Below are 72,089 nucleotides of genomic sequence, written 5' to 3' on the forward strand. Positions count from 1 at the left end.
CAATAGGACCTCAATAGTGTGACCTCAGGAATAGGACCTAAGCATTGTGACCTCAGCAATAGGACCTCAGGAATAGGACCTCAGCATTCTGACCTCAGCAATAGGACCTCAGCTTTGTGACCTCAGCATTGTGACCTCAGCAATAGGACCTCAGCACTGTGACCTCAGCAATAGGACCTCAGCACTGTAAACTCAGCAATAGGATCTCATCAATAGGAACTCAGAAATAGGACCTCAGCATTGTGACATCAGCAATAGGACCTCAGCAATAGGACCTCAGCAGTAGGACCTCAGTATTGTGACCTGAGCAATAGGACCTCTACAATAGGACCTCAGCATTGTGACCTCAGCAATAGGACCTCAGCAATAGGACCTCAGCATTGTGACCTCAGAAACAGGACCTCAGCAACAGGACCTCAGCAATAGGACCTAAGCATTGTGACCTCAGCAATAGGACCTCAGCAATAGGACCTCAGCAATAGGACCTCAGCATTGGGAAGTCAGCAATAGGACCTGAGCAATAGGACCTCAGCATTGTGACGTCAGCAAAAGGACAGAAGCAATAGGACATCAGCAGTAGGACCTCAGCAATGGGACCTCAGCATTGTGACCTCAGCATTGTGACCTCAGCATTGTGACCTCAGCAACAGGACCTCAGCATTGTGACCTCAGCATTGTGACCTCAGCAATAGGACCTCAGCAATAGGACCTCAGCATTGTGACCGCCGGAATAGGACCTGAGATATAGGACCTCAGCATTCTGACCTCAGCATTGTGACCTCAGCATTGTGACCTCAGCAATAGGACCTCAAAACTGTGACCTCAGCAATAGGACCTCAGCAATAGGACCTCAGCAACAGGACCTCCGCATTGTGACCTCAGCAGTAGGACCTCAGCAATAGGACCTCAGCACTGTGACCTCAGCACTGTGACCTCAGCACTGTGACCTCAGCAATAGGACCTCAGCAATAGGACCTCAGCATTGTGACCTCAGCATTGTGACCTCAGCAACAGGACCTCAGCATTGCGACCTCAGCATTGTGACCTCAGCAATAGGACCTCAGCATTGTGATCTCAGCAATACGACCTCAGCAAAAGGACCTCAACATTGTGACCTCAGCAATAGGACCTCAGCATTGTGACCTCAGCAATAGGACCTCAGCAATAGGACCTCAGCATTGTGACCTCACCAATAGGACCTGAGCAATAGGACCTCAGCATTGTGACCTCAGCATTGTGACGTCAGCAAAAGGACAGAAGCAATAGGACATCAGCTGTAGGACCTCAGCAATGTGACCTCAGCATTGTGACCTCAGCATTGTGACCTCAGCAACAGGACCTCAGCATTGTGACCTCAGCATTTTGACCTCAGCAATAGGACCTCAGCATTGTGACCTCAGCAATAGGACCTCAGAAATAGGACCTCAGATATAGGACCTCAGAAATAGGACCTCAGAAATAGGACCTCAGCATTGTGACCTCAGCATTGTGACCTCAGCATTGTGACCTCAGCAATAGGACCTCAAAACTGTGACCTCAGCAATAGGACATCAGCAATAGGACCTCAGCATTGTGACCTCAGCAATAGGACCTCAGCATTGTGACCTCAGCAATAGGAGCTCAGCAATAGGACGTCAACATTGTGACCTCAGCAATAGGACCTCAGCATTGTGACCTCAGCAATAGGACTTCAGCAATAGGACCTCAGCATTGTGACCTCAGCATTGTGACCTCAGCAATAGGACCTCAGCAATAGGACCTCAGCAATAGGACCTAGCATTGTGGCCTGAGCATTGTGACCTGAGCATTGTGACCTCAGCAATAGGACCTCAGCAATAGGACCTCAGCATTGTGACCTCAGCATTGTGACCTCAGCAATAGGACCTCAGAAATAGGACCTAAGGATTGTGACCGCAGCATAGTGACCTCAGCATTGTAACCTGAGAAACAGGACCTCAGCAATAGGACCTCAGCAATATGACCTCAGCAATAGGACCTCAGCAATAGGACCTCAACATTGTGACCTCAGCAATAGGACCTCAGCATTGTGACCTCAGCAATAGGACCTCAGTATTGGGACCTCAGCAATAGGACCTCAGCAATAGGACCTCAGCATTGTGACCTAAGCATTGTGACGTCAGCAAAAGGACAGAAGCAATAGGACATCAGCAGTAGGACCTCAGCAATAGGACCTCAGCATTGTGACCTCAGCATTGTGACCTCAGCATTGTGACCTCAGCAACAGGACCTCAGCATTGTGACCTCAGCATTGTGACCTCAGCATTTTGACCTCAGCAATAGGACCTCAGCAATAGGACCTCAGCATTGTGACCTCAGCAATAGGACCTCAGAAATTGGACCTCAGAAATAGGACCTCAGCATTTTGACCTCAGCATTGTGACCTCAGCAATAGGACCTCAGCAATAGGACCTCAACATTGTGACCTCAGCAATAGGACCTCAGCAATAGGACCTCAGCATTGTGACCTCACCAATAGGACCTGAGCAATAGGACCTCAGCATTGTGACCTCAGCATTGTGACGTCAGCAAAAGGACAGAAACAATAGGACATCAGCAGTAGGACCTCAGCTATGGGACCTCAGCATTGTGACCTCAGCATTGTGACCACAGCAACAGGACCTCACCATTGTGACCTCAGCATTGTGACCTCAGCATTTTGACCTCAGCAATAGGACCTCAGAAATAGGACCTCAGAAATAGGACCTCAGCAATAGGACCACAGCAATAGGACCTCAGCATTGTGACCTGAGCATTGTGACCTGAGCATTGTGACCTCAGCAATAGGACCTCAGCAATAGGACCTCAGCATTGTGACCTCAGAATTGTGAACTCAGCAATAAGACCTCAGCATTGTAACCTCAGCAATAGGACCTCAGCATTGTGACCTCAGCAATAGGAGCTCAGCAATAGGACGTCAACATTGTGACCTCAGCAATAGGACCTCAGCATTGTGACCTCAGCAATAGGACCTCAGCAATAGGACCTCAGCATTGTAACCTCAGCATTGTGACCTCAGCAATAGGACCTCAGCAATAGGACCTAGCATTGTGACCTGAGCATTGTGACCTGAGCATTGTGACCTCAGCAATAGGACCTCAGCAATAGGACCTCAGCATTGTGACCTCAGCATTGTGACCTCAGCAATAGGACCTCAGAAATAGGACCTAAGGATTGGGACCGCAGCATAGTGACCTCAGCATTGTGACCTGAGAAACAGGACCTCAGCAATATGACCTCAGCAATAGGACCTCAGCAAAAGGACCTCAACATTGTGACCTCAGAAATAGGACCTCAGCATTGTGACCTCAGCAATAGGACCTCAGCATTGGGACCTCAGCAATAGGACCTCAGCAATAGGACCTCAGCATTGTGACCTAAGCATTGTGACGTCAGCAAAAGGACAGAAGCAATAGGACATCAGCAGTAGGACCTCAGCAATGGGACCTCAGCATTGTGACCTCAGCATTGTGACCTCAGCATTGTGACCTCAGCATTTTGACCTCAGCAATAGGACCTCAGCAATAGGACCTCAGCATTGTGACCTCAGCAATAGGACCTCAGAAATTGGACCTCAGAAATAGGTCCTCAGCATTGTGACCTCAGCAATAGGACCTCAGGAATAGGACCTCAGCAATAGGACCTCAAAACTGTGACCTCAGCAATAGGACATCAGCAATAGGACATCAGCAATAGGACCTGAGCATTGTGACCTCAGCAATAGGACCTCAGCAACAGGACCTCCGCATTGTGACCTCAGCAGTAGGACCTCAGCAATAGGACGTCAGCACTGTGACCTCAGCAATAAGACCTCAGCAATAGGACCTCAGCAATAGGACCTCAGCAATAGGACCTCAGCATTGTGACCTCAGCATTGTGACCTCAGCAATAGGACCTAAGCAGTAGGACGTCAGCAATAGGACCTCAGCATTGTGACCTCAGCATTGTGATCTCAGCAATACGACCTCAGCAAAAGGACCTCAACATTGTGACCTCAGCAATAGGACCTCAGCATTGTGAACTCAGCAATAGGACCTCAGCAATAGGACCTCAGCATTGTAACCTCACCAATAGGACCTGAGCAATAGGACCTCAGCATTGTGACCTCAGCATTGTGACGTCAGCAAAAGGACAGAAGCAATAGGACATCAGCAGTAGGACCTCAGCAATGGGACCTCAGCATTGTGACCTCAGCATTTTGACCTCAGCATTGTGACCTCAGCAACAGGACCTCAGCATTGTGACCTCAGCATTGTGACCTCAGCATTTTGACCTCAGCAATAGGACCTCAGCAATAGGACCTCAGCATTGTGACCTCAGCAATAGGCCCTCAGGAATAGGACCTCAGGAATAGGACCTCAGCATTGTGACCTCAGCATTGTGACCTCAGCATTGTGACCTCAGCATTGTGACCTCAGCAATAGGACCACAAAACTGTGACCTCAGCAATAGGACATCAGCAATAGGACCTCAGCATTGTCACCTCAGCAGTAGGACCTCAGCAATAGGACCTCAGCATTGTGACCTCAGCATTGTGACCTCAGCAATAGGACCTCAAAACTGTGACCTCAGCAACAGGACATCAGCAATAGGACCTCAGCATTGTCACCTCAGCAGTAGGACCTCAGAAATAGGACCTCAGCATTGTGACCTCAGCATTGTGACCTCAGCTTTGTGACCTCAGCATTGTGAACTCAGCAATAGGACCTCAAAACTGTGACCTCAGCAATAGGACCTCAGCAACAGGACCTCCGCATTGTGACCTCAGCAGTAGGACCTCAGCAATAGGACCTCAGCATTGTGACCTCAGCATTGTGACCTCAGCAATAGGACCTAAGCAGTAGGACCTCAGCAATAGGACCTCAGCATTGTGACCTCACCAATAGGACCTCAACATTGTGACGTCAGCAAAAGGACAGAAGCAATAGGACATCAGCAATAGGACCTCAGCAATGGGACCTCAGCATTGTGACCTCAGCATTGTGACCTCAGCAACAGGACCTCAGCATTGTGACCTCAGCATTGTGACCTCAGCATTTTGACCTCAGCAATAGGACCTCAGCAATAGGACCTCAGCAATAGGACCTCAGCAATAGGACGTCAGCATTGTGACCTCAGCAATAGGACCTCAGCAATAGGACCTCAGCAATACGACCTCAGCATTGTGACCTCAGCATTGTGACCTCAGCATTGTGACCTCAGCAATAGGACCTCAAAACTGTGACCTCAGCAATAGGACATCAGCAATAGGACATCAGCATTGTGACCTCAGCAATAGGACCTCAGCAATAGGACCTCAGCAACAGGACCTCCGCATAGTGACCTCAGCAGTAGGAACTCAGCAATAGGACCTCAGCACTGTGACCTCAGCAATAGGACCTCAGCAATAGGACCTCAGCAATAGGACCTCAGCATTGTGACCTCAGCATTGTGACCTCAGCAATAGGACCTATGCAGTAGGACCTCAGCATTGTGATCTCAGCAATACGACCTCAGCAATAGGACCTCAGCATTGTGACCTCAACAATAGGACCTCAGCAATTGGACCTCAGCACTGTGACCTCAGAAATAGGACCTCAGCAATAGGACCTCAGCATTGTGATCTCAGCAATACGACCTCAGCAGTAGGACCTCAGCAATAGCACATCAGCAATAGGACCTCAGCAATTGGACCTCAGCATTGTTACCTCACAAATAGGATCTCAGCAATAGGACCTCAGCATTGTGATTTCAGCAATAGGAACTCAGCAATAGGACCTCAGCAATAGGACCTCAGCAATAGGACCTCAGTATTGTGATTTCAGAAACAGGACCTCAGCAATAGGACCTCAGCATTGTGACCTCAGCATTGTGACCTCAGCAATAGGACCTAAGCATTGTGACCTCAGCAATAGGAGCTCAACAATAGTACCTCAGCATTGTGACCTCAGGAATAGGACCTCAGCATTTTGACCTCAGCAAAAGGACCTCAGCATTGTGATCTCAGTAATAGAACCTCAACAATAGGACCTCAGCAATACGACCTCAGCAATAGGACCTCAATATTGTGACCTCAGCAATAGGACCTAAGAATTGTGACGTCAGCAATAGGACCTCAGCAATAGGACCTCAGTATTGTGACCTCAGCAATAAGACCTCAGCATTGTGACCTCAGCATTGTGACGTCAGCAAAAGCACAGAAGCAATAGGACATCAGCAGTAGGACCTCAGCAATGTGACCTCAGCATTGTGACCTCAGCATTGTGACCTCAGCAACAGGACCTCAGCATTGTGACCTCAGCATTTTGACCTCAGCAATAGGACCTCAGCATTGTGACCTCAGCAATAGGACCTCAGAAATAGGACCTCAGATATAGGACCTCAGAAATAGGACCTCAGAAATAGGACCTCAGCATTGTGACCTCAGCATTGTGACCTCAGCATTGTGACCTCAGCAATAGGACCTCAAAACTGTGACCTCAGCAATAGGACATCAGCAATAGGACCTCAGCATTGTGACCTCAGCAATAGGACCTCAGCATTGTGACCTCAGCAATAGGAGCTCAGCAATAGGACGTCAACATTGTGACCTCAGCAATAGGACCTCAGCATTGTGACCTCAGCAATAGGACCTCAGCAATAGGACCTCAGCATTGTGACCTCAGCATTGTGACCTCAGCAATAGGACCTCAGCAATAGGACCTAGCATTGTGGCCTGAGCATTGTGACCTGAGCATTGTGACCTCAGCAATAGGACCTCAGCAATAGGACCTCAGCATTGTGACCTCAGCATTGTGACCTCAGCAATAGGACCTCAGAAATAGGACCTAAGGATTGTGACCGCAGCATAGTGACCTCAGCATTGTGACCTGAGAAACAGGACCTCAGCAATAGGACCTCAGCAATATGACCTCAGCAATAGGACCTCAGCAATAGGACCTCAACATTGTGACCTCAGCAATAGGACCTCAGCATTGTGACCTCAGCAATAGGACCTCAGCATTGGGACCTCAGCAATAGGACCTCAGCAATAGGAACTCAGCATTGTGACCTAAGCATTGTGACGTCAGCAAAAGGAGAGAAGCAATAGGACATCAGCAGTAGGACCTCAGCAATGGGACCTCAGCATTGTGACCTCAGCAATAGTACCTCATTACTAGCACCTCAGCAATTATACCTCCGAATTCTGACCTCAGCAATAGGACCTCAGCATTGTGACCTCAGCAATAGGACCTCAGCAATAGGACCTCAGCAATAGGATCTCAGCAATAGGAACTCAGAAATAGGACCTCAGCATTGTGACATCAGCAATAGGACCTCAGCAATAGGACCTCAGCATTAGGACCTCAGTATTGTGACCTGAGCAATAGGACCTCAACAATGGGACCTCAGCATTCTGACCTCAGCAATAGGACCTCAGCAATAGGACGTCAGCAATAGGACCTCAGCAATAGGACCTCAGAAATAGGACCTCAGTAATAGGACCTCAACATTGTGACCTCAGCAATACGACCTCTGCAATAGGACCTCAGCATTGAGAACTCAGCATTTTAACCTCAGCAATAGGACCTCAGCAATAGGACCTCAGCATTGTGACCTCAGCATTGTGACCTAAGCATTGTGACCTTAGCAATAGTACCTCAGCACTAGCACCTAAGCAATTATACCTCCGAATTCTGACCTCAGCAATAGGACCTCAGCATTTTGACCTCAGCATTGTGACTTCAGCAATAGGACCTCAGCAATAGGACCTCAGCAATAGGACCTAAGCATTGTGACCTCAGCATTGTTAACTCAGTAGTAGGACCTCAGCAATAGGACCTCAGCATTGTGACCTCAGCAATAGGACCTCAGCAATGGACCTCAGCATTGTGACCTCAGAATTGTGAACTCAGCAATAGGACCTCAGCATTGTAACCTCAGCAATAGGACCTCAGCATTGTGACCTCAGCAATAGGACCTCAGCAATAGGACCTCAGCATTAGGACCTCAGCAATAGGACCTCAACATTGTGACCTCAGCAATACGACCTCAGCAATAGGACCTCAGCATTGAGAACTCAGCACTGTGACCTCAGCAATAGGACCTCAGCAATAGGACCTCAGCATTGTGACCTCAGCATTGTGACCTCAGCATTGTGACCTCAGCGGTAGGACCTCAGCAATAGGACCTCTGCAATAGGACCTCAGCAATAGGACCTCAGCATTGTGACCTCAGCATTGTGACCTCAGCAATAGGACCTCAGCAACAGGACCTCAGCAACAGGACCTCCGCATTGTGACCTCAGCAATAGGACCTCAGCATTGTGACCTCAGCATTGTGACCTCAGCATTGTGACCTCAGCAATCGGACCACAGCAATAGGACCACATCAATAGGACCTCAGAAACAGGACCTCAGCATTGTGACGTCAGCATTGTGACCTCAGCAATAGGACCTCAGAAATAAGACCACAGCAATAGGACCTCAGAAACAGGACCTCAGCATTGTGACCTCAGTATTGTGACCTCAGAAACAGGACCTCAGCAATAGGACCTCACAATTGTGACCTCAGAAACAGGACCTCAGCAACAGGACCTCAGCAACAGGACCTCCGCATTGTGACCTCAGCAATAGGACCTCAGCATTGTGACCTCAGCATTGTGACCTGAGCATTGTGACCTCAGCAATAGGACCTCAGCAATAGGACCTCAGCATTTTGACCTAAGCAATAGGACCTCAGTAATAGGACCTCAGCATTGTGACCTCAGCATTGTGACCTCAGCAATAGGACCTCAGCCATAGGACCTCCGAAATAAGACCACAGCAATAGGACCTCAGAAACAGGACCTCAGCAAAAGGACCTCAGCATTGTGACCTCAGCATTGTGACCTCAGCATTCTGACCTCAACATTGTGACCTCAGCAATAGGACCTCAGCATTTTGACCTCAGCAATAGGACCTCAGCATTGTGACCTCAGTAATAGAACCTCAGCAATACGACCTCAGCAATACGACCTCAGCATTAGGACCTCAGCATTGTGACCTCAGCAATAGGACCTCAGCAATAGGACCTCAGCATTCTGACCTCAGCAATAGGACCTCAGCTTTGTGACCTCAGCATTCTGACCTCAGCAATAGGACCTCAACACTGTGACCTCAGCAATAGGACCTCAGCACTGTGACCTCAGCAATAGGATCTCATCAATAGGAACTCAGAAATAGGACCTCAGCATTGTGACATCAGCAATAGGACCTCAGCAATAGGACCTCAGCAGTAGGACCTCATTATTTTGACCTGAGCAATAGGACCTCAACAATAGGACCTCAGCATTGTGACCTCAGCATTGTGACCTCAGCAATAGGACCTCATCAATAGGACCTCAGTATTGTGACCTCAGCAATAGGACCTCAGCAATAGGACCTCAGCAATAGGACCTCAGCATTGTGACCTCAGCAATAGGACCTCAGCATTGTGACATCAGCAATACGACCTCAGCAATAGGACCTCAGCAGTAGGACCTCAGTATTGTGACGTGAGCAATAGGACCTCAACAATAGGATCTCAGCATTGTGACCTCAGCATTGTGACCTCAGCATTGTGACCTCAGCATTGTGACCTCAGCAACAGGACCTCAGCATTGTGACCTCAGCATTGTGACCTCAGCAATAGGACCTCAGCAATAGGACCTCAGCAATAGGACCTCAGCATTGTGACCTCAGCAATAGGACCTCAGCATTGTGACATCAGCAATAGGACCTCAGCAATAGGACCTCATCAGTAGTACCTCAGCATTGTGACCTCAGCAATAGGACCTCAGCAATAGGACCTCAGCAATAGGACCTCAGCATTGTGACCTCAGCAATACGAGCTCAGCAATAGCACATCAACATTGTGACCTCAGCAATAGGACCTCAGCATTGTGACCTCAGCAATACGACCTCAGCAATAGGACCTCAGCATTGTGACCTCAGCAATAGGAGCTCAGCAATAGGACCTCAACATTGTGACCTCAGCAAAAGGACCTCAACATTGAGACCTCAGCAATAGGACCTCAGCATTGTGACCTCAGCAAGAGGACCTCAGCAATAGGTCCTCAGCATTGTGACCTCAGCAATAGGACCTGAGCAATAGGACCTCAGCATTGTGACCTCAGCATTGTGACGTCAGCAAAAGGACAGAAGCAATAGGACATCAGCAGTAGGACCTCAGCAATGGGACCTCAGCATTGTGACCTCAGCAATAGGACCACAGCAATAGGACCACAGCAATAGTACTTCAGAAACAGGACCTCAGCATGGTGACCTCAACATTGTGACCTCAGCAATAGGACCTCAGCAATAAGACCTCAGCATTGGGACCTCAGCAAGAGGACCTCAGAAATAGGACCTCAGCATTGGGACCTCAGCATTGTGACCTCAACATTGTGACCTAAGAATTTTGACCTCAGAAAAAGGACCTCAGCATTGTGACCTCAACATTGTGACCTCAGCAATAGGAGCTCAGCAATAGTACCTCAGCATTGTGACCTCAGGAATAGGACCTCAGCATTTTGACCTCAGCAATAGGACCTCAGTAATAGGAACTCAGCATTTTGACCTCAGCATTGTGACCTCAGCAATAGGACCTCAGCAATAGGACCTCAGCATTGTGACCTCAGAAATAAGACCACAGCAATAGGACCTCAGAAACAGGACCTCAGCATTGTGACCTCAGTATTGTGACCTCAGAAACAGGACCTCAGCAATAGGACCTCAGAATTGGGACCTCAGCAAAAGGACCTCAGCAATAGGACCTCAGCATTGTGACCTCAGCATTGTGACCTCAGCATTTTGACCTCAGCAATAGGACCTCAGCATTGTGACCTCAGCATTAGGACCTCAGCATTGTGACCTCAGCAATACGACCTCAGCAATAGGACCTCAGCATTGTGACCTCAGCATTGTGACCTCAGCAATAGGACCTCAGCAATAGGACCTCAGCAATAGGACCTCAGCATTGTGACCTGAGCTTTGTGACCTGAGCATTGTGACCTCAGCAATAGGACCTCAGCAATAGGACCTCAGCAATAGGACCTCAGCATTGTGACCTCAGCAATAGGACATCAGAAATAGGACCTCAGCAATATGACCTTAGCAATAGGACCTCAGCAAAAGGACCTCAACATTGAGACCTCAGCAATAGGACCTCAGCATTGTGACCTCAGCAATAGGACCTCAGCAATAGGACCTCAGCATTGTGACCTCAGCATTGTGACGTCAGCAAAAGGACAGAAGCAATAGGACATGAGCAGTAGGACCTCAGCAATGGGACCTCAGCATTGTGACCTCAGCATTGTGACCTCAGCAATAGGACCTCAAAACTGTGACCTCAGCAATAGGACATCAGCAATAGGACCTCAGCATTGTGACCTCAGCAATAGGACCTCAGCTATAGGACATCAGCAATAAGACCTCAGCAATTGGACCTCAGCATTGTGACCTCAGCAATAGGACCTAAGCAGTAGGACCTCAGCAATAGGACCTCAGCATTGTGACCTCAGCAATAGGACCTCAGCAATAGGACCTCAGCATTGTGATCTCAGCAATACGACCTCAGCAATAGGACCTCAGCAATAGGACATCAGCAATAGGACCTCAGCAATTGGACCTCAGCATTGTGACCTCAGAAATAGGACCTCAGCAATAGGACCTCAGCAATAGGACCTCAGCAATACGACCTCAGCAGTAGGACATCAGCAATAGGACATCAGCAATAGGACCTCAGTAATTGGACCTCAGCATTGTGACCTCAGAAATAGGACCTCAGAAATAGGACCTCAGATATAGGACATCAGCAATAGGAGCTCAGCATTGTGACCTCAGAATTGTGAACTCAGCAATAGGACCTCAGCATTGTAACCTCAGCAATAGGACCTCATCAATAGTACCTCATCAATAGGACCTCAGCAATAAGACCTCAGCAATAGGACCTCAACTTTGTGACCTCAGCATTGAGACCTCAGCATTGTGACCTCAGCAATAGTACCTCAGAACTAGCACCTCAGCAATTATACCTCCGAATTCTGACCTCAGCAATAGGACCTCAGCATTGTGACCTCAGCATTGTGACCTCAGCATTGTGACCTCAGCACTGTGACCTCAGCAATAGGACCTCAGCAATAGGACCTCTGCATTGTGACATCAGCAATAGGACCTCAGCAATAGGACCTCAGCAGTAGGACCTCAGTATTGTGACCTGAGCAATAGGACCTCAACAATAGGACCTCAGCATTGTGACCTCAGCAATAGGACCTCAGCAATAGGACCTCAGCAATAGGACCTCAGCATTGTGACCTCAGCAATAGGACCTCAGCAAAAGGACCTCAGCATTGTGACCTCAGCAATAGGACCTCAGCATTGTGACCTCAGCAATAGGACCTCAGTACTAGCACCTCAGCAATTATACCTCCGAATTCTGACCTCAGCAATAGGACCTCAGCATTGTGACCTTAGCAATAGAACCTCAGCACTGTGACCTCAGCAATAGGATATCAGCAATAGGAACTCAGAAATAGGACCTCAGCATTGTGACATCAGCAATAGGACCTCAGCAATAGGACCTCAGCAATAGGACCTCAGCATTAGGAACTCAGTATTGTGACCTGAGCAATAGGACCTCAACAATGGGACCTCAGCATTCTGACCTCAGCAATAGGACCTCAGCAATAGGACCTCAGCAATAGGACCTCAGCATTAGGACCTCAGTAATAGGACCTCAACATTGTGACCTCAGCAATACGACCTTTGCAATAGGACCTCAGCATTGAGAACTCAGCATTTTAACCTCAGCAATAGGACCTCAGCAATAAGACCTCAGCATTGTGACCTCAGCATTGTGACCTAAGCATTGTGACCTCAGCAATAGTACCTCAGCACTAGCACCTAAGCAATTATACCTCCGAATTCTGACCTCAGCAATAGGACCTCAGCATTGTGACCTCAGCATTGTGACTTCAACAATAGGACCTCAGCAATAGGACCTCAGCAATAGGACCTGAGCATTGTGACCTCAGCATTGTTAACTCAGTAGTAGGTCATCAGCAATAGGACCTCAGCATTGGGACCTCAGCAAAAAGACCTCAGCAATAGGACCTCAGCAATAGGACCTCAGCATTGTGACCTCAGCAATAGGACCTCAGAAATGGACCTCAGCATTGTGACCTCAGAATTGTGAACTCAGCATTGTGACCTCAGCAATAGGACCTCAGGAATAGGACTTCAGCATTAGGACCTCAGCAATAGGACCTCAACATTGTGACCTCAGCAATACGACCTCAGCAATAGGACCTCAGCATTGAGAACTCAGCACTGTGACCTCAGCAATAGGACCTCAGCAATAGGACCTCAGCATTGTGACCTCAGCATTGTGACCTCAGCGGTAGGACCTCAGCAATAGGACCTCAGCAATAGGACCTCAGCATTGTGACCTCAGCAATAGGACCTCAGCAACAGGACCTCAGCAACAGGACCTCCGCATTGTGACCTCAGCAATAGGACCTCAGCATTGTGACCTCAGCATTGTGACCTCAGCAATAGGACCTCAGCAATAGGACCACAGCAATAGGACCTCAGAAACAGGACCTCAGCATTGTGACGTCAGCATTGTGACCTCAGCAATAGGACCTCAGAAATAAGACCACAGCAATAGGACCTCAGAAACAGGACCTCAGCATTGTGACCTCAGTATTGTGACCTCAGAAACAGGACCTCAGCAATAGGACCTCACAATTGTGACCTCAGAAACAGGACCTCAGCAACAGGACCTCAGCAACAGGACCTCCGCATTGTGACCTCAGCAATAGGACCTCAGCATTGTGACCTCAGCATTGTGACCTGAGCATTGTGACCTCAGCAATAGGACCTCAGCAATAGGACCTCAGCATTTTGACCTAAGGAATAGGACCTCAGTAATAGGACCTCAGCATTGTGACCTCAGCATTGTGACCTCAGCAATAGGACCTCAGCAATAGGACCTCAGAAATAAGACCACAGCAATAGAACCTCAGAAACAGGACCTCAGCAATAGGACCTCAGCATTGTGACCTCAGCATTGTGACCTCAGCATTCTGACCTCAACATTGTGACCTCAGCAATAGGACCTCAGCATTTTGACCTCAGCAATAGGACCTCAGCATTGTGACCTCAGTAATAGAACCTCAGCAATACGACCTCAGCAATACGACCTCAGCAATAGGACCTCAGCATTGTGACCTCAGCAATAGGACCTCAGCAATAGGTCCTCAGCATTCTGACCTCAGCAATAGGACCTCAGCTTTGTGACCTCAGCATTGTGACCTCAGCAATAGGACCTCAGCAATAGGACCTCAGCAATAGGACCTCAGCAATAGGACCTCAGCACTGTGACCTCAGCAATAGGATCTCATCAAGAGGAACTCAGAAATAGGACCTCATCATTGTGACATCAGCAATAGGACCTCAGCAATAGGACCTCAGCAGTAGGACCTCAGTATTGTGACCTGAGCAATAGGACCTCAACAATAGGACCTCAGCATTGTGACCTCAGCATTGTGACCTCAGCAATAGGACCTCATCAATAGGACCTCAGTATTGTGACCTCAGCAATAGGACCTCAGCAATAGGACCTCAGCAATAGGACCTCAGCATTGTGACCTCAGCAATAGGACCTCAGCATTGTGACATCAGCAATAGGACCTCAGAAATAAGACCTCAGCAGTAGGACCTCAGTATTGTGACGTGAGCAATAGGACCTCAACAATAGGATCTCAGCATTGTGACCTCAGCATTGTGACCTCAGCATTGTGACCTCAGCAACAGGACCTCAGCATTGTGACCTCAGCATTGTGACCTCAGCAATAGGACCTCAGCAATAGGACCTCAGCAATAGGACCTCAGCATTGTGACCTCACCAATAGGACCTCAGCATTGTGACATCAGCAATAGGACCTCAGCAATAGGACCTCAGCAGTAGGACCTCAGTATTGTGACCTGAGCAGTAGGACCTCAGCATTGTGACCTCAGCATTGTGACCTCAGCATTGTGACCTCAGCATTGTGACCTCAGCAACAGGACCTCACCATTGTGACCTCAGCATTGTGACCTCAGCATTTTGACCTCAGCAATAGGACCTCAGCATTGTGACCTCAGCAATGGGACCTCAGCATTGTGACCTCAGCATTGTGACCTCAGCAACAGGACCTCACCATTGTGACCTCAGCATTGTGACCTCAGCATTTTGACCTCAGCATTGTGACCTCAGCAACAGGACCTCACCATTGTGACCTCAGCATTGTGACCTCAGCATTGTGACCTCAGCATTGTGACCTCAGCAACAGGACCTCACCATTGTGACCTCAGCAATGTGACCTCAGCATTTTGACCTCAGCAATAGGACCTCAGCATTGTGACCTCAGCAATAGGACCTCAGAAATAGGACCTCAGAAATAGGACCTCAGAAATAGGAACTCAGCATTGTGACCTCAGCATTGTGACCTCAGCATTGTGACCTCAGCAATAGGACCTCAAAACTGTGACCTCAGCAATAGGACATCAGCAATAGGACCTCAGCATTGTGACCTCAGTAATAGGAGCTCAGCAATAGGACCTCAGCATTGTGACCTCAGCATTGTGACCTCAGCAATAGGACCTCAGCAATAGGACCTCAGCAATAGGACCTCAGCATTGTGACCACAGCATTTTGACCTCAGCAATAGGACCTAAGCAGTAGGACCTCAGCAATAGGACCTCAGCATTGTGACCTCAGCAATAGGACCTCAAAACTGTGACCTCAGCAATAGGACCTCAGCAATAGGACCTCAGCATTGTGACCTCAGCAATAGGACCTCAGCAATAGGACCTCAGCAACAGGACCTCCGCATTGTGACCTCAGCATTTTGACCTCAGCAATAGGACCTAAGCAGTAGGACCTCAGCAATAGGACCTCAGCATTGTGACATCAGCAGTAGGACCTGAGCAATAGGACCTCATTATTAGGACCTCAGCAATACGACCTCAGCAAAAGGACCTCAACATTGTGACCTCAGCAATAGGACACAGCATTGTGACCTCAGCAATAGGACCTGAGCAATAGGACCTCAGCATTGTGACCTCAGCAATAGGACCTCAGCATTGTGACGTCAGCAAAAGGACAGAAGCAATAGGACATCAGCAGTAGGACCTCAGCAATGGGACCTCAGCATTGTGACCTCATCATTGTGACCTCAGAATTGTGACGACAGCATTGTGACCTCAGCATTGTGACCTCAGCATTTTGACCTCAACAATAGGACCTCAGCAATAGGACCTCAGCAATAGGACCTCAGCAATAGGACCTCAGCATTGTGACCTCAGCAATAGGACCTCAGCAATAGGACCTCATCAATAGGACCTCAGCATTGTGACCTCAGCATTGTGACCTCAGCATTGTGACCTCAGCAATAGGACTTATGCAGTAGGACCTCAGCATTGTGATCTCAGCAATACGACCTCAGTAATAGGACCTCAGCATTGTGACCTCAGCAATAGGACCTCAGCAATTGGACCTCAGCATTGTGACCTCAGAAATAGGACCTCAGCAATAGGACCTCAGCATTTTGACCTCAGCAATAGGACCTCAGTAATAGGACCTCAGCATTGTGACCTCAGCATTGTGACCTCAGAAACAGGACCTCAGCAATAGGACATCACCATTGGGACCTCAGCAAGAGGACCTCAGAAATAGGACCTCAGCACTGTGACCACAGCATTGTGACCTCAGCAATAGGACCTCAGCAATAGGACCTCAGCATTTTGACCTCAGCAATAGGACCTCAGTAATAGGACCTAAGCATTGTGACCTCAGCATTGTGACCTCAGAAATAGGACCTCAGAAATAAGACCACAGCAATAGGACCTCAGAAACAGGACCTCAGCATTGTGACCTCAGTATTGTAACCTCAGAAACAGGACCTCAGCAATAGGACCTCACTACTGTGACCTCAGAAACAGGACCTCAGCAACAGGACCTCAGCAACAGGACCTCCGCATTGTGACCTCAGCAATGGGACCTCAGCATTGTGACCTCAGCATTGTGACCTGAGCATTGTGACCTCAGCAATAGGACCTCAGCAATAGGACCTCAGCATTTTGACCTCAGCATTTTGACCTCAGCAATAGGACCTCAGCATTGTGACCTCAGTAACAGAACCTCAGCAATACGACCTCAGCAATACGACCTCAGCAATAGGACCTCAATAGTGTGACCTCAGGAATAGGACCTAAGCATTGTGACCTCAGCAATAGGACCTCAGGAATAGGACCTCAGCATTCTGACCTCAGCAATAGGACCTCAGCTTTGTGACCTCAGCATTGTGACCTCAGCAATAGGACCTCAGCACTGTGACCTCAGCAATAGGACCTCAGCACTGTAAACTCAGCAATAGGATCTCATCAATAGGAACTCAGAAATAGGACCTCAGCATTGTGACATCAGCAATAGGACCTCAGCAATAGGACCTCAGCAGTAGGACCTCAGTATTGTGACCTGAGCAATAGGACCTCTACAATAGGACCTCAGCATTGTGACCTCAGCAATAGGACCTCAGCAATAGGACCTCAGCATTGTGACCTCAGAAACAGGACCTCAGCAACAGGACCTCAGCAATAGGACCTAAGCATTGTGACCTCAGCAATAGGACCTCAGCAATAGGACCTCAGCAATAGGACCTCAGCATTGGGAAGTCAGCAATAGGACCTGAGCAATAGGACCTCAGCATTGTGACGTCAGCAAAAGGACAGAAGCAATAGGACATCAGCAGTAGGACCTCAGCAATGGGACCTCAGCATTGTGACCTCAGCATTGTGACCTCAGCATTGTGACCTCAGCAACAGGACCTCAGCATTGTGACCTCAGCATTGTGACCTCAGCAATAGGACCTCAGCAATAGGACCTCAGCATTGTGACCGCAGGAATAGGACCTGAGATATAGGACCTCAGCATTCTGACCTCAGCATTGTGACCTCAGCATTGTGACCTCAGCAATAGGACCTCAAAACTGTGACCTCAGCAATAGGACCTCAGCAATAGGACCTCAGCAACAGGACCTCCGCATTGTGACCTCAGCAGTAGGACCTCAGCAATAGGACCTCAGCACTGTGACCTCAGCACTGTGACCTCAGCACTGTGACCTCAGCAATAGGACCTCAGCAATAGGACCTCAGCATTGTGACCTCAGCATTGTGACCTCAGCAACAGGACCTCAGCATTGCGACCTCAGCATTGTGACCTCAGCAATAGGACCTCAGCATTGTGATCTCAGCAATACGACCTCAGCAAAAGGACCTCAACATTGTGACCTCAGCAATAGGACCTCAGCATTGTGACCTCAGCAATAGGACCTCAGCAATAGGACCTCAGCATTGTGACCTCACCAATAGGACCTGAGCAATAGGACCTCAGCATTGTGACCTCAGCATTGTGACGTCAGCAAAAGGACAGAAGCAATAGGACATCAGCTGTAGGACCTCAGCAATGTGACCTCAGCATTGTGACCTCAGCATTGTGACCTCAGCAACAGGACCTCAGCATTGTGACCTCAGCATTTTGACCTCAGCAATAGGACCTCAGCATTGTGACCTCAGCAATAGGACCTCAGAAATAGGACCTCAGATATAGGACCTCAGAAATAGGACCTCAGAAATAGGACCTCAGCATTGTGACCTCAGCATTGTGACCTCAGCATTGTGACCTCAGCAATAGGACCTCAAAACTGTGACCTCAGCAATAGGACATCAGCAATAGGACCTCAGCATTGTGACCTCAGCAATAGGACCTCAGCATTGTGACCTCAGCAATAGGAGCTCAGCAATAGGACGTCAACATTGTGACCTCAGCAATAGGACCTCAGCATTGTGACCTCAGCAATAGGACTTCAGCAATAGGACCTCAGCATTGTGACCTCAGCATTGTGACCTCAGCAATAGGACCTCAGCAATAGGACCTCAGCAATAGGACCTAGCATTGTGGCCTGAGCATTGTGACCTGAGCATTGTGACCTCAGCAATAGGACCTCAGCAATAGGACCTCAGCATTGTGACCTCAGCATTGTGACCTCAGCAATAGGACCTCAGAAATAGGACCTAAGGATTGTGACCGCAGCATAGTGACCTCAGCATTGTAACCTGAGAAACAGGACCTCAGCAATAGGACCTCAGCAATATGACCTCAGCAATAGGACCTCAGCAATAGGACCTCAACATTGTGACCTCAGCAATAGGACCTCAGCATTGTGACCTCAGCAATAGGACCTCAGTATTGGGACCTCAGCAATAGGACCTCAGCAATAGGACCTCAGCATTGTGACCTAAGCATTGTGACGTCAGCAAAAGGACAGAAGCAATAGGACATCAGCAGTAGGACCTCAGCAATAGGACCTCAGCATTGTGACCTCAGCATTGTGACCTCAGCATTGTGACCTCAGCAACAGGACCTCAGCATTGTGACCTCAGCATTGTGACCTCAGCATTTTGACCTCAGCAATAGGACCTCAGCAATAGGACCTCAGCATTGTGACCTCAGCAATAGGACCTCAGAAATTGGACCTCAGAAATAGGACCTCAGCATTTTGACCTCAGCATTGTGACCTCAGCAATAGGACCTCAGCAATAGGACCTCAACATTGTGACCTCAGCAATAGGACCTCAGCAATAGGACCTCAGCATTGTGACCTCACCAATAGGACCTGAGCAATAGGACCTCAGCATTGTGACCTCAGCATTGTGACGTCAGCAAAAGGACAGAAACAATAGGACATCAGCAGTAGGACCTCAGCTATGGGACCTCAGCATTGTGACCTCAGCATTGTGACCACAGCAACAGGACCTCACCATTGTGACCTCAGCATTGTGACCTCAGCATTTTGACCTCAGCAATAGGACCTCAGAAATAGGACCTCAGAAATAGGACCTCAGCAATAGGACCACAGCAATAGGACCTCAGCATTGTGACCTGAGCATTGTGACCTGAGCATTGTGACCTCAGCAATAGGACCTCAGCAATAGGACCTCAGCATTGTGACCTCAGAATTGTGAACTCAGCAATAAGACCTCAGCATTGTAACCTCAGCAATAGGACCTCAGCATTGTGACCTCAGCAATAGGAGCTCAGCAATAGGACGTCAACATTGTGACCTCAGCAATAGGACCTCAGCATTGTGACCTCAGCAATAGGACCTCAGCAATAGGACCTCAGCATTGTAACCTCAGCATTGTGACCTCAGCAATAGGACCTCAGCAATAGGACCTAGCATTGTGACCTGAGCATTGTGACCTGAGCATTGTGACCTCAGCAATAGGACCTCAGCAATAGGACCTCAGCATTGTGACCTCAGCATTGTGACCTCAGCAATAGGACCTCAGAAATAGGACCTAAGGATTGGGACCGCAGCATAGTGACCTCAGCATTGTGACCTGAGAAACAGGACCTCAGCAATATGACCTCAGCAATAGGACCTCAGCAAAAGGACCTCAACATTGTGACCTCAGAAATAGGACCTCAGCATTGTGACCTCAGCAATAGGACCTCAGCATTGGGACCTCAGCAATAGGACCTCAGCAATAGGACCTCAGCATTGTGACCTAAGCATTGTGACGTCAGCAAAAGGACAGAAGCAATAGGACATCAGCAGTAGGACCTCAGCAATGGGACCTCAGCATTGTGACCTCAGCATTGTGACCTCAGCATTGTGACCTCAGCATTTTGACCTCAGCAATAGGACCTCAGCAATAGGACCTCAGCATTGTGACCTCAGCAATAGGACCTCAGAAATTGGACCTCAGAAATAGGTCCTCAGCATTGTGACCTCAGCAATAGGACCTCAGCAATAGGACCTCAGCAATAGGACCTCAAAACTGTGACCTCAGCAATAGGACATCAGCAATAGGACATCAGCAATAGGACCTGAGCATTGTGACCTCAGCAATAGGACCTCAGCAACAGGACCTCCGCATTGTGACCTCAGCAGTAGGACCTCAGCAATAGGACGTCAGCACTGTGACCTCAGCAATAAGACCTCAGCAATAGGACCTCAGCAATAGGACCTCAGCAATAGGACCTCAGCATTGTGACCTCAGCATTGTGACCTCAGCAATAGGACCTAAGCAGTAGGACGTCAGCAATAGGACCTCAGCATTGTGACCTCAGCATTGTGATCTCAGCAATACGACCTCAGCAAAAGGACCTCAACATTGTGACCTCAGCAATAGGACCTCAGCATTGTGAACTCAGCAATAGGACCTCAGCAATAGGACCTCAGCATTGTAACCTCACCAATAGGACCTGAGCAATAGGACCTCAGCATTGTGACCTCAGCATTGTGACGTCAGCAAAAGGACAGAAGCAATAGGACATCAGCAGTAGGACCTCAGCAATGGGACCTCAGCATTGTGACCTCAGCATTTTGACCTCAGCATTGTGACCTCAGCAACAGGACCTCAGCATTGTGACCTCAGCATTGTGACCTCAGCATTTTGACCTCAGCAATAGGACCTCAGCAATAGGACCTCAGCATTGTGACCTCAGCAATAGGCCCTCAGGAATAGGACCTCAGGAATAGGACCTCAGCATTGTGACCTCAGCATTGTGACCTCAGCATTGTGACCTCAGCATTGTGACCTCAGCAATAGGACCACAAAACTGTGACCTCAGCAATAGGACATCAGCAATAGGACCTCAGCATTGTCACCTCAGCAGTAGGACCTCAGCAATAGGACCTCAGCATTGTGACCTCAGCATTGTGACCTCAGCAATAGGACCTCAAAACTGTGACCTCAGCAACAGGACATCAGCAATAGGACCTCAGCATTGTCACCTCAGCAGTAGGACCTCAGAAATAGGACCTCAGCATTGTGACCTCAGCATTGTGACCTCAGCTTTGTGACCTCAGCATTGTGAACTCAGCAATAGGACCTCAAAACTGTGACCTCAGCAATAGGACCTCAGCAACAGGACCTCCGCATTGTGACCTCAGCAGTAGGACCTCAGCAATAGGACCTCAGCATTGTGACCTCAGCATTGTGACCTCAGCAATAGGACCTAAGCAGTAGGACCTCAGCAATAGGACCTCAGCATTGTGACCTCACCAATAGGACCTCAACATTGTGACGTCAGCAAAAGGACAGAAGCAATAGGACATCAGCAATAGGACCTCAGCAATGGGACCTCAGCATTGTGACCTCAGCATTGTGACCTCAGCAACAGGACCTCAGCATTGTGACCTCAGCATTGTGACCTCAGCATTTTGACCTCAGCAATAGGACCTCAGCAATAGGACCTCAGCAATAGGACCTCAGCAATAGGACGTCAGCATTGTGACCTCAGCAATAGGACCTCAGCAATAGGACCTCAGCAATACGACCTCAGCATTGTGACCTCAGCATTGTGACCTCAGCATTGTGACCTCAGCAATAGGACCTCAAAACTGTGACCTCAGCAATAGGACATCAGCAATAGGACATCAGCATTGTGACCTCAGCAATAGGACCTCAGCAATAGGACCTCAGCAACAGGACCTCCGCATAGTGACCTCAGCAGTAGGAACTCAGCAATAGGACCTCAGCACTGTGACCTCAGCAATAGGACCTCAGCAATAGGACCTCAGCAATAGGACCTCAGCATTGTGACCTCAGCATTGTGACCTCAGCAATAGGACCTATGCAGTAGGACCTCAGCATTGTGATCTCAGCAATACGACCTCAGCAATAGGACCTCAGCATTGTGACCTCAACAATAGGACCTCAGCAATTGGACCTCAGCACTGTGACCTCAGAAATAGGACCTCAGCAATAGGACCTCAGCATTGTGATCTCAGCAATACGACCTCAGCAGTAGGACCTCAGCAATAGCACATCAGCAATAGGACCTCAGCAATTGGACCTCAGCATTGTTACCTCACAAATAGGATCTCAGCAATAGGACCTCAGCATTGTGATTTCAGCAATAGGAACTCAGCAATAGGACCTCAGCAATAGGACCTCAGCAATAGGACCTCAGTATTGTGATTTCAGAAACAGGACCTCAGCAATAGGACCTCAGCATTGTGACCTCAGCATTGTGACCTCAGCAATAGGACCTAAGCATTGTGACCTCAGCAATAGGAGCTCAACAATAGTACCTCAGCATTGTGACCTCAGGAATAGGACCTCAGCATTTTGACCTCAGCAAAAGGACCTCAGCATTGTGATCTCAGTAATAGAACCTCAACAATAGGACCTCAGCAATACGACCTCAGCAATAGGACCTCAATATTGTGACCTCAGCAATAGGACCTAAGAATTGTGACGTCAGCAATAGGACCTCAGCAATAGGACCTCAGTATTGTGACCTCAGCAATAAGACCTCAGCATTGTGACCTCAGCATTGTGACGTCAGCAAAAGCACAGAAGCAATAGGACATCAGCAGTAGGACCTCAGCAATGTGACCTCAGCATTGTGACCTCAGCATTGTGACCTCAGCAACAGGACCTCAGCATTGTGACCTCAGCATTTTGACCTCAGCAATAGGACCTCAGCATTGTGACCTCAGCAATAGGACCTCAGAAATAGGACCTCAGATATAGGACCTCAGAAATAGGACCTCAGAAATAGGACCTCAGCATTGTGACCTCAGCATTGTGACCTCAGCATTGTGACCTCAGCAATAGGACCTCAAAACTGTGACCTCAGCAATAGGACATCAGCAATAGGACCTCAGCATTGTGACCTCAGCAATAGGACCTCAGCATTGTGACCTCAGCAATAGGAGCTCAGCAATAGGACGTCAACATTGTGACCTCAGCAATAGGACCTCAGCATTGTGACCTCAGCAATAGGACCTCAGCAATAGGACCTCAGCATTGTGACCTCAGCATTGTGACCTCAGCAATAGGACCTCAGCAATAGGACCTAGCATTGTGGCCTGAGCATTGTGACCTGAGCATTGTGACCTCAGCAATAGGACCTCAGCAATAGGACCTCAGCATTGTGACCTCAGCATTGTGACCTCAGCAATAGGACCTCAGAAATAGGACCTAAGGATTGTGACCGCAGCATAGTGACCTCAGCATTGTGACCTGAGAAACAGGACCTCAGCAATAGGACCTCAGCAATATGACCTCAGCAATAGGACCTCAGCAATAGGACCTCAACATTGTGACCTCAGCAATAGGACCTCAGCATTGTGACCTCAGCAATAGGACCTCAGCATTGGGACCTCAGCAATAGGACCTCAGCAATAGGAACTCAGCATTGTGACCTAAGCATTGTGACGTCAGCAAAAGGAGAGAAGCAATAGGACATCAGCAGTAGGACCTCAGCAATGGGACCTCAGCATTGTGACCTCAGCAATAGTACCTCATTACTAGCACCTCAGCAATTATACCTCCGAATTCTGACCTCAGCAATAGGACCTCAGCATTGTGACCTCAGCAATAGGACCTCAGCAATAGGACCTCAGCAATAGGATCTCAGCAATAGGAACTCAGAAATAGGACCTCAGCATTGTGACATCAGCAATAGGACCTCAGCAATAGGACCTCAGCATTAGGACCTCAGTATTGTGACCTGAGCAATAGGACCTCAACAATGGGACCTCAGCATTCTGACCTCAGCAATAGGACCTCAGCAATAGGACGTCAGCAATAGGACCTCAGCAATAGGACCTCAGAAATAGGACCTCAGTAATAGGACCTCAACATTGTGACCTCAGCAATACGACCTCTGCAATAGGACCTCAGCATTGAGAACTCAGCATTTTAACCTCAGCAATAGGACCTCAGCAATAGGACCTCAGCATTGTGACCTCAGCATTGTGACCTAAGCATTGTGACCTTAGCAATAGTACCTCAGCACTAGCACCTAAGCAATTATACCTCCGAATTCTGACCTCAGCAATAGGACCTCAGCATTTTGACCTCAGCATTGTGACTTCAGCAATAGGACCTCAGCAATAGGACCTCAGCAATAGGACCTAAGCATTGTGACCTCAGCATTGTTAACTCAGTAGTAGGACCTCAGCAATAGGACCTCAGCATTGTGACCTCAGCAATAGGACCTCAGCAATGGACCTCAGCATTGTGACCTCAGAATTGTGAACTCAGCAATAGGACCTCAGCATTGTAACCTCAGCAATAGGACCTCAGCATTGTGACCTCAGCAATAGGACCTCAGCAATAGGACCTCAGCATTAGGACCTCAGCAATAGGACCTCAACATTGTGACCTCAGCAATACGACCTCAGCAATAGGACCTCAGCATTGAGAACTCAGCACTGTGACCTCAGCAATAGGACCTCAGCAATAGGACCTCAGCATTGTGACCTCAGCATTGTGACCTCAGCATTGTGACCTCAGCGGTAGGACCTCAGCAATAGGACCTCTGCAATAGGACCTCAGCAATAGGACCTCAGCATTGTGACCTCAGCATTGTGACCTCAGCAATAGGACCTCAGCAACAGGACCTCAGCAACAGGACCTCCGCATTGTGACCTCAGCAATAGGACCTCAGCATTGTGACCTCAGCATTGTGACCTCAGCATTGTGACCTCAGCAATCGGACCACAGCAATAGGACCACATCAATAGGACCTCAGAAACAGGACCTCAGCATTGTGACGTCAGCATTGTGACCTCAGCAATAGGACCTCAGAAATAAGACCACAGCAATAGGACCTCAGAAACAGGACCTCAGCATTGTGACCTCAGTATTGTGACCTCAGAAACAGGACCTCAGCAATAGGACCTCACAATTGTGACCTCAGAAACAGGACCTCAGCAACAGGACCTCAGCAACAGGACCTCCGCATTGTGACCTCAGCAATAGGACCTCAGCATTGTGACCTCAGAAATAGGACCTCAGCATTGTGACCTCAGCAATAGGACCTCAGCATTGGGACCTCAGCAATAGGACCTCAGCAATAGGACCTCAGCATTGTGACCTAAGCATTGTGACGTCAGCAAAAGGACAGAAGCAATAGGACATCAGCAGTAGGACCTCAGCAATGGGACCTCAGCATTGTGACCTCAGCATTGTGACCTCAGCATTGTGACCTCAGCATTTTGACCTCAGCAATAGGACCTCAGCAATAGGACCTCAGCATTGTGACCTCAGCAATAGGACCTCAGAAATTGGACCTCAGAAATAGGTCCTCAGCATTGTGACCTCAGCAATAGGACCTCAGCAATAGGACCTCAGCAATAGGACCTCAAAACTGTGACCTCAGCAATAGGACATCAGCAATAGGACATCAGCAGTAGGACCTGAGCATTGTGACCTCAGCAAAAGGACCTCAGCAACAGGACCTCCGCATTGTGACCTCAGCAGTAGGACCTCAGCAATAGGACGTCAGCACTGTGACCTCAGCAATAAGACCTCAGCAATAGGACCTCAGCAATAGGACCTCAGCAATAGGACCTCAGCATTGTGACCTCAGCATTGTGACCTCAGCAATAGGACCTAAGCAGTAGGACGTCAGCAATAGGACCTCAGCATTGTGACCTCAGCATTGTGATCTCAGCTATACGACCTCAGCAAAAGGACCTCAACATTGTGACCTCAGCAATAGGACCTCAGCATTGTGACCTCAGCAATAGGACCTCAGCAATAGGACCTCAGCATTGTAACCTCACCAATAGGACCTGAGCAATAGGACCTCAGCATTGTGACCTCAGCATTGTGACGTCAGCAAAAGGACAGAAGCAATAGGACATCAGCAGTAGGACCTCAGCAATGGGACCTCAGCATTGTGACCTCAGCATTTTGACCTCAGCATTGTGACCTCAGCAACAGGACCTCAGCATAGTGACCTCAGCATTGTGACCTCAGCATTTTGACCTCAGCAATAGGACCTCAGCAATAGGACCTCAGCATTGTGACCTCAGCAATAGGCCCTCAGGAATAGGACCTCAGGAATAGGACCTCAGCATTGTGACCTCAGCATTGTGACCTCAGCATTGTGACCTCAGCATTGTGACCTCAGCAATAGGACCACAAAACTGTGACCTCAGCAATAGGACATCAGCAATAGGACCTCAGCATTGTCACCTCAGCAGTAGGACCTCAGCAATAGGACCTCAGCATTGTGACCTCAGCATTGTGACCTCAGCAATAGGACCTCAAAACTGTGACCTCAGCAACAGGACATCAGCAATAGGACCTCAGCATTGTCACCTCAGCAGTAGGACCTCAGAAATAGGACCTCAGCATTGTGACCTCAGCATTGTGACCTCAGCTTTGTGACCTCAGCATTGTGAACTCAGCAATAGGACCTCAAAACTGTGACCTCAGCAATAGGACCTCAGCAACAGGACCTCCGCATTGTGACCTCAGCAGTAGGACCTCAGCAATAGGACCTCAGCATTGTGACCTCAGCATTGTGACCTCAGCAATAGGACCTAAGCAGTAGGACCTCAGCAATAGGACCTCAGCATTGTGACCTCACCAATAGGACCTCAACATTGTGACGTCAGCAAAAGGACAGAAGCAATAGGACATCAGCAATAGGACCTCAGCAATGGGACCTCAGCATTGTGACCTCAGCATTGTGACCTCAGCAACAGGACCTCAGCATTGTGACCTCAGCATTGTGACCTCAGCATTTTGACCTCAGCAATAGGACCTCAGCAATAGGACCTCAGCAATAGGACCTCAGCAATAGGACGTCAGCATTGTGACCTCAGCAATAGGACCTCAGCAATAGGACCTCAGCAATACGACCTCAGCATTGTGACCTCAGCATTGTGACCTCAGCATTGTGACCTCAGCAATAGGACCTCAAAACTGTGACCTCAGCAATAGGACATCAGCAATAGGACATCAGCATTGTGACCTCAGCAATAGGACCTCAGCAATAGGACCTCAGCAACAGGACCTCCGCATAGTGACCTCAGCAGTAGGAACTCAGCAATAGGACCTCAGCACTGTGACCTCAGCAATAGGACCTCAGCAATAGGACCTCAGCAATAGGACCTCAGCATTGTGACCTCAGCATTGTGACCTCAGCAATAGGACCTATGCAGTAGGACCTCAGCATTGTGATCTCAGCAATACGACCTCAGCAATAGGACCTCAGCATTGTGACCTCAACAATAGGACCTCAGCAATTGGACCTCAGCACTGTGACCTCAGAAATAGGACCTCAGCAATAGGACCTCAGCATTGTGATCTCAGCAATACGACCTCAGCAGTAGGACCTCAGCAATAGCACATCAGCAATAGGACCTCAGCAATTGGACCTCAGCATTGTTACCTCACAAATAGGATCTCAGCAATAGGACCTCAGCATTGTGATTTCAGCAATAGGAACTCAGCAATAGGACCTCAGCAATAGGACCTCAGCAATAGGACCTCAGTATTGTGATTTCAGAAACAGGACCTCAGCAATAGGACCTCAGCATTGTGACCTCAGCATTGTGACCTCAGCAATAGGACCTAAGCATTGTGACCTCAGCAATAGGAGCTCAACAATAGTACCTCAGCATTGTGACCTCAGGAATAGGACCTCAGCATTTTGACCTCAGCAAAAGGACCTCAGCATTGTGATCTCAGTAATAGAACCTCAACAATAGGACCTCAGCAATACGACCTCAGCAATAGGACCTCAATATTGTGACCTCAGCAATAGGACCTAAGAATTGTGACGTCAGCAATAGGACCTCAGCAATAGGACCTCAGTATTGTGACCTCAGCAATAAGACCTCAGCATTGTGACCTCAGCATTGTGACGTCAGCAAAAGCACAGAAGCAATAGGACATCAGCAGTAGGACCTCAGCAATGTGACCTCAGCATTGTGACCTCAGCATTGTGACCTCAGCAACAGGACCTCAGCATTGTGACCTCAGCATTTTGACCTCAGCAATAGGACCTCAGCATTGTGACCTCAGCAATAGGACCTCAGAAATAGGACCTCAGATATAGGACCTCAGAAATAGGACCTCAGAAATAGGACCTCAGCATTGTGACCTCAGCATTGTGACCTCAGCATTGTGACCTCAGCAATAGGACCTCAAAACTGTGACCTCAGCAATAGGACATCAGCAATAGGACCTCAGCATTGTGACCTCAGCAATAGGACCTCAGCATTGTGACCTCAGCAATAGGAGCTCAGCAATAGGACGTCAACATTGTGACCTCAGCAATAGGACCTCAGCATTGTGACCTCAGCAATAGGACCTCAGCAATAGGACCTCAGCATTGTGACCTCAGCATTGTGACCTCAGCAATAGGACCTCAGCAATAGGACCTAGCATTGTGGCCTGAGCATTGTGACCTGAGCATTGTGACGTCAGCAATAGGACCTCAGCAATAGGACCTCAGCATTGTGACCTCAGCATTGTGACCTCAGCAATAGGACCTCAGAAATAGGACCTAAGGATTGTGACCGCAGCATAGTGACCTCAGCATTGTGACCTGAGAAACAGGACCTCAGCAATAGGACCTCAGCAATATGACCTCAGCAATAGGACCTCAGCAATAGGACCTCAACATTGTGACCTCAGCAATAGGACCTCAGCATTGTGACCTCAGCAATAGGACCTCAGCATTGGGACCTCAGCAATAGGACCTCAGCAATAGGAACTCAGCATTGTGACCTAAGCATTGTGACGTCAGCAAAAGGAGAGAAGCAATAGGACATCAGCAGTAGGACCTCAGCAATGGGACCTCAGCATTGTGACCTCAGCATTGTGACCTCAGCAACAGGACCTCAGCATTGTGACCTCAGCATTGTGACCTCAGCAATAGGACCTCAGCAATAGGACCTCAGCATTGTGACCTCAGCAATAGGACCTCAGAAATTGGACCTCAGAAATAGGACCTCAGCATTGTGACCTCAGCATTGTGACCTCAGCAATAGGACCTCAGCAATAGGACCTCAAAACTGTGACCTGAGCAATAGGACCTCAGCAATAGGACCTCAGCATTGTGACCTCACCAATAGGACCTGAGCAATAGGACCTCAGCATTGTGACCTCAGCATTGTGACGTCAGCAAAAGGACAGAAGCAATAGGACATCAGCAGTAGGACCTCAGCAATGGGACCTCAGCATTGTGACCTCAGCATTGTGACCTCAGCAACAGGACCTCACCATTGTGACCTCAGCATTGTGACCTCAGCATTTTGACCTCAGCAATAGGACCTCAGCATTGTGACCTCAGAAATAGGACCTCAGAAATAGGACCTCAGCAATAGGACCACAGCAATAGGACCTCAGCATTGTGACCTGAGCATTGTGACCTGAGCATTGTGACCTCAGCAATAGGACCTCAGCAATAGGACCTCAGCATTGTGACCTCAGAATTGTGAACTCAGCAATAGGACCTCAGCATTGTAACCTCAGCAATAGGACCTCAGCATTGTGACCTCAGCAATAGGAGCTCAGCAATAGGACGTCAACATTGTGACCTCAGCAATAGGACCTCAGCATTGTGACCTCAGCAATAGGACCTCAGCAACAGGACCTCAGCATTGTGACCTCAGCATTGTGACCTCAGCATTTTGACCTCAGCATTGTGACCTCAGCAATAGGACCTCAGAAATAGGACCTCAGATATAGGACCTCAGAAATAGGACCTCAGAAATAGGACCTCAGCATTGTGACCTCAGCATTGTGACCTCAGCATTGTGACCTCAGCAATAGGACCTCAAAACTGTGACCTCAGCAATAGGACATCAGCAATAGGACCTCAGCATTGTGACCTCAGCAATAGGACCTCAGCATTGTGACCTCAGCAATAGGAGCTCAGCAATAGGACGTCAACATTGTGACCTCAGCAATAGGACCTCAGCATTGTGACCTCAGCAATAGGACCTCAGCAATAGGACCTCAGCATTGTGACCTCAGCATTGTGACCTCAGCAATAGGACCTCAGCAATAGGACCTAGCATTGTGGCCTGAGCATTGTGACCTGAGCATTGTGACCTCAGCAATAGGACCTCAGCAATAGGACCTCAGCATTGTGACCTCAGCATTGTGACCTCAGCAATAGGACCTCAGAAATAGGACCTAAGGATTGTGACCGCAGCATAGTGACCTCAGCATTGTGACCTGAGAAACAGGACCTCAGCAATAGGACCTCAGCAATATGACCTCAGCAATAGGACCTCAGCAATAGGACCTCAACATTGTGACCTCAGCAATAGGACCTCAGCATTGTGACCTCAGCAATAGGACCTCAGCATTGGGACCTCAGCAATAGGACCTCAGCAATAGGACCTCAGCATTGTGACCTAAGCATTGTGACGTCAGCAAAAGGAGAGAAGCAATAGGACATCAGCAGTAGGACCTCAGCAATGGGACCTCAGCATTGTGACCTCAGCATTGTGACCTCAGCATTGTGACCTCAGCAACAGGACCTCAGCATTGTGACCTCAGCATTGTGACCTCAGCATTTTGACCTCAGCAATAGGACCTCAGCAATAGGACCTCAGCATTGTGACCTCAGCAATAGGACCTCAGAAATTGGACCTCAGAAATAGGACCTCAGCATTGTGACCTCAGCATTGTGACCTCAGCAATAGGACCTCAGCAATAGGACCTCAAAACTGTGACCTCAGCACTGTGACCTCAGCAATAGGACCTCAGCATTGTGACCTCACCAATAGGACCTGAGCAATAGGACCTCAGCATTGTGACCTCAGCATTGTGACGTCAGCAAAAGGACAGAAGCAATAGGACATCAGCAGTAGGACCTCAGCATTGGGACCTCAGCATTGTGACCTCAGCATTGTGACCTCAGCAACAGGACCTCACCATTGTGACCTTAGCATTGTGACCTCAGCATTTTGACCTCAGCAATAGGACCTCAGCATTGTGACCTAAGAAATAGGACCTCAGAAATAGGACCTCAGCAATAGGACCACAGCAATAGGACCTCAGCATTGTGACCTGAGCATTGTGACCTGAGCATTGTGACCTCAGCAATAGGACCTCAGCAATAGGACCTCAGCATTGTGACCTCAGAATTGTGAACTCAGCAATAGGACCTCAGCATTGTAACCTCAGCAATAGGACCTCAGCATTGTGACCTCAGCAATAGGAGCTCAGCAATAGGACGTCAACATTGTGACCTCAGCAATAGGACCTCAGCATTGTGACCTCAGCAATAGGACCTCAGCAATAGGACCTCAGCATTGTGACCTCAGCATTGTGACCTCAGCAATAGGACCTCAGCAATAGGACCTAGCATTGTGACCTGAGCATTGTGACCTGAGCATTGTGACCTCAGCAATAGGACCTCAGCAATAGGACCTCAGCATTGTGACCTCAGCATTGTGACCTCAGCAATAGGACCTCAGAAATAGGACCTCAGAAATAGGACCTAAGGATTGGGACCGCAGCATAGTGACCTCAGCATTGTGACCTGAGAAACAGGACCTCAGCAATAGGACCTCAGCAATATGACCTCAGCAATAGGACCTCAGCAAAAGGACCTCAACATTGTGACCTCAGCAATAGGACCTCAGCATTGTGACCTCAGCAATAGGACCTCAGCATTGGGACCTCAGCAATAGGACCTCAGCATTGTGACCTAAGCATTGTGACGTCAGCAAAAGGACAGAAGCAATAGGACATCAGCAGTAGGACCTCAGCAATGGGACCTCAGCATTGTGACCTCAGCATTGTGACCTCAGCAATAGGACCTCAGCAATAGGACCTCAGCATTGTGACCTCAGCAATAGGACCTCAGAAATTGGACCTCAGAAATAGGACCTCAGCATTGTGACCTCAGCAATAGGACCTCAGCAATAGGACCTCAGCAATAGGACCTCAAAACTGTGACCTCAGCAATAGGACATCAGCAATAGGACATCAGCAATAGGACCTCAGCATTGTGACCTCAGCAATAGGACCTCAGCAACAGGACCTCCGCATTGTGACCTCAGCAGTAGGACCTCAGCAATAGGACCTCAGCACTGTGACCTCAGCAATAAGACCTCAGCAATAGGACCTCAGCAATAGGACCTCAGCAATAGGACCTCAGCATTGTGACCTCAGCATTGTGACCTCAGCAATAGGACCTAAGCAGTAGGACGTCAGCAATAGGACCTCAGCATTGTGACCTCAGAAACAGGACCTCAGCAATAGGACCTCAGCATTGTGATCTCAGCAATACGACCTCAGCAAAAGGACCTCAACATTGTGACCTCAGCAATAGGACCTCAGCATTGTGACCTCAGCAATAGGACCTCAGCAATAGGACCTCAGCATTGTAACCTCACCAATAGGACCTGAGCAATAGGACCTCAGCATTGTGACCTCAGCATTGTGACGTCAGCAAAAGGACAGAAGAAATAGGACATCAGCAGTAGGACCTCAGCAATGGGACCTCAGCATTGTGACCTCAGCATTTTGACCTCAGCATTGTGACCTCAGCAACAGGACCTCAGCATTGTGACCTCAGCAATAGGACCTCAGGAATAGGACCTCAGAAATAGGACCTCAGCATTGTGACCTCAGCATTGTGACCTCAGCATTGTGACCTCAGCAATAGGACCTCAAACCTGTGACCTCAGCAATAGGACATCAGCAATAGGACCTCAGCATTGTCACCTCAGCAGTAGGACCTCAGCAATAGGACCTCAGCATTGTGACCTCAGCATTGTGACCTCAGCAATAGGACCTCAAAACTGTGACCTCAGCAACAGGACATCAGCAATAGGACCTCAGCATTGTCACCTCAGCAGTAGGACCTCAGAAATAGGACCTCAGCATTGTGACCTCAGCATTGTGACCTCAGCATTGTGACCTCAGCATTGTGAACTCAGCAATAGGACCTCAAAACTGTGACCTCAGCAATAGGACCTCAGCAACAGGACCTCCGCATTGTGACCTCAGCAGTAGGACCTCAGCAATAGGACCTTAGCATTGTGACCTCAGCATTGTGACCTCAGCAATAGGACCTAAGCAGTAGGACCTCAGCAATAGGACCTCAGCATTGTGACCTCACCAATAGGACCTCAACATTGTGACGTCAGCAAAAGGACAGAAGCAATAGGACATCAGCAATAGGACCTCAGCAATGGGACCTCAGCATTGTGACCTCAGCATTGTGACCTCAGCAACAGGACCTCAGCATTGTGACCTCAGCATTGTGACCTCAGCATTGTGACCTCAGCAATAGGACCTCAGCAATAGGACCTCAGCAATAGGACCTCAGCAATAGGACGTCAGCATTGTGACCTCAGCAATAGGACCTCAGCAATAGGACCTCAGCAATACGACCTCAGCATTGTGACCTCAGCATTGTGACCTCAGCATTGTGACCTCAGCAATAGGACCTCAAAACTGTGACCTCAGCAATAGGACATCAGCAATAGGACATCAGCATTGTTACCTCAGCAATAGGACCTCAGCAATAGGACCTCAGCAACAGGACCTCCGCATAGTGACGTCAGCAGTAGGAACTCAGCAATAGGACCTCAGCACTGTGACCTCAGCAATAGGACCTCAGCAATAGGACCTCAGCAATAGGACCACAGCATTGTGACCTCAGAAATAGGACCTCAGCAATAGGACCTCAGCATTGTGATCTCAGCAATACGACCTCAGCAGTAGGACCTCAGCAATAGCACATCAGCAATAGGACCTCAGCAATTGGACCTCAGCATTGTTACCTCACAAATAGGACCTCAGCAATAGGACCTCAGCATTGTGACCTCAGCAATAGGACCTCAGCAATAGGACCTCAGCAATAGGACCTCAGCAATAGGACCTCAGTATTGTGATTTCAGAAACAGGACCTCAGCAATAGGACCTCAGCATTGGGACCTCAGCAAGAGGACCTCAGCAATAGGACCTCAGCATTGTGACCTCAGCATTGTGACCTCAGCAATAGGACCTCAGCACTGTGACCTCAGCAATAGGACCTAAGCATTGTGACCTCAGCAATAGGAGCTCAACAATAGTACCTCAGCATTGTGACCTCAGCAATAGGACCTCAGCATTTTGACCTCAGCAAAAGGACCTCAGCATTGTGATCTCAGTAATAGAACCTCAACAATAGGACCTCAGCAATAGGACCTCAATATTGTGACCTCAGCAATAGGACCTAAGAATTGTGACGTCAGCAATAGGACCTCAGCAATAGGACCTCAGCATTGTGACCTCAGCAATAAGACCTCAGCATTGTGACCTCAGCATTCTGACCTCAGCAATAGGACCTCAGCATTGTGACCTCAGCAAGAGGATCTCAGCACTGTGACCTCAGCAATAGGATCTCAGCAATAGGCTCTCAGCAATAGGACCTCAGTATTGTGACATCAGCAATAGGACCTCAGCATTATGACCTCAGCATTGTGACCGCAACATTCTGACCTTAGCATTGTGACCTCAGCAATAGGACCTCAGCATTGTGACCTCAACAATAGGACCTCAACACTGTGACCTCAGCAATAGGACCTCAGCATAGTGACCTCAGCATTGTGACAGCAACATTGTGACCTCAGCATTGTGACCTGAGCAATAGGACCTCAGCATTGTGACCTCAGCATTGTGACCTCAGCAATAGGACCTCAGCATTGTGACCTCAGCAAGAGGACCTCAGTATTGTGACCTCAGCATTGTGACCTCAGCACTGTGACCTCAGCAATAGGACCTCAGCAACAGGACCTCAGCAACAGGACCTCAGCATTGTGACCTCAGCAATAGGACCTCAGCATTGTGACCTCAGCATTGTGACCTCAGCATCGTGACCTCAGCAGTAGGACCTCAGCATTGTGACGTCAGCATTGTGACGTCAGCAATAGGAACTCAGCAATAGGACCTCAGCAATAGGACCTCAGCAATAGGACCTCAGAATTGTGACCTCAGCAATAGGACAGAAGCAATAGGAAATCAGTAATAGGACCTTAGCAATGGGACCTCAGCATTTTCACCTAAGCATTGTGACATCAGCAGTAGGACGTCAGCAATAGGACCTCAATATTGTGACCTCAGCAATAGGACCTCAGCAATAGGACCTCAGCATTGTGACCTCAGCATTGTGACCTCAGCAATAGGACCTCAGCAATAGGACCTAGCATTGTGACCTGAGCATTGTGACCTGAGCATTGTGACCTCAGCAATAGGACCTCAGCAATAGGACCTCAGCATTGTGACCTCAGCATTGTGACCTCAGCAATAGGACCTCAGAAATAGGACCTCAGAAATAGGACCTAAGGATTGGGACCGCAGCATAGTGATCTCAGCATTGTGACCTGAGAAACAGGACCTCAGCAATAGGACCTCAGCAATATGACCTCAGCAATAGGACCTCAGCAAAAGGACCTCAACATTGTGACCTCAGCAATAGGACCTCAGCATTGTGACCTCAGCAATAGGACCTCAGCATTGGGACCTCAGCAATAGGACCTCAGCAATAGGACCTCAGCATTGTGACCTAAGCATTGTGACGTCAGCAAAAGGACAGAAGCAATAGAACATCAGCAGTAGGATCTCAGCAATGGGACCTCAGCATTGTGACCTCAGCATTGTGACCTCAGCATTGTGACCTCAGCATTTTGACCTCAGCAATAGGACCTCAGCAATAGGACCTCAGCATTGTGACCTCAGCAATAGGACCTCAGAAATAGGACCTCAGCATTGTGACCTCAGCATTGTGACCTCAGCAATAGGACCTCAGCAATAGGACCTCAAAACTGTGACCTCAGCAATAGGACATCAGCAATAGGACATCAGCAATAGGACCTCAGCTTTGTGACCTCAGCAATAGGACCTCAGCAACAGGACCTCCGCATTGTGACCTCAGCAGTAGGACCTCAGCAATAGGACCTCAGCACTGTGACCTCAGCAATAAGACCTCAGCAATAGGACCTCAGCAATAGGACCTCAGCAATAGGACCTCAGCATTGTGACCTCAGCATTGTGACCTCAGCAATAGGACCTAAGCAGTAGGACGTCAGCAATAGGACCTCAGCATTGTGACCTCAGAAACAGGACCTCAGCAATAGGACCTCAGCATTGTGATCTCAGCAATACGACCTCAGCAAAAGGACCTCAACATTGTGACCTCAGCAATAGGACCACAGCATTGTGACCTCAGCAATAGGACCTCAGCAATAGGACCTCAGCATTGTAACCTCACCAATAGGACCTGAGCAATAGGACCTCAGCATTGTGACCTCAGCATTGTGACGTCAGCAAAAGGACAGAAGCAATAGGACATCAGCAGTAGGACCTCAGCAATGGGACCTCAGCATTGTGACCTCAGCAATAGTACCTCAACATTGTGACCTCAGCAACAGGACCTCAGCATTGTGACCTCAGCATTGTGACCTCAGCATTTTGACCTCAGCAATAGGACCTCAGCAATAGGACCTCAGCATTGTGACCTCAGCAATAGTACCTCAGGAATAGGACCTCAGAAATAGGACCTCAGCATTGTGACCTCAGCATTGTGACCTCAGCATTGTGACCTCAGCAATAGGACCTCAAAACTGTGACCTCAGCAATAGGACATCAGCAATAGGACCTCAGAATTGTCACCTCAGCAGTAGGACCTCAGCAATAGGACCTCAGCATTGTGACCTCAGCATTGTGACCTCAGCAATAGGACCTCAAAACTGTGACCTCAGCAACAGGACATCAGCAATAGGACCTCAGCATTGTCACCTCAGCATTATGACCTCAGAAATAGGACCTCAGCATTGTGACCTCAGCATTGTGACCTCAGCATTGTGACCTCAGCATTGTGAACTCAGCAATAGGACCTCAAAACTGTGACCTCAGCAATAGGACCTCAGCAACAGGACCTCCGCATTGTGACCTCAGCAGTAGGACCTCAGCAATAGGACCTCAGCATTGTGACCTCAGCATTGTGACCTCAGCAATAGGACCTAAGCAGTAGGACCTCAGCAATAGAACCTCAGCATTGTGACCTCACCAATAGGACCTCAACATTGTGACGTCAGCAAAAGGACAGAAGCAATAGGACATCAGCAATAGGACCTCAGCAATTGGACCTCAGCATTGTGACCTCAGCATTGTGACCTCAGCAACAGGACCTCAGCATTGTGACCTCAGCATTGTGACCTCAGCATTTTGACCTCAGCAATAGGACCTCAGCAATAGGACCTCAGCAGTAGGACCTCAGCAATAGGACGTCAGCATTGTGACCTCAGCAATAGGACCTCAGCAATAGGACCTCAGCAATACGACCTCAGCATTGTGACCTCAGCATTGTGACCTCAGCATTGTGACCTCAGCAATAGGACCTCAAAACTGTGACCTCAGCAATAGGACATCAGCAATAGGACATCAGCATTGTGACCTCAGCAATAGGACCTCAGCAATAGTCCTCAGCAACAGGACCTCCGCATAGTGACCTCAGCAGTAGGAACTCAGCAATAGGACCTCAGCACTGTGACCTCAGCAATAGGACCTCAGCAATAGGACCTCAGCAATAGGACCTCAGCATTGTGACCTCAGCATTTTGACCTCAGCAATAGGACCTATGCAGTAGGACCTCAGTATTGTGATCTCAGCAATACGACCTCAGCAATAGGACCTCAGCATTGTGACCTCAACAATAGGACCTCAGCAATTGGACCTCAGCACTGTGACCTCAGAAATAGGACCTCAGCAATAGGACCTCAGCATTGTGATCTCAGCAATACGACCTCAGCAGTAGGACCTCAGCAATAGCACATCAGCAATAGGACCTCAGCAATTGGACCTCAGCATTGTTACCTCACAAATAGGACCTCAGCAATAGGACCTCAGCATTGTGACCTCAGCAATAGGACCTCAGCAATAGGACCTCAGTATTGTGATTTCAGAAACAGGACCTCAGCAATAGGACCTCAGCATTGGGACCTCAGCAAGAGGACCTCAGCAATAGGACCTCAGCATTGTGACCTCAGCATTGTGACCTCAGCAATAGGACCTCAGCATTGTGACCTCAGCAATAGGACCTAAGCATTGTGACCTCAGCAATAGGAGCTCAACAATAGTACCTCAGCATTGTGACCTCAGCAATAGGACCTCAGCATTTTGACCTCCGCAAAAGGACCTCAGCATTGTGATCTCAGTAATAGAACCTCAACAATAGGACCTCAGCAATAGGACCTCAGCAATAGGACCTCAGCAATAGGACCTCAGCAATAGGACCTAAGAATTGTGACGTCAGCAATAGGACCTCAGCAATAGGACCTCAGCATTGTGACCTCAGCTATAAGACCTCAGCATTGTGACCTCAGCATTCTGACCTCAGCATTCTGACCTCAGCAATAGGACCTCAGCATTGTGACCTCAGCAAGAGGATCTCAGCACTGTGACCTCAGCAATAGGATCTCAGCAATAGGCTCTCAGCAATAGGACCTCAGCATTGTGACCTCAACAATAGGACCTCAACACTGTGACCTCAGCAATAGGACCTCAGCATAGTGACCTCAGCATTGTGACAGCAACACTGTGACCTCAGCATTGTGACCTCAGCAATAGGACCTCAGCATTGTGACCTCAGCATTGTGACCTCAGCAATAGGACCTCAGCATTGTGACCTCAGCAAGAGGACCTCAGTATTGTGACCTCAGCATTGTGACCTCAGCACTGTGACCTCAGCAATAGGACCTCAGCAACAGGACCTCAGCAACAGGACCTCAGCATTGTGACCTCAGCAATAGGACCTCAGCATTGTGACCTCAGCATTGTGACCTCAGCAATAGGACAGAAGGAATAGGTCATCAGCAATAGGACCTCAGCATTGTCACCTCAGCATTGTCACCTCAGCAATAGGACCTCAGCAATAGGACCTCAGCAATAGGACCTCAGCATTGTGACTTCATCATTGTGACCTCAGCAATAGGACCTCAGCAATAGGACCTCAGCATTGTGACTTCAGCATTGTGACCTCAGCAATAGGACCTCAGCAATAGGACCGCAGCAATAGGACCTCAGCAATAGGACCTCAGCCTTGTGACCTCAGCAATAGGACCTCAGCATTGTGACCTCATCATTGTGACCTCAGCAATAGGACCTCAGCAATAGGACCTAAACAGTAGGACCTCAGGAATAGGACTTCAGCATTGTGACCTCAGCAATAGGACCTCAGCAATAGGACCTCAGCAATAGGACCTCAGCAATAGGACCTCAGCAATAGGACCTCAGCATTGGGACCTCAGCATTGGGACCTCAGCCATAGGTCCTCAGCAATAGGACCTCAGCAATAGGACCTCAGCATTGTGACCTCAGCAATAGGACCTCAGCATTGTGACCTCATCATTGTGACCTCAGCAATAGGACCTCAGCTATAGAACCTCAGCATTGTGACCTCAGCAATAGGACCTCAGCTATAGAACCTCAGCAATAGGACCTCAGCAATAGGACCTCATCAATAGGACCTCAGCATTGGGACTTCAGCATTGTGACCTCAGCAATAGGACCTCAGCAATAGGACCCCAGCATTGTGACCTCAGCAATAGGACCTCAGCTATAGAACCTCAGCTATAGGACCTCAGCAATAGGACCTCAGCATTTTGACCTCAACATTGTGACTTTAGCAGTAGGACCTCAGCAAGAGGACCTCAGCATTGTGATCTCCGCAATAGGACCTCCGCAATAGGACCTCAGCATTGTGACCTCAGCATTGTGACCGCAGCAATAGGACGTCAGCAATAGGACCTCAGCATTGTGACCTCAGCATTGTGACCTCAGCAATAGGACCTCAGCATTGAGACCTACGAAATAGGACCTCAGCAATAGGACCTCAGCAATAGGACCTCAGCATTGTGAACTCAGCATTGTAACCTCAGCAAAAGGACCTCAGCAATAGGACCTCAGCAATAGGACCTCAGCATTGTGACCTCAGCAATAGGACCTCAGGAATAGGACCTCAGCAATAGGACCTCAGCATTGTGACCTCCGAATTGTGACCTCAGCAATAGGACCTCAGCAATAGGACCTCAGCAATAGGACCTCAGGAATAGGACCTCACCAATAGGACCTAAGCTTTGTGACCTCAGCATTGAGACCTCAGCATTGTGACCTCACCATTAGGACCTCAGCAATAGGACATCAGCATTGTGACCTCAGCAATAGGACCTCAGCAATAGGATCTCATCATTAGGACCTCAGAAATAGGACCTCAGCAGTAGGACCTCAGCATTGGGACCTCAGCAATAGGACCTCAGCCATAGGTCCTCAGCAATAGGACCTCATCATTAGGACCTCAGAAATAGGACCTCAGCAGTAGGACCTCAGCATTGGGACATCAGCAATAGGACCTCAGCCATATGTCCTCAGCAATAGGACCTCACCACTGTGACCTCAGCATTGTGACCTCAGCAATAGGACCTCAGCATTGTGACCTCATCATTGTGACCTCAGCAGTAGGACCTCAGATATAGAACCTCAGCATTGTGACCTCAGCAATAGGACCTCAGCTATAGAACCTCAGCAATAGGACCTCAGCAATAGGACCTCAGCATTTTGACCTCAACATTGTGATTTTAGCCCTAGGACCTCAGCAATAGGACCTCAGCATTGTGACCTCAGCAATAGGACCTCAGCAATAGAACCTCAGCAATAGGACCTCAGCAATAGGACCTCAGCATTGTGACCTCAACATTGTGACCTCAGCAATAGGACAGAAGGAATAGGTCATCAACAATAGGACCTCAGCATTGTCACCTCAGCATTGTCACCTCAGCAATAGGACCTCAGCAATAGGACCTCAGCATTGTGACTTCAGCATTGTGACCTCAGCAATAGGACCTCAGCAATAGGAACTCAGCAATAGGACCTCAGCAATAGGACCTCAGCATTGTGACCTCAGCAATAGGACCTCAGCAATAGGACCTCAGCAATAGGACCTCAGCAATAGGACCTCAGCAATAGGACCTCAGCAAAAGGACCTCAGCAAAAGGACCTCAGCAATAGGACCTCAGCAATAGGACCTCAGCATTGGGACCTCAGTACTGTGACCTCAGCAATAGGACCTCAGCAATAGGACCACACCATTGTGACCTCAGCAATAGGACCTCAGCTATAGAACCTCAGCAATAGGACCTCAGCAATAGGACCTCAGCATTTTGACCTCAACATTGTGAATTTAGCAGTAGGACCTCAGCAAGAGGACCTCAGCATTGTGACCTCAGCAATAGGACCTCCGCAATAGAACCTCAGCAATAGGACCTTAGCAATAGGACCTCAGCATTGTGACCTCAGCAATAGGACAGAAGGAATAGGTCATCAGCAATAGGACCTCAGCATTGTCACCTCATCATTGTCACCTCAGCAATAGGACCTCAGCAATATGACCTCAGCATTGTGACTTCAGCATTGTGACCTCAGCAATAGGACCTCAGCATTGTGACTTCAGCATTGTGACCTCAGCAATAGGACGTCAGCAATAGGACCTCAGCAATAGAACCTCAGCAATAGGACCTCAGCAATAGGACCTCAGCAATAGGATCTCAGCATTGTGACCTCAGCAATAGGACCTCAGCAATAGGACCTAAACAGTAGGACCTCAGCAATAGGACCTCAGCAATAGGACCTCAGCAATAGGACCTCAGCATTGTGACCACAGCAATAGGACCTCAGTAATAGCACCTCAGCAATAGGACCTCCGCATTGTGACCTCAGCAATAGGACCTCAGCATTGTGACCTCAGCAGTAGGACCTCAGCATTGTGACTTCAGCAATAGGACCTCAGCAATAGGACCTCAGCATTGTGACCTCAGCAACAGGACCTCAGCATTGTGACCTCAGCATTGTGACCTCAGCATTGTGACCTCAGCATTGTGACCTCAGCAATAGGACCTCAGCAAAAGGATTTCAGCATTGTGACCTCAGCATTGTGACCTCAGCAATAGTACCTCAGCATTGTGACCTCATCATTGTGACCTCAGCAATAGGACCTCAGAAATAGGACCTCAGCAATGGGACCTCAGCAATAGGACCTCAGCATTGTGACCTCAGCATTTTGCCCTCATGAATAGGACCTCAGCATTGTGACCTCAGCATTGTGACCTCAGCACTGTGACCTCAGCAATAGGACCTCAGCACTGTGACCTCAGCAATAGGACCTCAGCATAGTGACCTCAGCATTGTGACCGCAACATTGTGACCTCAGAATTGTGACCTCAGCAATAGGACCTCAGCATTGTGACCTCAGCAAGAGGACCTCAGTATTGTGACCTCAGCACTGTGACCTCAGCAATAGGACCTCAGCAACAGGACCTCAGCATTGTTACCTCATCATTGTGACCTCAGCAGTAGGACCTCATCATTGTGACCTCAGCATTGTGACCTCAGGAATAGGAACTCAGCAATAGGACCTCAGCAATAGGATCTCATCAATAGGACCTCAACATTGTGACCTCAGCATTAGGACAGAGGCAATAGGACATCAGCAATAGGACCTCAGCAATGGGACCTCAGCATTGTGACCTCAGCATTGTGATATCAGCAGTAGGACCTCAGCAATAGGACCTCATCAATAGGACCTCAGCATTGTGTCCTCAGCAGTAGGACCTCAGCATTCGGCCCTCAGCAATAGGACCTCAGCAATAGGACCTCAGCAATAGGACCTCAGCATTGAGACCTCAGCCATAGGACCTCAGCAATACGACCTCAGCAATAGGACCTCAGCAATAGGACCACAGTAATAAGACCTTAGCAATAGGACCTCAGAAATAGGACCTCAGACACAGGACCTCAGCATTGTGACCTCAGCATTGGGACCTCAGCAAAAGGACCTCAGCATTGTGACATGAGCAATAGGACCTCAGCATTGTGACCCCCGCAATAGGACGTCAGCAATAGGACCTCAGCATTGTGACCTCAGCAATAGGACGTCAGCAATAGGACCTCAGCAATAAGACCGCAGCATTGTGACCTGTCAGCAATAGGACCTCAGCAATAGGACCTCAGCATTGTGACCTCAGCAATAGGACCTCAGCAATAGGACCTCAGCATTGTGACCTCAGCATTGTGACCTCAGCAATAGGACCTCAGGAATAGGACCTCAGCATTGTGACCTCAGCAATAGGACCTCAGCAATAGGACATCAGCAACAGCACCTCGGCAATAGGACCTCGGCAATAGGACCTAAGCATTTTGACCTTAACATTTTGACCTCAGCAATAGGACCTCAGCAATAGGACCTCAGAAATAGGACCTCAGCAATAGGACCTCAGCATTGTGACCTCAGCAATAGGACCTCAGCAATAGGACCTCAGCATTGTGACCTGTCAGCAAAAGGACCTCAGCATTAGGACCTCAGCATTGTGACCTCAGGAATAGGACCTCAGCAATAGGACCTCAGTAATAGGACACCAGCAATAGGACCTCAGCATTGTGACCTCAGCATTGTGACCTCAGTAATAGGACCTCAGCATTGTGACCTCAGCAATAGGACCTCAGCAATAGGACCTCAGCAAGAGGACCTCAGCATTGTGAACTCAGCAATAGGACCTCAGCAATCGGCCCTCAGCAATAAGACCTCAGCATTGTGACCTCAGCATTGTAAGCTCAGCAATAGGACCTCAGCAATAGGACCTCAGCAATAGGACCTCAGCATTGTGACCTCAGCATTGTGACCTCAGCAATAGGACTTCAGCATTGTGACCTCAGCAATAGGACCTCAGCAATAGGACCTTTGCATTGTGACCTCAGCAGTAGGACCTTAGCAGTAGGACCTCAGCATTGTGACCTCAGCAATAGGACCTCAGCATAGGGACCTCAGCAATAGGACCTCAGCAAAATGATTTCAACATTGTGACCTCAGCATTGTGACCTCTGCAATAGGACCTCAGCAAAAGGACCTCAGCAATAGGACCTCAGCATATTGACCTCAGCATTGTGACCTCAGCAGTAGGACCTCAGCAATAGGACGTCAGCATTGTGACCTCAGCATTGTGACCTCAGCAAAAGAATCTCAGCAATAGGACCTAAGCATTGTGACCTCAGCAATAGACCTCAGGAATAGGACCTCAGCTATAGGACCTCAGCAAAAGGAATTCAGGATTGTAACCTCAGCATTGTGACCTCAGCATTGTGACCTCAGCAATAGGACCTCAGCAAGAGGACCTCAGCAAGAGGACCTCAGCATTGTGAACTCAGCAATAGGACCTCAGCAATCGGTCCTCAGCAATAGCACCTCCGCAATAGTGCCTCAGCATTGTGACCTCAGCAACAGGACCTCAGCATTGTGACCTCACCATTGTGACGTCAGCATTGTGACCTCAGCAAGAGGACCTCAGCATTGTGACCTCAGCATTGTGAACTCAGCAATAGGACATCAGAAATAGGACCTAATGATTGTGACCGCAGCATAGTGACCTCAGCATTGTGACCTCAGAAACAGGACCTCAGCAATAGGACTTCAGCAATATGACCTCAGCAAAAGTACCTCAACATTGAGACCTCAGCTATAGGACCTCAGCATTGTGACCTCAGCAAGAGGACTTCAGCAATAGGACCTCAGCATTGTGACCTCAGCAATAGGACCTGAGCAATAGGACCTCAGCATTGTGACCTCAGCATTGTGACGTCAGCAAAAGGACAGAAGCAATAGGACATCAGCAGTAGGACCTCAGCAATGGGACTTCAGCATTGTGACCTCAGCATTGTGACCTAAGCAATAGGACCTCAGCATTGTGACCTCAGCAATAGGACCTGAGAATTGTGACCTCAGCAATAGGACCTCCGCAATAGAACCCCTGCAATAGGACCTCAGCCTTGTGACCTCAGTAATAGGACCTCAGCATTGTGAACTCAGCATTGTGACCTCAGCAATAGGACCTGAGAATTGTGACCTCAGGAATAGGACCTCCGCAATAGAACCTCAGCAATAGGACCTCAGCCTTGTGACCTCAGCAATAGGACCTCAGCATTGTGACCTCAGAATTGTGACCTCAGCAATAGGACCTCAGCAATAGCACCTCCGCAATAGGGCCTCAGCATTGTGACCTCAGCAATAGGACCTCAGCAATAGAACCTCAGCAATAGGACCTCAGCAATAGGACCTCAGCATTGTGACCTCAGCATTGTCACCTCAGCAATAGGACCTCAGCAATAGGACCCCAGCAATAGGACCTTAGCATTGTGACCTCAGCAATAGGACATCAGCAATAGGACCTCAGCAATAGGACCTCAGCATTGTGACCTGTCAGCAAAAGGACCTCAGCATTAGGACCTCAGCATTGTGACTTCAGCATTGTGACCTCAGCAATAGGACCTCAGCAATAGGACCTCAGCAATAGGACCTCAGCATTGTGACTTCAGCATTGTGACCTCAGCAATAGGACCTCAGCAATAGGACCTCAGCAATAGAAGCTCAGCAATAGGACCTCAGCAATAGGACCTCAGCAATAGGACCTCAGTATTGTGACCGCAGCAATAGGACCTCAGCAATAGGACCTAAACAGTAGGACCTCAGCAATAGGACCTCAGCAATAGGACCTCAGCAATAGGACCTCAGCAATAGGACCTCAGCATTGTGACCTCAGCAATAGGACCTCAGTAATAGCACCTCAGCAATAGGACCTCCGCATTGTGACCTCAGCAACAGGACATCAGCATTGTGACCTCAGCATTGTGACCTCAGCAGTAGGACCTCAGCATTGTGACTTCAGCAATAGGACCTCAGCAATAGGACCTCAGCATTGTGACCTCAGCAACAGGACCTCAGCATTGTGACCTCAGCATTGTGACCTCAGCAATAGGACCTCAGCATTGTGACCTCAGCAATAGGACCTCAGCAAAAGGATTTCAGCATTGTGACCTCAGCATTGTGACCTCAGCAATAGTACCTCAACATTGTGACCTCATCATTGTGACCTCAGCAATAGGACCTCAGCTATAGAACCTCAGCAATGGGACCTCAGCAATAGGACCTCAGCAACAGGACCTCAGCATTGTGACCTCAGCATTCTGCCCTCATGAATAGGACCTCAGCATTGTCACCTCAGCACTGTGACCTCAGCAATAGGACCTCAGCACTGTGACCTCAGCAATATGACCTCAGCACTGTGACCTTAGCAATAGGACCTCAGCATAGTGACCTCAGCATTGTGACCGCAACATTGTGACCTCAGCATTGTGACCTCAGCAATAGGACCTCAGCATTGTGACCTCAGCAATAGGACAGAAGGAATAGGTCATCAGCAATAGGACCTCAGCATTGTCACCTCATCATTGTCACCTCAGCAATAGGACCTCAGCAATATGACCTCAGCATTGTGACTTCAGCATTGTGACCTCAGCAATAGGACCTCAGCATTGTGACTTCAGCATTGTGACCTCAGCAATAGGACGTCAGCAATAGGACCTCAGCAATAGAACCTCAGCAATAGGACCTCAGCAATAGGACCTCAGCAATAGGATCTCAGCATTGTGACCTCAGCAATAGGACCTCAGCAATAGGACCTAAACAGTAGGACCTCAGCAATAGGACCTCAGCAATAGGACCTCAGCAATAGGACCTCAGCATTGTGACCACAGCAATAGGACCTCAGTAATAGCACCTCAGCAATAGGACCTCCGCATTGTGACCTCAGCAATAGGACCTCAGCATTGTGACCTCAGCAGTAGGACCTCAGCATTGTGACTTCAGCAATAGGACCTCAGCAATAGGACCTCAGCATTGTGACCTCAGCAACAGGACCTCAGCATTGTGACCTCAGCAACAGGACCTCAGCATTGTGACCTCAGCATTGTGACCTCAGCAATAGGACCTCAGCAAAAGGATTTCAGCATTGTGACCTCAGCATTGTGACCTCAGCAATAGTACCTCAGCATTGTGACCTCATCATTGTGACCTCAGCAATAGGACCTCAGAAATAGGACCTCAGCAATGGGACCTCAGCAATAGGACCTCAGCATTGTGACCTCAGCATTTTGCCCTCATGAATAGGACCTCAGCATTGTGACCTCAGCATTGTGACCTCAGCACTGTGACCTCAGCAATAGGACCTCAGCACTGTGACCTCAGCAATAGGACCTCAGCATAGTGACCTCAGCATTGTGACCGCAACATTGTGACCTCAGAATTGTGACCTCAGCAATAGGACCTCAGCATTGTGACCTCAGCAAGAGGACCTCAGTATTGTGACCTCAGCACTGTGACCTCAGCAATAGGACCTCAGCAACAGGACCTCAGCATTGTTACCTCATCATTGTGACCTCAGCAGTAGGACCTCATCATTGTGACCTCAGCATTGTGACCTCAGGAATAGGAACTCAGCAATAGGACCTCAGCAATAGGATCTCATCAATAGGACCTCAACATTGTGACCTCAGCATTAGGACAGAGGCAATAGGACATCAGCAATAGGACCTCAGCAATGGGACCTCAGCATTGTGACCTCAGCATTGTGATATCAGCAGTAGGACCTCAGCAATAGGACCTCATCAATAGGACCTCAGCATTGTGTCCTCAGCAGTAGGACCTCAGCATTCGGCCCTCAGCAATAGGACCTCAGCAATAGGACCTCAGCAATAGGACCTCAGCATTGAGACCTCAGCCATAGGACCTCAGCAATACGACCTCAGCAATAGGACCTCAGCAATAGGACCACAGTAATAAGACCTTAGCAATAGGACCTCAGAAATAGGACCTCAGACACAGGACCTCAGCATTGTGACCTCAGCATTGGGCCCTCAGCAAAAGGACCTCAGCATTGTGACATGAGCAATAGGACCTCAGCATTGTGACCCCCGCAATAGGACGTCAGCAATAGGACCTCAGCATTGTGACCTCAGCAATAGGACGTCAGCAATAGGACCTCAGCAATAAGACCGCAGCATTGTGACCTGTCAGCAATAGGACCTCAGCAATAGGACCTCAGCATTGTGACCTCAGCAATAGGACCTCAGCAATAGGACCTCAGCATTGTGACCTCAGCATTGTGACCTCAGCAATAGGACCTCAGGAATAGGACCTCAGCATTGTGACCTCAGCAATAGGACCTCAGCAATAGGACATCAGCAACAGCACCTCGGCAATAGGACCTCGGCAATAGGACCTAAGCATTTTGACCTTAACATTTTGACCTCAGCAATAGGACCTCAGCAATAGGACCTCAGAAATAGGACCTCAGCAATAGGACCTCAGCATTGTGACCTCAGCAATAGGACCTCAGCAATAGGACCTCAGCATTGTGACCTGTCAGCAAAAGGACCTCAGCATTAGGACCTCAGCATTGTGACCTCAGGAATAGGACCTCAGCAATAGGACCTCAGCAATAGGACACCAGCAATAGGACCTCAGCATTGTGACCTCAGCATTGTGACCTCAGTAATAGGACCTCAGCATTGTGACCTCAGCAATAGGACCTCAGCAATAGGACCTCAGCAAGAGGACCTCAGCATTGTGAACTCAGCAATAGGACCTCAGCAATCGGCCCTCAGCAATAAGACCTCAGCATTGTGACCTCAGCATTGTAAGCTCAGCAATAGGACCTCAGCAATAGGACCTCAGCAATAGGACCTCAGCATTGTGACCTCAGCATTGTGACCTCAGCAATAGGACTTCAGCATTGTGACCTCAGCAATAGGACCTCAGCAATAGGACCTTTGCATTGTGACCTCAGCAGTAGGACCTTAGCAGTAGGACCTCAGCATTGTGACCTCAGCAATAGGACCTCAGCAATAGGACCTCAGCATAGGGACCTCAGCAATAGGACCTCAGCAAAATGATTTCAACATTGTGACCTCAGCATTGTGACCTCTGCAATAGGACCTCAGCAAAAGGACCTCAGCAATAGGACCTCAGCATATTGACCTCAGCATTGTGACCTCAGCAGTAGGACCTCAGCAATAGGACGTCAGCATTGTGACCTCAGCATTGTGACCTCAGCAAAAGAATCTCAGCAATAGGACCTAAGCATTGTGACCTCAGCAATAGACCTCAGGAATAGGACCTCAGCTATAGGACCTCAGCAAAAGGAATTCAGGATTGTAACCTCAGCATTGTGACCTCAGCATTGTGACCTCAGCAATAGGACCTCAGCAAGAGGACCTCAGCAAGAGGACCTCAGCATTGTGAACTCAGCAATAGGACCTCAGCAATCGGTCCTCAGCAATAGCACCTCCGCAATAGTGCCTCAGCATTGTGACCTCAGCAACAGGACCTCAGCATTGTGACCTCACCATTGTGACGTCAGCATTGTGACCTCAGCAAGAGGACCTCAGCATTGTGACCTCAGCATTGTGAACTCAGCAATAGGACATCAGAAATAGGACCTAATGATTGTGACCGCAGCATAGTGACCTCAGCATTGTGACCTCAGAAACAGGACCTCAGCAATAGGACTTCAGCAATATGACCTCAGCAAAAGTACCTCAACATTGAGACCTCAGCTATAGGACCTCAGCATTGTGACCTCAGCAAGAGGACTTCAGCAATAGGACCTCAGCATTGTGACCTCAGCAATAGGACCTGAGCAATAGGACCTCAGCATTGTGACCTCAGCATTGTGACGTCAGCAAAAGGACAGAAGCAATAGGACATCAGCAGTAGGACCTCAGCAATGGGACTTCAGCATTGTGACCTCAGCATTGTGACCTAAGCAATAGGACCTCAGCATTGTGACCTCAGCAATAGGACCTCCGCAATAGAACCTCAGCAATAGGACCTCAGCCTTGTGACCTCAGTAATAGGACCTCAGCATTGTGAACTCAGCATTGTGACCTCAGCAATAGGACCTGAGAATTGTGACCTCAGGAATAGGACCTCCGCAATAGAACCTCAGCAATAGGACCTCAGCCTTGTGACCTCAGCAATAGGACCTCAGCATTGTGACCTCAGAATTGTGACCTCAGCAATAGGACCTCAGCAATAGCACCTCCGCAATAGGGCCTCAGCATTGTGACCTCAGCAATAGGACCTCAGCAATAGAACCTCAGCAATAGGACCTCAGCAATAGGACCTCAGCATTGTGACCTCAGCATTGTCACCTCAGCAATAGGACCTCAGCAATAGGACCCCAGCAATAGGACCTTAGCATTGTGACCTCAGCAATAGGACATCAGCAATAGGACCTCAGCAATAGGACCTCAGCATTGTGACCTGTCAGCAAAAGGACCTCAGCATTAGGACCTCAGCATTGTGACTTCAGCATTGTGACCTCAGCAATAGGACCTCAGCAATAGGACCTCAGCAATAGGACCTCAGCATTGTGACTTCAGCATTGTGACCTCAGCAATAGGACCTCAGCAATAGGACCTCAGCAATAGAAGCTCAGCAATAGGACCTCAGCAATAGGACCTCAGCAATAGGACCTCAGTATTGTGACCGCAGCAATAGGACCTCAGCAATAGGACCTAAACAGTAGGACCTCAGCAATAGGACCTCAGCAATAGGACCTCAGCAATAGGACCTCAGCAATAGGACCTCAGCATTGTGACCTCAGCAATAGGACCTCAGTAATAGCACCTCAGCAATAGGACCTCCGCATTGTGACCTCAGCAACAGGACATCAGCATTGTGACCTCAGCATTGTGACCTCAGCAGTAGGACCTCAGCATTGTGACTTCAGCAATAGGACCTCAGCAATAGGACCTCAGCATTGTGACCTCAGCAACAGGACCTCAGCATTGTGACCTCAGCATTGTGACCTCAGCAATAGGACCTCAGCATTGTGACCTCAGCAATAGGACCTCAGCAAAAGGATTTCAGCATTGTGACCTCAGCATTGTGACCTCAGCAATAGTACCTCAACATTGTGACCTCATCATTGTGACCTCAGCAATAGGACCTCAGCTATAGAACCTCAGCAATGGGACCTCAGCAATAGGACCTCAGCAACAGGACCTCAGCATTGTGACCTCAGCATTCTGCCCTCATGAATAGGACCTCAGCATTGTCACCTCAGCACTGTGACCTCAGCAATAGGACCTCAGCACTGTGACCTCAGCAATATGACCTCAGGACTGTGACCTTAGCAATAGGACCTCAGCATAGTGACCTCAGCATTGTGACCGCAACATTGTGACCTCAGCATTGTGACCTCAGCAATAGGACCTCAGCATTGTGACCTCAGCAAGAGGACCTCAGTATTGTGACCTCAGCACTGTGACCTCAGCAAAAGGACCTCAGCAACAGGACCTCAGCATTGTTACCTCAGCATTGTGACCTCAGCAGTAGGACCTCAGCATTGTGACCTCAGCATTGTGACCTCAGGAATAGGAACTCAGCAATAGGACCTCATCAATAGGATCTCATCAATAGGACCTCAGCATTGTGACCTCAGAATTAGGACAGAGGCAATAGGACATCAGCAATAGGACCTCAGCAATGGGACCTCAGCATTGTCACCTCAGCATTGTGATATCAGCAGTAGGACCTCAGCAATAGGACCTCATCAATAGGACCTCAGCATTGTGTCCTCAGCAGTAGTACCTCAGCATTGGGCCCTCAGCAATAGGATCTCAGCAATAGGACCTCAGCAATAGGACCTCAGCATTGAGATCTCAGCCATAGGACCTGAGCAATAGGACCTCTGCAATAGGACCTCAGCAATAGGACCTCAGCAATAGGACCTCAGAAACAGGACCTCAGCATTGTGACCTCAGCATTGGGACCTCAACAAAAGGACCTCAGCATTGTGACATCAGCAATAGGACCTCAGCATTGTGACCTCAGCAATAGGACCTCAGCAATAGGACCTCAGCACTGTGACCTCAGCAATAGGACCTCAGCATTGTAACCTCAGCAATAGGACGTCAGCAATAGGACCTCAGCAATAGGACCTCAGCATTGTGACCTGTCAGCAATAGGACCTCAGCAATAGGACCTCAGCAATAGGACCTCAGCAATAGGACCTCAGCATTGTGACCTCAGCAATAGGACCTCAGCAATAGGACCTCAGGAATAGGACCTCAGCATTGTGACCTCAGCAATAGGACCTCAGCAATAGGACATCAGCAATAGCACCTCGGCAATAGGACATCGGCAATAGGACCTAAGCATTTTGACCTTAACATTTTGACCTCAGCAATAGGACCTCAGCAATAGGACCTCAGCAATAGGACCTCAGCATTGTGACCTCAGCAATAGGACCTGAGAATTGTGACCTCAGCAATAGGACCTCCGCTATAGAACCTCAGCAATAGGACCTCAGCCTTGTGACCTCAGTAATAGGACCACAGCATTGTGACCTCAACATTGTGACCTCAGCAATGGGACCCCAGCAATAGGACCTAAGCATTGTGACCTCAGCAATAGGACCTCAGTAATAGGACCTCAGCATTGTGACATCAGGATTGTGACCTCAGCAATAGGACCTCAGCAATAGGACCTCAGCATTGTGACCTGCCAGCAAAAGGACCTCAGCATTAGGACCTCAGCATTGTGACCTCAGGAATAGGACCTCAGCAATAGGACCTCAGCAACAGGACCTCAGCAATAGGACCTCAGCATTGTGACCTCAGCATTGTGACCTCAGTAATAGGACCTCAGCATTGTGACCTCAGCAATAGGACCTCAGCAATAGGACCTCAGCAAGAGGACCTCAGCATTGTGAACTCAGCAATAGGACCTCAGCAATCGGCCCTCAGCAATAGGACCTCAGCATTGTGACCTCAGCATTGTGACCTCAGTAATAGGACCTCAGCATTGTGACCTCAGCAATAGGACCTCAGCAATAGGACCTCAGCATTGTGACCTCAGCAATAGGACTTCAGCATTGTGACCTCAGCAATAGGACCTTAGCAATAGGACCTCAGCATTGTTACCTCAGCAATAGGACCTCAGCATTGTGACCTCAGCAATAGGACCTCAGCATAGGGACCTCAGCAATAGGACCTCAGCAAAATGATTTCAGCATTGTGACCTCAGCATTGTGACCTCAGCAAAAGGACCTCAGCAATAGGACCTCAGCCTATTGACCTCAGCATTGTGACCTCAGCAGTAGGACCTCAGCAGTAGGACGTCAGCATTGTGACCTCAGCATTGGGACCTCAGCAAAAGAACCTCAGCAATAGGACCTAAGCATTGTGACCTCAGCAATAGACCTCAGGAATAGGACCTCAGCTATAGGACCTCAGCAAAAAGAATTCAGCATAGTAACCTCAGCATTGTGACCTCAGCAATAGGACCTCAGCAAGAGGACCTCAGCATTGTGACCTCAGCATTGTGAACTCAGCAATAGGACCTCAGCAATCGGCCCTCAGCAATAGCACCTCCGCAATAGTGCCTCAGCATTGTGACCTCATCATTGTGACCTCAGCATTGTGACCTCAGCAATAGGACCTCAGCATTGTGACCTCACCATTGTGACGTCAGCATTGTGACCTCAGCAAGAGGACCTCAGCATTGTGACCTCAGCATTGTGACCTCAGCAATAGGACATCAGAAATAGGACCTAAGGATTGTGACCGCAGCATAGTGACCTCAGCATTGTGACCTCAGCAACAGGACCTCAGCAATAGGACCTCAGCAAAAGGACCTCAACTTTGAGACCTCAGCAATAGGACCTCAGCATTGTGACCTCAGCAAGAGGACCTCAGCAATAGGACCTCAGCATTGTGACCTCAGCAATAGGACCTCAGCAATAGGACCTCAGCAATAGAAGCTCAGCAATAGGACCTCAGCAATAGGACCTCAGCAATAGGACCTCAGCATTGTGACCTCAGCAATAGGACCTCAGCAATAGGACCTAAACATTAGGACCTCAGCAATAGGACCTCAGCAATAGGACCTCAGCAATAGGACCTCAGCATTGTGACCTCAGCAATAGGACCTCAGTAATAGCACCTCAGCAATAGGACCTCCGCATTGTGACCTCAGCAACAGGACATCAGCATTGTGACCTCAGCATTGTGACCTCAGCAATAGGACCTCAGCATTGTGACCTCAGCAATAGGACCTCAGCAAAAGGATTTCAGCATTGTGACCTCAGCATTGTGACCTCAGCAATAGTACCTCAACATTGTGACCTCATCATTGTGACCTCAGCAATAGGACCTCAGCTATAGAACCTCAGCAATGGGACCTCAGCAATAGGACCTCAGCAACAGGACCTTAGCATTGTGACCTCAGCATTGTGCCCTCATGAATAGGACCTCAGCATTGTGACCTCAGCATTGTGACCTCAGCAATAGGACCTAGGCACTGTGACCTCAGCAATAGGACCTCAACTATAGGACCTCAGCATTGTGACCTCAGCATTGTGACCTCAGCATTGTGACCTCAGCACTGTGACCTCAGCAATAGGACCTCAGCACTGTGACCCTAGCAATAGGACCTCAGCATACTGACCACAGCATTGTGACCGCAACATTGTGACCTCAGCATTGTGACCTCAGCAATAGGACCTCAGCATTGTGACCTCAGCAAGAGGACCTCAGTATTGTGACCTCAGCACTGTGACCTCAGCAATAGGACCTCAGCAACAGGACCTCAGCATTGTTACCTCAGCATTGTGACCTCAGCAGTAGGACCTCAGCATTGTGACCTCAGCATTGTGACCTCAGGAATAGGAACTCAGCAATTGGACCTCATCAATAGGATCTCATCAATAGGACCTCAGCATTGTGACCTCAGAATTAGGACAGAGGCAATAGGACATCAGCAATAGGACCTCAGCAATGGGACCTCAGCATTGTCACCTCAGGATTGTGATATCAGCAGTAGGACCTCAGCAATAGGACCTCATCAATAGGACCTCAGCATTGTGTCCTCAGCAGTAGTACCTCAGCATTGGGCCCTCAGCAATAGGATCTCAGCAATAGGACCTCAGCAATAGGACCTCAGCATTGAGATCTCAGCCATAGGACCTCAGCAATAGGACCTCTGCAATAGGACCTCAGCAATAGGACCTCAGCAATAGGACCTCAGAAACAGGACCTCAGCATTGTGACCTCAGCATTGGGACCTCAACAAAAGGACCTCAGCATTGTGACATCAGCAATAGGACCTCAGCATTGTGACCCCCGCAATAGGACGTTTGCAATAGGACCTCAGCACTGTGACCTCAGCAATAGGACCTCAGCATTGTGACCTCAGCAATAGGACGTCAGCAATAGGACCTCAGCAATAGGACCTCAGCATTGTGACCTGTCAGCAATAGGACCTCAGCAATAGGACCTCAGCAATAGGACCTCAGCAATAGGACCTCAGCATTGTGACCTCAGCAATAGGACCTCAGCAATAGGACCTCAGGAATAGGACCTCAGCAATAGGACCTCAGCAATAGGACCTCAGCAATAGGACATCAGCAATAGCACCTCGGCAATAGGACCTCGGCAATAGGACCTAAGCATTTTGACCTTAACATTTTGACCTCAGCAATAGGACCTCAGCAATAGGACCTCAGCAATAGGACCTCAGCATTGTGACCTCAGCAATAGGACCTGAGAATTGTGACCTCAGCAATAGGACCTCCGCTATAGAACCTCAGCAATAGGACCTCAGCCTTGTGACCTCAGTAATAGGACCACAGCATTGTGACCTCAACATTGTGACCTCAGCAATGGGACCCCAGCAATAGGACCTAAGCATTGTGACCTCAGCAATAGGACCTCAGTAATAGGACCTCAGCATAGTGACATCAGGATTGTGACCTCAACAATAGGACCTCAGCAATAGGACCTCAGCATTGTGACCTGTCAGCAAAAGGACCTCAGCATTAGGACCTCAGCATTGTGACCTCAGGAATAGGACCTCAGCAATAGGACCTCAGCAACAGGACACCAGCAATAGGACCTCAGCATTGTGACCTCAGCATTGTGACCTCAGTAATAGGACCTCAGCATTGTGACCTCAGCAATAGGACCTCAGCAATAGGACCTCAGCAAGAGGACCTCAGCATTGTGAACTCAGCAATAGGACCTCAGCAATCGGCCCTCAGCAATAGGACCTCAGCATTGTGACCTCAGCATTGTGACATCAGCAATAGGACTTCAGCATTGTGACCTCAGCAATAGGACCTCAGCAATAGGACCTCAGCATTGTGACCTCAGCAATAGGACTTCAGCATTGTGACCTCAGCAATAGGACCTTAACAATAGGACCTCAGCATTGTTACCTCAGCAATAGGACCTCAGCATTGTGACCTCAGCAATAGGACCTCAGCATAGGGACCTCAGCAATAGGACCTAAGCAAAATGATTTCAGCATTGTGACCTCAGCATTGTGACCTCAGCAAAAGGACCTCAGCAATAGGACCTCAGCATATTGACCTCAGCATTGTGACCTCAGCAGTAGGACCTCAGCAATAGGACATCAGCATTGTGACCTCAGCATTGTGACCTCAGCAAAAGAACCTCAGCAATAGGACCTAAGCATTGTAACCTCAGCAATAGACCTCAGGAATAGGACCTCAGCTATAGGACCTCAGCAAAAAGAATTCAGCATAGTAACCTCAGCATTGTGACCTCAGCAATAGGACCTCAGCAAGAGGACCTCAGCATTGTGACCTCAGCATTGTGAACTCAGCAATAGGACCTCAGCAATCGGCCCTCAGCAATAGCACCTCCGCAATAGTGCCTCAGCATTGTGACCTCATCATTGTGACCTCAGCATTGTGACCTCAGCAATAGGACCTCAGCATTGTGACCTCACCATTGTGACGTCAGCATTGTGACCTCAGCAAGAGGACCTCAGCATTGTGACCTCAGCATTGTGACCTCAGCAATAGGACATCAGAAATAGGACCTAAGGATTGTGACCGCAGCATAGTGACCTCAGCATTGTGACCTCAGCAACAGGACCTCAGCAATAGGACCTCAGCAATATGACCTCAGCAATAGGACCTCAGCAAAAGGACCTCAACTTTGAGACCTCAGCAATAGGACCTCAGCATTGTGACCTCAGCAAGAGGACCTCAGCAATAGGACCTCAGCATTGTGACCTCAGCAATAGGACCTCAGCATTGTGACCTCAGCATTGTGACGTCAGCAAAAGGACAGAAGCAATAGGACATCAGCAGTAGGACCTCAGCAATGGGACCTCAGCATTGTGACCTCAGCATTGTGACCTCAGCAATAGGACCTCAAAACTGTGACCTCAGCAATAGGACCTCAGCAATAGGACCTCAGCAATAGGACCTCAGCATTGTGACCTCAGCATTGTGACCTCAGCAATACGACTTAAGCAGTAGGACCTCAGCAATAGGACCTCAGCATTGTGACCTCAGCAATAGAACCTCAGCATTGTGATCTCAGCAATACGACCTCAGCAATAGGACCTCAGCAATAGGACATCAGCAATAGGACCTCAGCAATTGGACCTGAGCTTTGTGACCTCAGCAATAGGACCTAAGCAGTAGGACCTCAGCAATAGGACCTCAGCAATAGGACCTCAGCAATAGGACCTCAGAATTGTGACCTCAGAATTGTGAACTCAGCAATAGGACCTCAGCATTGTAACCTCAGAAATAGGACCTCAGCAACAGGACCTCAACATTGTGACCTCAGCAATACGACCTCTGCAATAGGACATCAGCAATAGGACCTCAGCATTGTGACCTCAGCAATAGGACCTCAGCAATAGGACCTCAGCAACAGGACCTCCGCATTGTGACCTCAGCAGTAGGACCTCAGCAACAGGACCTCAGCACTGTGACCTCAGCACTGTGACCTCAGCACTGTGACCTCAGCAATAGGACCTCAGCAATAGGACCTCAGCATTGTGACCTCAGCATTGTGACCTCAGCAAAAGGACCTCAACATTGTGACCTCAGAAACAGGACCTCAGCAATAGGACCTCAGCATTGTGATCTCAGCAATACGACCTCAGCAAAAGGACCTCAAAATTGTGACCTCAGCAATAGGACCTCAGCATTGTGACCTCAGCAATAGGACCTCAGCAATAGGACCTCAGCATTGTGACCTCACCAATAGGACCTGAGCAATAGGACCTCAGCATTGTGACCTCAGCATTGTGACGTCAGCAAAAGGACAGAAGCAATAGGACATCAGCAGTAGGACCTCAGCAATGTGACCTCAGCATTGTGACCTCAGCATTGTGACCTCAGCAACAGGACCTCAGCATTGTGACCTCAGCATTTTGACCTCAGCAATAGGACCTCAGCATTGTGACCTCAGCAATAGGACCTCAGAAATAGAACCTCAGATATAGGACCTCAGAAATAGGACCTCAGAAATAGGACCTCAGCATTGTGACCTCAGCATTGTGACCTCAGCATTGTGACCTCAGCAATAGGACCTCAAAACTGTGACCTCAGCAATAGGACATCAGCAATAGGACCTCAGCATTGTGACCTCAGCAATAGGACCTCAGCATTGTGACCTCAGCAATAGGAGCTCAGCAATAGGACGTCAACATTGTGACCTCAGCAATAGGACCTCAGCATTGTGACCTCAGCAATAGGACCTCAGCAATAGGACCTCAGCATTGTGACCTCAGCATTGTGACCTCAGCAATAGGACCTCAGCAATAGGACCTCAGCAATAGGACCTAGCATTGTGGCCTGAGCATTGTGACCTGAGCATTGTGACCTCAGCAATAGGACCTCAGCAATAGGACCTCAGCATTGTGACCTCAGCATTGTGACCTCAGCAATAGGACCTCAGAAATAGGACCTAAGGATTGTGACCGCAGCATAGTGACCTCAGCATTGTAACCTGAGAAACAGGACCTCAGCAATAGGACCTCAGCAATATGACCTCAGCAATAGGACCTCAGCAATAGGACCTCAACATTGTGACATCAGCAATAGGACCTCAGCATTGTGACCTCAGCAATAGGACCTCAGTATTGGGACCTCAGCAATAGGACCTCAGCAATAGGACCTCAGCATTGTGACCTAAGCATTGTGACCTCAGCAGTAGGACCTCAGCAATAGGACATCAGCATTGTGACCTCAGCATTGTGACCTCAGCAAAAGAACCTCAGCAATAGGACCTAAGCATTGTAACCTCAGCAATAGACCTCAGGAATAGGACCTCAGCTATAGGACCTCAGCAAAAAGAATTCAGCATAGTAACCTCAGCATTGTGACCTCAGCAATAGGACCTCAGCAAGAGGACCTCAGCATTGTGACCTCAGCATTGTGAACTCAGCAATAGGACCTCAGCAATCGGCCCTCAGCAATAGCACCTCCGCAATAGTGCCTCAGCATTGTGACCTCATCATTGTGACCTCAGCATTGTGACCTCAGCAATAGGACCTCAGCATTGTGACCTCACCAATGTGACGTCAGCATTGTGACCTCAGCAAGAGGACCTCAGCATTGTGACCTCAGCATTGTGACCTCAGCAATAGGACATCAGAAATAGGACCTAAGGATTGTGACCGCAGCATAGTGACCTCAGCATTGTGACCTCAGCAACAGGACCTCAGCAATAGGACTCAGCAATATGACCTCAGCAATAGGACCTCAGCAAAAGGACCTCAACTTTGAGACCTCAGCAATAGGACCTCAGCATTGTGACCTCAGCAAGAGGACCTCAGCAATAGGACCTCAGCATTGTGACCTCAGCAATAGGACCTCAGCATTGTGACCTCAGAATTGTGACGTCAGCAAAAGGACAGAAGCAATAGGACATCAGCAGTAGGACCTCAGCAATGGGACCTCAGCATTGTGACCTCAGCATTGTGACCTCAGCAATAGGACCTCAAAACTGTGACCTCAGCAATAGGACCTCAGCAATAGGACCTCAGCAATAGGACCTCAGCATTGTGACCTCAGCATTGTGACCTCAGCAATACGACTTAAGCAGTAGGACCTCAGCAATAGGACCTCAGCATTGTGACCTCAGCAATAGAACCTCAGCATTGTGATCTCAGCAATACGACCTCAGCAATAGGACCTCAGCAATAGGACATCAGCAATAGGACCTCAGCAATTGGACCTGAGCTTTGTGACCTCAGCAATAGGACCTAAGCAGTAGGACCTCAGCAATAGGACCTCAGCAATAGGACCTCAGCAATAGGACCTCAGAATTGTGACCTCAGAATTGTGAACTCAGCAATAGGACCTCAGCATTGTAACCTCAGAAATAGGACCTCAGCAACAGGACCTCAACATTGTGACCTCAGCAATACGACCTCTGCAATAGGACATCAGCAATAGGACCTCAGCATTGTGACCTCAGCAATAGGACCTCAGCAATAGGACCTCAGCAACAGGACCTCCGCATTGTGACCTCAGCAGTAGGACCTCAGCAACAGGACCTCAGCACTGTGACCTCAGCACTGTGACCTCAGCACTGTGACCTCAGCAATAGGACCTCAGCAATAGGACCTCAGCATTGTGACCTCAGCATTGTGACCTCAGCAAAAGGACCTCAACATTGTGACCTCAGAAACAGGACCTCAGCAATAGGACCTCAGCATTGTGATCTCAGCAATACGACCTCAGCAAAAGGACCTCAAAATTGTGACCTCAGCAATAGGACCTCAGCATTGTGACCTCAGCAATAGGACCTCAGCAATAGGACCTCAGCATTGTGACCTCACCAATAGGACCTGAGCAATAGGACCTCAGCATTGTGACCTCAGCATTGTGACGTCAGCAAAAGGACAGAAGCAATAGGACATCAGCAGTAGGACCTCAGCAATGTGACCTCAGCATTGTGACCTCAGCATTGTGACCTCAGCAACAGGACCTCAGCATTGTGACCTCAGCATTTTGACCTCAGCAATAGGACCTCAGCATTGTGACCTCAGCAATAGGACCTCAGAAATAGAACCTCAGATATAGGACCTCAGAAATAGGACCTCAGAAATAGGACCTCAGCATTGTGACCTCAGCATTGTGACCTCAGCATTGTGACCTCAGCAATAGGACCTCAAAACTGTGACCTCAGCAATAGGACATCAGCAATAGGACCTCAGCATTGTGACCTCAGCAATAGGACCTCAGCATTGTGACCTCAGCAATAGGAGCTCAGCAATAGGACGTCAACATTGTGACCTCAGCAATAGGACCTCAGCATTGTGACCTCAGCAATAGGACCTCAGCAATAGGACCTCAGCATTGTGACCTCAGCATTGTGACCTCAGCAATAGGACCTCAGCAATAGGACCTCAGCAATAGGACCTAGCATTGTGGCCTGAGCATTGTGACCTGAGCATTGTGACCTCAGCAATAGGACCTCAGCAATAGGACCTCAGCATTGTGACCTCAGCATTGTGACCTCAGCAATAGGACCTCAGAAATAGGACCTAAGGATTGTGACCGCAGCATAGTGACCTCAGCATTGTAACCTGAGAAACAGGACCTCAGCAATAGGACCTCAGCAATATGACCTCAGCAATAGGACCTCAGCAATAGGACCTCAACATTGTGACCTCAGCAATAGGACCTCAGCATTGTGACCTCAGCAATAGGACCTCAGTATTGGGACCTCAGCAATAGGACCTCAGCAATAGGACCTCAGCATTGTGACCTAAGCATTGTGACGTCAGCAAAAGGAGAGAAGCAATAGGACATCAGCAGTAGGACCTCAGCAATGGGACCTCAGCATTGTGACCTCAGCATTGTGACCTCAGCATTGTGACCTCAGCAACAGGACCTCAGCATTGTGACCTCAGCATTGTGACCTCAGCATTTTGACCTCAGCAATAGGACCTCAGCAATAGGACCTCAGCATTGTGACCTCAGCAATAGGACCTCAGAAATTGGACCTCAGAAATAGGACCTCAGCATTGTGACCTCAGCATTGTGACCTCAGCAATAGGACCTCAGCAATAGGACCTCAAAACTGTGACCTCAGCAATAGGACCTCAGCAATAGGACCTCAGCATTGTGACCTCACCAATAGGACCTGAGCAATAGGACCTCAGCATTGTGACCTCAGCATTGTGACGTCAGCAAAAGGACAGAAGCAATAGGACATCAGCAGTAGGACCTCAGCTATGGGACCTCAGCATTGTGACCTCAGCATTGTGACCTCAGCAACAGGACCTCACCATTGTGACCTCAGCATTGTGACCTCAGCATTTTGACCTCAGCAATAGGACCTCAGAAATAGGACCTCAGAAATAGGACCTCAGCAATAGGACCACAGCAATAGGACCTCAGCATTGTGACCTGAGCATTGTGACCTGAGCATTGTGACCTCAGCAATACGACCTCAGCAATAGGACCTCAGCATTGTGACCTCAGAATTGTGAACTCAGCAATAGGACCTCAGCATTGTAACCTCAGCAATAGGACCTCAGCATTGTGACCTCAGCAATAGGAGCTCAGCAATAGGACGTCAACATTGTGACCTCAGCAATAGGACCTCAGCATTGTAACCTCAGCATTGTGACCTCAGAAATAGGACCTCAGCAATAGGACCTAGCATTGTGACCTGAGCATTGTGACCTGAGCATTGTGACCTCAGCAATAGGACCTCAGAAATAGGACCTCAGCATTGTGACCTCAGCATTGTGACCTCAGCAATAGGACCTCAGAAATAGGACCTAAGGATTGGGACCGCAGCATAGTGACCTCAGCATTGTGACCTGAGAAACAGGACCTCAGCAATATGACCTCAGCAATAGGACCTCAGCAAAAGGACCTCAACATTGTGACCTCAGGAATAGGACCTCAGCATTGTGACCTCAGCAATAGGACCTCAGCATTGGGACCTCAGCAATAGGACCTCAGCAATAGGACCTCAGCATTGTGACCTAAGCATTGTGACGTCAGCAAAAGGACAGAAGCAATAGGACATCAGCAGTAGGACCTCAGCAATGGGACCTCAGCATTGTGACCTCAGCATTGTGACCTCAGCATTGTGACCTCAGCATTTTGACCTCAGCAATAGGACCTCAGCAATAGGACCTCAGCATTGTGACCTCAGCAATACGACCTCTGCAATAGGACATCAGCAATAGGACCTCAGCATTGTGACCTCAGCAATAGGACCTCAGCAATAGGACCTCAGCAACAGGACCTCCGCATTGTGACCTCAGCAGTAGGACCTCAGCAATAGGACCTCAGCACTGTGACCTCAGCACTGTGACCTCAGCACTGTGACCTCAGCAATAGGACCTCAGCAATAGGACCTCAGCATTGTGACCTCAGCATTGTGACCTCAGCAAAAGGACCTCAACATTGTGACCTCAGAAACAGGACCTCAGCAATAGGACCTCAGCATTGTGATCTCAGCAATACGACCTCAGCAAAAGGACCTCAAAATTGTGACCTCAGCAATAGGACCTCAGCATTGTGACCTCAGCAATAGGACCTCAGCAATAGGACCTCAGCATTGTGACCTCACCAATAGGACCTGAGCAATAGGACCTCAGCATTGTGACCTCAGCATTGTGACGTCAGCAAAAGGACAGAAGCAATAGGACATCAGCAGTAGGACCTCAGCAATGTGACCTCAGCATTGTGACCTCAGCATTGTGACCTCAGCAACAGGACCTCAGCATTGTGACCTCAGCATTTTGACCTCAGCAATAGGACCTCAGCATTGTGACCTCAGCAATAGGACCTCAGAAATAGAACCTCAGATATAGGACCTCAGAAATAGGACCTCAGAAATAGGACCTCAGCATTGTGACCTCAGCATTGTGACCTCAGCATTGTGACCTCAGCAATAGGACCTCAAAACTGTGACCTCAGCAATAGGACATCAGCAATAGGACCTCAGCATTGTGACCTCAGCAATAGGACCTCAGCATTGTGACCTCAGCAATAGGAGCTCAGCAATAGGACGTCAACATTGTGACCTCAGCAATAGGACCTCAGCATTGTGACCTCAGCAATAGGACCTCAGCAATAGGACCTCAGCATTGTGACCTCAGCATTGTGACCTCAGCAATAGGACCTCAGCAATAGGACCTCAGCAATAGGACCTAGCATTGTGGCCTGAGCATTGTGACCTGAGCATTGTGACCTCAGCAATAGGACCTCAGCAATAGGACCTCAGCATTGTGACCTCAGCATTGTGACCTCAGCAATAGGACCTCAGAAATAGGACCTAAGGATTGTGACCGCAGCATAGTGACCTCAGCATTGTAACCTGCGAAACAGGACCTCAGCAATAGGACCTCAGCAATATGACCTCAGCAATAGGACCTCAGCAATAGGACCTCAACATTGTGACCTCAGCAATAGGACCTCAGCATTGTGACCTCAGCAATAGGACCTCAGTATTGGGACCTCAGCAATAGGACCTCAGCAATAGGACCTCAGCATTGTGACCTAAGCATTGTGACGTCAGCAAAAGGAGAGAAGCAATAGGACATCAGCAGTAGGACCTCAGCAATGGGACCTCAGCATTGTGACCTCAGCATTGTGACCTCAGCATTGTGACCTCAGCAACAGGACCTCAGCATTGTGACCTCAGCATTGTGACCTCAGCATTTTGACCTCAGCAATAGGACCTCAGCAATAGGACCTCAGCATTGTGACCTCAGCAATAGGACCTCAGAAATTGGACCTCAGAAATAGGACCTCAGCATTGTGACCTCAGCATTGTGACCTCAGCAATAGGACCTCAGCAATAGGACCTCAAAACTGTGACCTCAGCAATAGGACCTCAGCAATAGGACCTCAGCATTGTGACCTCACCAATAGGACCTGAGCAATAGGACCTCAGCATTGTGACCTCAGCATTGTGACGTCAGCAAAAGGACAGAAGCAATAGGACATCAGCAGTAGGACCTCAGCTATGGGACCTCAGCATTGTGACCTCAGCATTGTGACCTCAGCAACAGGACCTCACCATTGTGACCTCAGCATTGTGACCTCAGCATTTTGACCTCAGCAATAGGACCTCAGAAATAGGACCTCAGAAATAGGACCTCAGCAATAGGACCACAGCAATAGGACCTCAGCATTGTGACCTGAGCATTGTGACCTGAGCATTGTGACCTCAGCAATAGGACCTCAGCAATAGGACCTCAGCATTGTGACCTCAGAATTGTGAACTCAGCAATAGGACCTCAGCATTGTAACCTCAGCAATAGGACCTCAGCATTGTGACCTCAGCAATAGGAGCTCAGCAATAGGACGTCAACATTGTGACCTCAGCAATAGGACCTCAGCATTGTAACCTCAGCATTGTGACCTCAGAAATAGGACCTCAGCAATAGGACCTAGCATTGTGACCTGAGCATTGTGACCTGAGCATTGTGACCTCAGCAATAGGACCTCAGAAATAGGACCTCAGCATTGTGACCTCAGCATTGTGACCTCAGCAATAGGACCTCAGAAATAGGACCTAAGGATTGGGACCGCAGCATAGTGACCTCAGCATTGTGACCTGAGAAACAGGACCTCAGCAATATGACCTCAGCAATAGGACCTCAGCAAAAGGACCTCAACATTGTGACCTCAGGAATAGGACCTCAGCATTGTGACCTCAGCAATAGGACCTCAGCATTGGGACCTCAGCAATAGGACCTCAGCAATAGGACCTCAGCATTGTGACCTAAGCATTGTGACGTCAGCAAAAGGACAGAAGCAATAGGACATCAGCAGTAGGACCTCAGCAATGGGACCTCAGCATTGTGACCTCAGCATTGTGACCTCAGCATTGTGACCTCAGCATTTTGACCTCAGCAATAGGACCTCAGCAATAGGACCTCAGCATTGTGACCTCAGCAATAGGACCTCAGAAACTGGACCTCAGAAATAGGACCTCAGCATTGTGACCTCAGCATTGTGACCTCAGCAATAGGACCTCAGCAATAGGACCTCAAAACTGTGACCTCAGCAATAGGACATCAGCAATAGGACATCAGCAATAGGACCTCAGCATTGTGACCTCAGCAATAGGACCTCAGCAACAGGACCTCCGCATTGTGACCTCAGCAGTAGGACCTCAGCAATAGGACCTCAGCACTGTGACCTCAGCAATAAGACCTCAGCAATAGGACCTCAGCAATAGGACCTCAGCAATAGGACCTCAGCATTGTGACCTCAGCATTGTGACCTCAGCAATAGGACCTAAGCAGTAGGACGTCAGCAATAGGACCTCAGCATTGTGACCTCAGCATTGTGATCTCAGCAATACGACCTCAGCAAAAGGACCTCAACATTGTGACCTCAGCAATAGGACCTCAGCATTGTGACCTCAGCAATAGGACCTCAGCAATAGGACCTCAGCATTGTAACCTCACCAATAGGACCTGAGCAATAGGACCTCAGCATTGTGACCTCAGCATTGTGACGTCAGCAAAAGGACAGAAGCAATAGGACATCAGCAGTAGGACCTCAGCAATGGGACCTCAGCATTGTGACCTCAGCATTTTGACCTCAGCATTGTGACCTCAGCAACAGGACCTCAGCATTGTGACCTCAGCATTGTGACCTCAGCATTTTGACCTCAGCAATAGGACCTCAGCAATAGGACCTCAGCATTGTGACCTCAGCAATAGGCCCTCAGGAATAGGATCTCAGGAAAAGGACCTCAGCATTGTGACCTCAGCATTGTGACCTCAGCATTGTGACCTCAGCAATAGGACCTCAAAACTGTGACCTCAGCAATAGGACATCAGCAATAGGACCTCAGCATTGTCACCTCAGCAGTAGGACCTCAGCAATAGGACCTCAGCATTGTGACCTCAGCATTGTGACCTCAGCAATAGGACCTCAAAACTGTGACCTCAGCAACAGGACATCAGCAATAGGACCTCAGCATTGTCACCTCAGCAGTAGGACCTCAGAAATAGGACCTCAGCATTTTGACCTCAGCAATAGGACCTCAGAAATAGGACCTCAAAAGTGTGACCTCAGCAATAGGACCTCAGCAACAGGACCTCCGCATTGTGACCTCAGCAGTAGGACCTCAGCAATAGGACCTCAGCATTGTGACCTCAGCATTGTGACCTCAGCAATAGGACCTAAGCAGTAGGACCTCAGCAATAGGACCTCAGCATTGTGACCTCACCAATAGGACCTCAACATTGTGACGTCAGCAAAAGGACAGAAGCAATAGGACATCAGCAATAGGACCTCAGCAATGGGACCTCAGCATTGTGACCTCAGCATTGTGACCTCAGCAACAGGACCTCAGCATTGTGACCTCAGCATTGTGACCTCAGCATTTTGACCTCAGCAATAGGACCTCAGCAATAGGACCTCAGCAATAGGACCTGAGCAATAGGACGTCAGCATTGTGACCTCAGCAATAGGACCTCAGCAATAGGACCTCAGCAATACGACCTCAGCATTGTGACCTCAGCATTGTGACCTCAGCAATAGGACCTCAAAACTGTGACCTCAGCAATAGGACATCAGCAATAGGACATCAGCATTGTGACCTCAGCAATAGGACCTCAGCAATAGGACCTCAGCAACAGGACCTCCGCATAGTGACCTCAGCAGTAGGAACTCAGCAATAGGACCTCAGCACTGTGACTTCAGCAATAGGACCTCAGCAATAGGACCTCAGCAATAGGACCTCAGCATTGTGACCTCAGCAATACGACCTCAGCAATAGGACCTCAGCATTGTGACCTCAACAATAGGACCTCAGCAATTGGACCTCAGCACTGTGACCTCAGAAATAGGACCTCAGCAATAGGACCTCAGCATTGTGATCTCAGCAATACGACCTCAGCAGTAGGACCTCAGCAATAGCACATCAGCAATAGGACCTCAGCAATTGGACATCAGCATTGTTACCTCACAAATAGGACCTCAGCAATAGGACCTCAGCATTGTGACTTCAGCAATAGGAACTCAGCAATAGGACCTCAGCAATAGGACCTCAGCAATAGGACCTCAGTATTGTGATTTCAGAAACAGGACCTCAGCAATAGGACCTCAGCATTGGGACCTCAGCAAGAGGACCTTAGCAATAGGACCTCAGCATTGTGACCTCAGCATTGTGACCTCAGCAATAGGACCTCAGCATTGTGACCTCAGCAATAGGACCTAAGCATTGTGACCTCAGCAATAGGAGCTCAACAATAGTACCTCAGCATTGTGACCTCAGGAATAGGACCTCAGTATTTTGACCTCAGCAAAAGGACCTCAGCATTGTGATCTCAGTAATAGAACCTCAACAATAGGACCTCAGCAATAGGACCTCAGCAATAGGACCTCAATATTGTGACCTCAGCAATAGGACCTAAGAATTGTGACGTCAGCAATAGGACCTCAGCAATAGGACCTCAGTATTGTGACCTCAGCAATAAGACCTCAGCATTGTGACCTCAGCATTGTGACGTCAGCAAAAGCACAGAAGGAATAGGACATCAGCAGTAGGACCTCAGCAATGTGACCTCAGCATTGTGACCTCAGCATTGTGACCTCAGCAACAGGACCTCAGCATTGTGACCTCAGCATTTTGACCTCAGCAATAGGACCTCAGCATTGTGACCTCAGCAATAGGACCTCAGAAATAGGACCTCAGATATAGGACCTCAGAAATAGGACCTCAGAAATAGGACCTCAGCATTGTGACCTCAGCATTGTGACCTCAGCATTGTGACCTCAGCAATAGGACCTCAAAACTGTGACCTCAGCAATAGGACATCAGCAATAGGACCTCAGCATTGTGACCTCAGCAATAGGACCTCAGCATTGTGACCTCAGCAATAGGAGCTCAGCAATAGGACGTCAACATTGTGACCTCAGCAATAGGACCTCAGCATTGTGACCTCAGCAATAGGACCTCAGCAATAGGACCTCAGCATTTTGACCTCAGCATTGTGACCTCAGCAATAGGACCTCAGCAATAGGACCTAGCATTGTGGCCTGAGCATTGTGACCTGAGCATTGTGACCTCAGCAATAGGACCTCAGCAATAGGACCTCAGCATTGTGACCTCAGCAATAGGACCTCAGCAATAGGACCTCAGAAATAGGACCTAAGGATTGTGACCGCAGCATAGTGACCTCAGCATTGTGACCTGAGAAACAGGACCTCAGCAATAGGACCTCAGCAATATGACCTCAGCAATAGGACCTCAGCAATAGGACCTCAACATTGTGACCTCAGCAATAGGACCTCAGCATTGTGACCTCAGCAATAGGACCTCAGCATTGGGACCTCAGCAATAGGACCTCAGCATTGTGACCTCAGCAATAGGACCTCAGCATTGGGACCTCAGCAATAGGACCTCAGCAATAGGACCTCAGCATTGTGACCTAAGCATTGTGACGTCAGCAAAAGGAGAGAAGCAATAGGACATCAGCAGTAGGACCTCAGCAATGGGACCTCAGCATTGTGACCTCAGCATTGTGACCTCAGCATTGTGACCTCAGCAACAGGACCTCAGCATTGTGACCTCAGCATTGTGACCTCAGCAATAGGACCTCAGCAATAGGACCTCAGCATTGTGACCTCAGCAATAGGACCTCAGAAATTGGACCTCAGAAATAGGACCTCAGCATTGTGACCTCAGCATTGTGACCTCAGCAATAGGACCTCAGCAATAGGACCTCAAAACTGTGACCTGAGCAATAGGACCTCAGCAATAGGACCTCAGCATTGTGACCTCACCAATAGGACCTGAGCCAAAGGACCTCAGCATTGTGACCTCAGCATTGTGACGTCAGCAAAAGGACAGAAGCAATAGGACATCAGCAGTAGGACCTCAGCAATGGGACCTCAGCATTGTTACCTCAGCATTGTGACCTCAGCAACAGGACCTCACCATTGTGACCTCAGCATCGTGACCTCAGCATTTTGACCTCAGCAATAGGACCTCAGCATTGTGACCTCAGAAATAGGACCTCAGAAATAGGACCTCAGCAATAGGACCACAGCAATAGGACCTCAGCATTGTGACCTGAGCATTGTGACCTGAGCATTGTGACCTCAGCAATAGGACCTCAGCAATAGGACCTCAGCATTGTGACCTCAGAATTGTGAACTCAGCAATAGGACCTCAGCATTGTAACCTCAGCAATAGGACCTCAGCATTGTGACCTCAGCAATAGGACCTCAGCAATAGGACGTCAATATTGTGACCTCAGCAATAGGACCTGAGCATTGTGACCTCAGCAATAGGACCTCAGCAACAGGACCTCAGCATTGTGACCTCAGCATTGTGACCTCAGCATTTTGACCTCAGCATTGTGACCTCAGCAATAGGACCTCAGAAATAGGACCTCAGATATAGGACCTCAGAAATAGGACCTCAGAAATAGGACCTCAGCATTGTGACCTCAGCATTGTGACCTCAGCATTGTGACCTCAGCAATAGGACCTCAAAACTGTGACCTCAGCAATAGGACATCAGCAATAGGACCTCAGCATTGTGACCTCAGCAATAGGACCTCAGCATTGTGACCTCAGCAATAGGAGCTCAGCAATAGGACGTCAACATTGTGACCTCAGCAATAGGACCTCAGCATTGTGACCTCAGCAATAGGACCTCAGCAATAGGACCTCAGCATTGTGACCTCAGCATTGTGACCTCAGCAATAGGACCTCAGCAATAGGACCTAGCATTGTGGCCTGAGCATTGTGACCTGAGCATTGTGACCTCAGCAATAGGACCTCAGCAATAGGACCTCAGCATTGTGACCTCAGCATTGTGACCTCAGCAATAGGACCTCAGAAATAGGACCTAAGGATTGTGACCGCAGCATAGTGACCTCAGCATTGTGACCTGAGAAACAGGACCTCAGCAATAGGACCTCAGCAATATGACCTCAGCAATAGGACCTCAGCAATAGGACCTCAACATTGTGACCTCAGCAATAGGACCTCAGCATTGTGACCTCAGCAATAGGACCTCAGCATTGGGACCTCAGCAATAGGACCTCAGCAATAGGACCTCAGCATTGTGACCTAAGCATTGTGACGTCAGCAAAAGGAGAGAAGCAATAGGACATCAGCAGTAGGACCTCAGCAATGGGACCTCAGCATTGTGACCTCAGCATTGTGACCTCAGCATTGTGACCTCAGCAACAGGACCTCAGCATTGTGACCTCAGCATTGTGACCTCAGCATTGTGACCTCAGCAATAGGACCTCAGCAATAGGACCTCAGCATTGTGACCTCAGCAATAGGACCTCAGAAATTGGACCTCAGAAATAGGACCTCAGCATTGTGACCTCAGCATTGTGACCTCAGCAATAGGACCTCAGCAATAGGACCTCAAAACTGTGACCTCAGCACTGTGACCTCAGCAATAGGACCTCAGCATTGTGACCTCACCAATAGGACCTGAGCAATAGGACCTCAGCATTGTGACCTCAGCATTGTGACGTCAGCAAAAGGACAGAAGCAATAGGACATCAGCAGTAGGACCTCAGCATTGGGACCT

Source organism: Anas platyrhynchos, chromosome 4 (assembly GCF_047663525.1).
Source record: "Anas platyrhynchos isolate ZD024472 breed Pekin duck chromosome 4, IASCAAS_PekinDuck_T2T, whole genome shotgun sequence".
Taxonomy (NCBI): Eukaryota; Metazoa; Chordata; class Aves; order Anseriformes; family Anatidae; genus Anas; species Anas platyrhynchos.